Source organism: Brassica napus, chromosome C4 (genome assembly GCF_020379485.1).
Source record: "Brassica napus cultivar Da-Ae chromosome C4, Da-Ae, whole genome shotgun sequence".
Classification (NCBI taxonomy): Eukaryota; Viridiplantae; Streptophyta; class Magnoliopsida; order Brassicales; family Brassicaceae; genus Brassica; species Brassica napus.
Genome location: NC_063447.1, coordinates 8,572,729 through 8,642,036, shown reverse-complemented (window position 1 = coordinate 8,642,036; position 69,308 = coordinate 8,572,729). Strand labels below are relative to the sequence as shown.

Below are 69,308 nucleotides of genomic sequence, written 5' to 3'. Positions count from 1 at the left end.
CTAGGACTTGAGCAGCGTTGAGATCCTCAGGGACCTAAAATTTTTCTAAGTCCCAGAAGACTCATGTCTCATTCGCTGACAAAGACAGGCACAAACAAAGATGCAGTTACTACACGTACGGAGACAACAACAACAAACACATATACTCTCAAGACAGAAAGGAGAAACCTTCAGATACGTGAATACATCTGTAAGATATGAAATTCCAAACCTTCATATACGTGAATACTCTTGTTTTGTTTATAATCATTAATCAATCACAGAATATCAAACCATATGCCCAGCCTCATATTCAATGCTATAGAAACCTAGGAAGAACAAATTCTTTTGGTAGGATTGGAATCACATGAAGAGTATTCAGTCCCGGGGCCGTGAGTACAGTGGAGATGGTGATGATCACATGTTCTACAACCCTGACTCGGTGCGTTTACGGCGGCTGAAACCTTGGTTGACTTTCCCGACCAAGTGAAGAAGATGAAGATACCATTAAGGGGCCAAAAGAAAATGTATGAGGAGCCCATCAGAACAATTTAATAAGCCCAAGTACAATACATTATCGAAACATGAAGAAAATTTAAGGCAGGACACGTGGCCTAATGGATAAGGTGTTTGACTTCTAATCAAACGATTGTTGGGTCGAGGCCCACCGGGCCTGTTATTATTTTCATTTTGTTTTCTCCTTTTCACCATCCAGCACACTTTCTCTCAATCGCTATGGCTCTTCAGCGTCATGGTAAAGAGTTTAGCAACATTTTGTCGTGTTGGTTCTTGATTATCAGTTTTTGCCACCTTCTTGAATCTTTGAAGAATGCTGTTTGAGAACAATTCGTGAAAGCTTGCATGAGTAGTGTTATTAGTTTAATTAGTGATCTCTCAGGTTTTGATTGATGGTTACGGTAATGTTTTAAACTTGAAAACATAAAGAACCGGTGTCTGCTTTTGCATATGTCAAAGTTTCGATGATGTTTTTTTATTCTTCTTGGCTTTGACAGGTTCCATGTTATAGCCTACTACAGCAGATTTGGTGGTATAGTAGACAGGATGGTGAAAGAAGGAGATGTACATCAACACTTTTTGCATATACGACATACTTGGAAGGTATAAACTGTTTGTCATCTTGAGTTGGTTCTTAAATTAGGTTATAGTAAATAGCATTGTGAATTAGATCGAGTTTGTTGTTTTTTTACGTCATACTCCATTTGGTGATATGAAATAAATCATTATTCAACACTCATTTGTCCTACATAACATGATACCGAAAGGACACAACTAAGGAGATACAAAATCTAAGTGGGTACAATACAATACTACTCCTACAAGTTGTGAGAAGCTTGAAAACTGAAATAGATTGGGTTTGACTTATCTAACCTGAAAGACTACAAGGGTCTTGTACTCTTGTTCAATGGTAAGGACCATTTCTTTCTCTGAAAGGGACCATTAGTATTAATTGTTACACAACGTGCATTCTTGTTACTCGAAAATCCATTATCCTATTGAATGCTTGTTTTGATTTCCACCATGGATATTGGAGAATGGAGACAATGACAGTTTCGACTTAAATTACCTAAAAAGTAATAATGGCAAAAGAAGGAAAGTCAGGCTATGTCTTCACCGGTTTGGCACTTGGCAGTCTCGAGTCCATATAAAAAAAACTTACAGATTTCACCATGTTCTCTTCTATTTAAGCAAGTATATATATTTTCAAAAACCATTGACCGTTGGTTTTGGTTTTTAATGAACATGGAGATGGAGTTTAATCGGTGTAACTAGCAGAGAAAGTCGAGCTAGAAAGAAACGAAATGTGCTTCTGCTTTATACTAAAATCTTCACCTATGACAGAGACACACGCACATTAGTCTGGGCCGGCTCAATAGTGTCATGGGCTCTGAAGCAAAAAAAAATTTTAATTTTCAAACTTTTGTTTTTAAAAAAAAAATCTGATAGATGTATTTTTAATATAAAAATACATGTATTTTTTAAAAAAATCGGACCCTTATCTATTAAAAATAGGAGGACAACGGATTGGGCCCGGGGAGGTCGCACCGCTCGCCCCCTATCTAAGCCGGCCCTGCATTAGTCTGTCTCTCTTTTAAGCTTTATTCTATAGGGTTTACATTTATCATTATGGTTTTTACCAATTACTAACTCTATTTATTTATTCTTTTGAAAAAGTACTCACTCTATTTATTACCTTTTCTAGCTCAATTAATAGATCGTGACCAAGTTCTCCAATCCCAAAGGAACTGCAACGTATTGAATCCAATAGATTTTTTAAAAACTTTTTACATTAATAATTCAATAGCTTCACTCCCATCATCTCTGCAATTAGTCATGTTACTCTTTTGTTCAATATAATCTACTAGTGTGAAAAAAGAATAACAGTTCAATAGGGTTACCATTTCATGAATCTACATTTGTTTCTAATAAGCCTCCGTACACCCCAAATCCATATGGAATTCAATTTTGGATTGACATTATAGTTTCATGTCTTTAAATTCTAATTTTTCCGGATAAACAAATAATGAATTAAGTTTTCACATTTGTCAATTCCATATAGTGTAGTGGTTTGTTTTAGTGTTATCATTGTGCCATTTTACAAACTCACTCTCAAATATTATAAAATTTGATTTACGCAAACATGATTAATAAATAAGTTATATCAAGTCAAGTACACAAGTAATGTTTTTATTGTGTATAGAAACTTGATTAGTGTTTTAATTTCTAGCTTGATCCAACAATATAAACTCTCGTAACAAACATGATAACTGTTAAGTGTTACTATAGTGGTAAGACCATCTCTTCCTCTATTTTCCTTTTCTATAATAGAAGAACTCTAACACAGACATGTTTCTTTCCATTGTATAACATATTTTTATTCTAAAAACTATTTTCTTTATATTTTTTTTTACAACTACATACCTTTCAGTATGAAATTTGAAAATTAACTCTACTTACTTAACATTTTCATAAAATTATAAGATTATTTAAACTATATATTTATTATAAAAAGGTACATTATAAAAAAAGACATTATTATGTAAACAAAAAAATATGTCTCTATTTTGTACAAAACATTTATATTTATCAAATAAGTATTTATTTTACTTATAGTTATAAAAAGCTAAAATTTATAAAATAAAAAATTATGAATCTATAATAGATGAATAATATTTTCTTTTAAATATAGAAAATATCAATTTATATTTTAGGAGAAGAAATAAACATGAATTCGATCATATTTTTTATTACAGCGTTTAGAATCAAAAATATCAATGGGTTGAAGATGCTATAAAAAAATAGTTTGGTTTCGGGCTTTTGGCGATTTAACCACATACCTATGGGTTTGGATCTAGTTTTTCACCGTATAATACGTTCAAACAAAGATAAACTGCTGAAACTATTTCTCTGATCTAGTAAAAACTATTTTCAGCATGAATATCGATGAGCTCCCATAATAATACTCTGCAACGGCTGGGAAAATAAGTCATGACCTTGTTTATCAAAAACATTGTTGCGACGGATGTGAGAAGATATAGATTAACAGATGGATAAACAATAAAGAAAGACACAGAGATTTAACGTGGTTCACCCCTAACGGCTACGTCCACGGACAAAGAGAGATTTTATTGATGGAGGAATTACAGAGATTTGTCTACAAGAAGATCAGATCTAGTTACCCTACGGCTGCTAACTAGGTTTAGAGGAGGCACAAAATATATATAGTTGTCCCGAAAAACCCTAGCACTAGTGGACCTCAAAAGACTAAGGCCCAACAGATTCAAGGCATTATTCAACAAATCTCCACCTTGACTTGAATCCTCCATAATCAGATGTACCAGAATGCACTTCTTCGTGCTCAAAATACAGATGTACCAGACTCTCTCTTTGCTCAGATGTTCCGTCGAACTCAGATGTCAGATGTCCCGTCGGACCAGATGCTCCTCAGAGCCAGATGCCCTCACTTGGGCCAGGTGCTCCCTTCGAGCCATATGCCCCTCAGAGCCAAACGCCCATCAGGGCCAGATTTAACAGCTTGAGATGTTTAGCAAATCAAAACAATGCTTGAACTTGCTATGAGGAACCGGCTTAGTGAACATATCCGCAGGATTATCAGCTGTTCCTACCTTCTTCACTTCAATCTTCTTCTCATCTCTCCGAAAATAGTATCTTACATCGATATGCTTGGTTCTCTAATGATGAACCTGATCCTTGGCTAAGCAGATAGCACTTAAGCTATCACAGAACACAGTAGCCTGATCATGATGAAGACCAAGATCACTGACCAATCCTCTCAACCATATTGCCTCCTTAGCAGCTTCTGTCAATGCCATATACTCTGCCTCAGTTGTAGACAAAGTCACTGTCGACTGCAAAGTCGCCTTCCAGCTCACAACAGAACCTCCCAAAGTAGATACGTAACAAGTCATAGATCTCCCGTTGTCCACATCTCCTGCATAATCTGAATCAGAATACCCAGTAACCAGTCTCGGATCCTTGTCTCCATAGACAAAACCAATATCAGATGTACCCTTAAGGTACCAGAAAATCCTCTTCACAGCGATCCAGTGCTCCTTTCGCGGCTGAACCATGAACCTACTCACAACACTGACTGTGTGTGCAAGATCTGGTCTTGTACAAACCATAGCATACATCAAACTTCCTACAGCACTAGCATAAGGAACACGTGACATATAATCGATTTTCCCTTCAGACATTTCATCACTCATGATAGGATGAAAATTTGCAGCACATGGAGTATCGATAGGCTTAATATTAAGCATCCCAAATCTTGTCAAGACCTTTTCAATGTAGGCCTTTTGTGACAAGAACAACTTCTTCTTCGTCCTATCCCTGAAGATCTCCATTCCTAGAATCTTCCTCGCAGCACCCAAATCTTTCATCTCAAATTCAGAACTCAGTAGTTCTTTCAGTTTATGAACATAACACTTCTTCTTGGCAGCTATCAGCATGTCGTCTACATACAGCACCAGGTAGATATACGACTCATCCTCCACCTTGCGCATGTAGACACAACAGCCGTAAGGACTCCTGTCGTAGCCCAACTTGACCATATAGCTGTCAAACCTCTTGTACCACTATCTAGGAGACTGCTTAAGTTCATACATCGACTTCCTCAACTTGCACACATGATCTTCTTTACCAGGAAATAGAAAACCCTCAGGCTGAGTCATATAGATCTCCTCCTCAAGCTCTCCATGAAGAAAAGCAGTCTTCACATCAAATTGCTCCAACTTCAGATCCTGACGTGCTACTATCACCAATAGCACTCTGATAGAGGTGTGTCTGACCACGGGTGAGAATATCTCATTGTAGTTCACGCCTTCTCTTTCACTGAAACCTCTAGCAACAACTCGAGATTTATACTTGACTCCTTCTTCTGGTGACTGACCTTCTTTTAGCTTATAAATCAACTTGCAAGTCACAACTTTTCTCCCAGGTGGTAGTGTGACCAGATCCCATGTGTGATTCTTTTCATGAAATTCCATCTCATCTCCCATTGAAGCAAACCATTTCTCAGATGCATAACTTGAAATGGCTTCTCTGTAAGTAGACGGCTCGTAAGTGTCCACTTCCTCTGTAACCTGTAGTGCATAACCCACCAAATCTTCAAACCGATATCTCTCTGGCGGCCTAACATCAACTCTCATTGGTCTGTCTTTAGCAATACTGCGTTTTTCAGACCCTATACGTTGATTTCCAGAATTGGAAGATTGAGGCTGCTCATCAGACGTCGATCTCTCGCTCTCTTCCTGAGGATCGATCGATCTTGTGTTGTCGGACATCGATCGGAGATCCCTGCCATCGCCCAATCCTGTGTCTGGCGTAGATCGATCGCTCCCTGACACTGGATCAGTCGATCCTGGGTAGTCTGACTGCACTTCCTGCAGCTCCACCTGCTTGTCAACATCCTCCTGCTCTGCTTCTGAAATGGACTCAGCTGAAACTTTGAACATAAAACTCTCATCAAACATAACGTTCCTGCTCATAACAACCCGTTTATCAGATGGAGACCAAACTCTGTATCCCTTTACACCATCTCCATAGCCCATAAACACTCCCTTCTTCGCTCTTGGTTCTAGCTTTCTTTCATCAACATGATAGTAAACCGTGCAACCAAAAACTCTCATAATAGAATAATCAGCAAATCTGCCTGACCAGACCTCATTAGGTATTTGACACTCGATCTCTGTATGCGGTCCAAGATTGATCAAATAACAAGCCGTGTTCACTGCCTCAGCCAAAAACCTCTTCTCTAAACCAGCATTAGAAAGCATGCACCTCACTCTCTCCAGCAATGTCTGGTTCATTCTCTCTACTACACCATTCTGTTGTGGTGTATACCTGATTGTATGATGCCTAGCAATCCCTTGCATCCTTACAAAACTGATTGAACTCTGTTGAACAGAATTCCAGACCATTATTAGTACGAAGCCTCTTAATCTTCTTCTCAGTTTGATTCTCCACCAGTATCTTCCACTCCTTGAAGTTGTTGAAAGCTTCACTTTTGTGCTTCATGAATGTTATCCAAGTTTTCCTCGAATAGTCATCAATCATGGACACAAAATACATGTGACCCATCAGCGACTCCACCTTGGAGGGACCCCAACAATCTGAATGGATGTAATCCAGCGTGCCTTTTGTTTTATGGACAACCTTAGGAAAATTCTTTATGTGCAGCTTCCCAAACACACAGTGCTCACAGAACTCAAGGCTCTTGGTCTTATGACCACAAAAAAGATCCTGCTTCGACAGAATCTGCATCCCACGCTTGCCCATATGTCCAAACCTCATATGCCACAACTTGTCCATATCTTCCTTGCGAACCTCTGGAGATGCAATATTTGCTGAACTTGAAACCGTAGAACCTTCCAGCAAATACAAAGTACCATGAATGAAATCTCTGAGAATCACATCTGAACCCCTGTAGACACTCAGAACTCCATCTCGACCTGAATACTTGAAACCTCTGCTATCCAAAAGACTATCTGAGATCAAGTTCTTGGACTTAGATGGAACATGTCTAACTCCAGTCAACGTGCAGACTCTATCATCATGTGTCTTGAGCTTAATAGAACTGATTCCTGCAATATCGCAAGCAAAGTCATTCGCCATCTTGATCTTGCCATCAGTCACTGCCTCATACTCTGAGAACCATTCTCTCCTTGGACACATATGATAAGATGCGGCTGTGTCGAGGACCCACACATCTCTAGGATGTGTTTTTCCATGAGCAACCATCGCAATATCTTCATCAGATTTAGGACAATCAGATTTCCAATGTCCTTTCTCTTTGCAGTAATTGCAAATATCAGTTGGTTTAAGACCCTTTGAAAATGACCTTTTGTCTTTCGACTTCTTGCCTTTTCCAAAGTTCTTTCCACCACCTAGAAACAACCCAGAAGCTTGGTCGTCTGTACCAGAACCAGATGCCTTGTGTCGCAACTCCTTGCTATGAAGTGCTGACCTGACTTCCTCCAAACTCACTGTATCCTTACTCCCTATGAATGACTGAACAAAGTTCTCATAGGAGTTTGGTAGTGATACCAACAAAATCAGTGCTGCATCCTCATCTTCCACCTTAACATCAATATTCCTCAGATCCAACCAGATGGAATTTAGACTGTCAAGATGATCTTAGATTTGTGTACCTTCTTGCATCCTCAGAGCGAAAAGACGTTGTTTCAGAAGTAGCTTCTTAGTCAGAGACTTCGTCATGTATAGACTCTCTAACTTCGACAACAAATCAGCTGCAGCATCAACACCGGAAACTTCGATGATGATCTCATCTGCCAGACACAACAAAATTGTTGAATACGCCTTCTCTTCAGCAACCTCCATCTCAGTAGTAACAGGTTCAACCTTCTTCCCTGACAACGGTGTCCAAAGACTTTGTTGCTTCAGCAACGCCTTCATCTTGATTTGCCAGAGACTGAAACTGTTCCTTCCAGTAAACTTGTCGATCTTCATATTCATCCCAGACATCTTCTCACCAGATTTTATCCGAAGCTCTGATACCAATTTGTTGTGACGGATGTGAGAAGATATAGATTAACAGATGGATAAACAATAAAGAAAGACACAGAGATTTAATGTGGTTCACCCCTAACGGCTACGTCCACGGGTAAAGAGAGATTTTATTGATGGAGGAATTACAGAGATCTGTCTACAAGAAGTTCAGATCTAGTTTCTCTACGGCTGCTAACTAGGTTTAGAGGAGTCACAAAATATATATAGTTGTGTCCCGGAAAACCCTAGCACTAGTGGACCTCAAAAGACTAAGTCCCAACAGATTCAAGGCAATATTCAACAAACATCTTATTCTTCTGATCTAGTCTTTCAAGAGGTGCGTAGGTTCCGATAGCTACCTTTATCTATAGGAATACGGAAATAGAGAGTGAGAGAGTTTGAAAATGCCATCTATTTCCTCTAGCTTTGAAAAAAAAAGAGATAAACAAGAATCTCATGAGTCTTGAGCATAACTTATTTACGTATGGCTTTGCATGTTCAAAAGTTCCCGGCCCGTTTTTAAATCAATCGCCTAAGTATTTATCAAACCGCCATTTATACCAACCAGCAACTTGAGTTTAAAATAAATAAAAACTTGAGTTTTTCAAGCTTGACTAGCTCGACAACGTTCCAGTCCCTCACAAAGATTATTTAGTTTGATAAAGACATTTGAAAATAAAAAGCGTTGCATCAGTCCCTAATTTAACACAGGATCAGACATTTCAGCAATGTTTATTGCAGGTCTATTAGGTTGAGATTTTTACCGTAATATAAGATACGGTCTCTAAGCTTTTAACTAAAAAAGCTAACATGCGTCTCTCAAATAAGAGATATAAGAGACGTCTCTTAGCTTTTTTAGTTAAAACCTAAGAGACCGTATCTTATATTAAGATAAGAGACCGTATCTTATATTACGCTAAAAACCCGAGACTTCCAATAAACATGCTATTACACAAAACTCGTAGATCGATACGATGGTACTATTTTCACAACATAGTGACATGTGCTCCGACACTCTGTCAGTAATAGAATTGGACCTTTCTTTCTCAGCTCTGATCTTTCTGTTTTGAGTAGTAGCACTCCTGCAGCTTCACAGTTTTAAATAAAAGACTATAGGGGGTCACTTATACAGATAAATATACAGAAATGAAACTGGAAGGCTATGTATATTGATTGAGAGTAGGAGTTTGAATTGGTATATGTCAGATTTAGAGATTGATTAAGGAAGAGAAAGTGATAGACATGTGTACAAAAGTAGAATCTGGACCATTCTCTTTTCATTTATTTTCCCCCTATATGAAACTGTTCCTTTTCTCAACTCACTTACTTCTTTAATTTTATTTCTCATATACTAATATTCACATTAACTATTTTTGTCGACATTATATCGACACTAACTATTGATCACCAATTACATATTTACAATTTTTGGTCAACTTATTTACAGATTTATAAAATACTCACTTTTTCTTTTCTATTTTTTAAAAGGCTTTGAATATACTCACTTTTTCTATGTGATTTACCATATGACGATGCGTATATGAAAAACAAGTGTTAGTTTTTGTTTGTAATCCAAACACATTTTTGTAAACGTCACCAAAACTGAAGATTATAAATATAGAGTTTTAACTTGATAGAGTTTTAACTTAATTAAAGTCATCGATTCAATCCAATAATACCCCTTTAGCTATTATCTTAAAATCTGCAGTTGTTTCAGTACGATTCAATTGGCATATTTTTCTCATGTTTTGTTAGCGAGGAGACATGCACGCAGAGAAACACATTTTTAGCGAGGACCTGCATCCTTCGGCTTGCCTTCCAAGCTACGATACATAGCGTTTGGCGGGAGAGAAATATCAGGAAGCACAAATCAGAATCTCGACAAGCTAGTCACCTTGTGAGCTTTATTGACAAGACCATAAGGTACTGCATCTCCTCTCTGAGACACAAGAATTTTGCTCTTTATAGTTCTATGATGCAGAGATGGCTCGCAAGACCATCTTTTTATGTTCCACCTTAGTCTCTCTTGCTTAAGCTTTTCCATGTCTTACCAACTTATTTCCTAAACACTACAGTTTTTTGTAGTTTTTTTTTCTTTGTTGATAAATAAATTTAACATTTCAACAAAAAAAGAGAAACACATTTTTAGCATCTTTTGTGACAGATATCATGTGAAAATTCTAACAACATGTAAATTCTAACTACCTGTAGTTTAGCAAAAAAAAACATGTATATCAATATTGAAATCATTAATAAATATATATTACATTGGTTAGTGGACCGTAAAAAAAACTAAAAGTTATGCCTAAAATCAAGAGGTCAAAATATGTGTTAACAAACCAAGAGCTCGTACCAAGGTGGTAAAGGAGGTATAGCTGTACTGTCCGTCACCCGGGTTCGAGCCTTGGCCACAACGGATTTAACATTCCTTCCGTTGGGACGCTGGACTCCTTTCGGGAGGATAGTTGGGAATGTGGCTGCCCAGATACCATAGTTATAAAAAAAAAAATATGTGTTTTTTTTTTTTTTTTTTTTTTTTGAAAATAAAATGTGTTAACATTAGGATTACGTGCGATTTTGGTTTCTTATTTTTTCATTAAATTAAAAATATTTAGAATTACTCGTTGTCCCATAAAATCTATCCAATAAACTATTTTATCACCCAAAATGTCAATCAAATATTGATAACTATAATACTTATCAAAAATCACCATCCAACTATTTTATCTGTCATCTAGACCAACACTGACCACACTTTTGTTTCCTAACATGTACTTGCTGCCATTAGTTGAATCCTTAGATTTTTTTTTTTGTGTTAAAGCCTAAATGGAGAAAGTGGGAACCATTCATTACACATATTTGATCTTTCTCTTTACTTAACACTAGGTGATGATGGATTGAAACTTAATTTGAATTTTAACAATAAATTCATATTTTTTTAAAATTACATTAGAACTCCATAAATTAATATTCAATAAGTTGGTAAGTACGACAAATTAATATATTTTACCAGTTTCGAGTTGGACAATTATAAAATATGACACAAATCGATAAAATAATATTATACATAATTTAAAAAAATATGTAAATATACTATGGTTCCAATATAAACATATATTGATAATTAATATATATAAATTTAATATAAATATAAAATATGTTGTATAGTTTATTTTTATGCAGACTGAAGTCTAACTTTAATTTTTCTACATTTTCTAAATATATGGATGTTATTTTGTCGTTTTACACCTAAAATTTCATTTACATTTACGGTAAAAATAAGAATAACATAAAACTTGTATATGTATAATTTAATCAATACATATACCGTAAATCAAGCATTCTTCTTGATTTTACATTAAAACATACTTCAAAATATAAATCTAATTAAAAAATATTTTATGTAAATTAATAACTCTACAAATAAATAAATTATCAAAGTCCCAACATTTATAATTTATAAAGTTTTGGTGTAATAATGAATAAATCTTGCAATATTTTTTATCACAATGTAACATAGTATTTTATTAATTTAATTTGCAGGCATTTTAGCCTAGTATTTTGTTAACATATTTTTATCACAATGTAACCATTGTGACATATTATTATTTCTTAATGTAACATAGTTTTTTTATCTCTTATTTTTATGTGACATATTTTTATGTAGAATATAATGTGACATATTTTATTTCTTATTTTTCTCACAATGTAACATATTTTTTTAAGCACAGTTTTCGTGTTGTGCTTAACATAGTATTTTATTAACATAGTATTTTTTTATCACAATGTAACATAGTATTTTATCACAATGTAACATAGTATTAGTTTAGTTCAGCCTATTTTTTGTACAACAAAACCTAGTGATCTCTTAAAAGGTATTAACTTATAGTTGTAACCTTAGCAGGGGAGCAGGGGCGCAGCATACAAAAGGAGATGGAACATGTTGCAGTTTATACGTACGTATATATACAGAGTTAGTCACCTGTAATGTTTAAACGATCATCTCATATAATTCATAATATATATGTTATAGCAGACGACCAACAAACCCATTCAAAATTTTATAATAACAGCTGTTGAAGTATGGTGACTAAACCGCCTATGATTACTAAGTTTTTTTGGGCTCTTTGCTATCATCTTATTACAGGATTCTTCAGAATTTAAGTTTTCAGTTAATCAAATCCAACTACAAAGGTCACAACCATTCATACAAATGAGGTAAAATACTTTTATAACAATCAACCTTGTGATTAGATATAAGATGGCAATTTACTTGCGAATAATAAAATCCAGGCTTCTATTGATTCACTTAGAAACATAAAACTTAATGCCAAAAATCCGGCTACCAACTAAAAAAAACACAATCTCAACTTCAAATATCACCAGCAACTGAATACGGTTTCAAGTCAGAAACAAATTAAAACCACCCATTTGCAAAGCTAGGAGAGGAAGACAATATAGTTGTGATGGTTTGTTTATGTAATGAAAAAGAATAGGTAATCGCTTAATATATATATGGTGGGATCAATGAAAGGAATAATATATATTCAACATTTATTTATTTTATTTATTTTTTTATATTCAACATTTATTTGCATAATATATTACATATAAAGTTGAAATTTGCGATACCATAACTACAGAAAGTCGCAATTTATTCATTCTACAACTATAGAAAGTCCCAATGTGCTCATGTTATAACTATAGAAAGTCGTAAGACAGCGTTTTAGTACACTATATACTTGCGCAAAAAAAAAATTAGATATATTTTTGGTTCTTGCCGAAAACCTTCATGACGTTACATAATTAGCGCTATTTTGCATTATATTCTTTCCAAATTTATTCTTACTGCATAAATTAAATTCCAAAAGTCGCTCTTTGCAAAAGTATTTTGGCTTCAGGAACACACAAAATATATCCCCTATTAATCGTATTATTCTAATGCACAAATATAATAAATATCTCAAAACTATGGGGGTGATTGGTAGTTGCTGTAGGTGCTGTCCACAACCCTATTTATTTCTAAAGCACCAAATTCAGAGCAATCAAGCTTTAAATTTTTTTTTGAAACCACAGCTCTAGAAATAACCTACAGCTGTACAAGTGCTTTGCAGAACCAAATATCCAAAACAACTTTTTAGTGCTTTCATAAAATTCTACAGCAATAAAATTTAAACCCACGGCAAAAAAATCTACAGATTTTTTTCTACAGCAAAAATTTTAAAGCTACAGCTATTACCAATCGGACCCTATGTAAACCAGAGGAAACCAAGTAATCTTGTCTAACCAAATCGACCCAAAATAAACGAAGCAGACAAAATCAAAATCAAATTATGTTGTCTAACTAAATGGAACCCAAATAAACATGAATTCTGATTTGAGATATTCCATACATGGTTGGACACTACAAAATGTCATCAACACTTGTAGCCTTTTGCAAGTTTGAACTTGGGATTGAATTTTGTCATCACTTTTGATTCTATTACCTATATTGTAGGTCTATATGCCTGAAACATTTGGAGGGATGACTGTGGATTATTGTCCATGTTTATGTCTCCAACCGTTGACTGAGGCATATTATAAATCTTGTGGGTTATACCTACTTTGTTTTATTAAGATTATTAATCTAGGTCTATAATGAGTCTTCTTTTGTTTTATCTGGCAGAGCCAAAACAATGTAATCAATCAATCATTTCGGTTTTACATGAGAAGAAGATTCAGTATTATCTTACGTTTACTTTTCTTTTAATTAGTTGCCGATCTTGGTTTCGTACACCGGTCTGTAAATTTACATTTAAATGAACCGGTTGGAAAACCGTGAGATAATAAATTAGGATGGTCGTATATTTTATATACAATGGCATGCTTTATAATATCTCTAGTAAATGATGGATTTTTAAGTAGGGGGTGTGAAAATGTCCGTGGAGCTGACACCTAAGCATTGGTAACAATGTTACAACTTAAAAATGTTCCTCAAATAATATATAGGGGATTCAACGCTCAACATTCAACACTCAACAGTGACTCAATTAATTACAAGAGGTTAAAATCAGAAGACCTAGGGGGGTTTTCAACTATATTTACTTACGCAAATACATGTAGTAACATGTCCATAAATATACACAACCTACACTCCAAGTTCCAGATCAAACCATAAGTTATTCATTTCTTTGCTTGGCTAAAACGTTGTCTCTTGGAACACATTGTTGTACGCAGAAATAGGCAAAAAAAAAAAAGGAAATGGAAGAAGACAATATGGAATGCTGGAGCAGCCCCTTCATCAATGACCAATCTTCTTCCAACTTCATCTATCCTTTCCATAGCTTTAACAATGTTTCAGGTAAAGAAACTAATGTGTGTGCTTGGTACTTATTCATGAACTCAATGTGCAATAGTTATCACTATCTTAACCATATAGAAAACTATAGTCCACTCAGGAATCAAATCCAAGAAAACAAATATTTTGTTTTCTTCAGGTACAAGGGTGGTGACACAAGGAGGTCCGCTTCATGAACATTATTACGCCCCTCCAGCAATGGTGGAGAGCAGTTTTGGAGAAGCAAGCAACACCAACAATGGATATGAAACGAAGAAGAAGAAGATGACTAACGAGCAGCTGAAGTTACTAGAGATAAGTTTCCAAGAGGAGATGAAGCTGGACCCGGAGAGGAAGATGAAGCTGTCCAAAGAACTCGGGCTGCAACCTAGACAGATTGCGGTTTGGTTCCAGAACAGGAAAGCCAGGTGGAAGAACAAACAACTCGAGCATCTCTATGAATCATTAAGGCAAGAGTTTGATATTATCTGTCAAGAAAAGAAGTTGCTACAAGAAGAGGTACGTTACGTATTAGTTTTGTCTCATTATTTCAAGTGGCATTTACTGGACTTAGTATCACTTTGTTTCAACAGCTTATACAACTGAAGGCGATGATAAGAGAGAATGGTGCAAGCAACAACAAGCAGCAAACGTGGGAAAATGCTTGCAGCGAGGCAATGCAAGCTCAGTTCCAACTCAACTAGACTTCAACAGAATCCATAATTGTTGCTTTGACACAATGTCAGGTCCTGTTTTAATTAAAGTTGCTTTCAAGAAAATAGTGTTTTATGTTCACACGCAAGACATTCTATTGAAGAACATATTAAAGCCATCGACTGATCTGCGATGTCTTCCAAATAGTTTAGATTCAAATCAAATGAAATAAGTAAACAAACAAAAAATTCATAATCTGCATAAAAATCTCTTTTGAGTGCAATATATCAGATAGGGTGCAAGACTGCAATAAAAACTTGTGACGAAACAAAAGTCGAAACAATTAAAAAAGATATGCGCAGAGATGAATGAGGGCTAATCTATTCAACGTCTGCCACCACCACCACCCAACTTAGCAGCCTTGGGTGCGGCAGTCTTGGGGATATTGCCCTTGATTTTTTGTTGCTTGGAAGCAAACTCGGCCTTCTTTGCCTTCTTCTCGTCCTTGGTCTTCTTGATTCTCTCCTTAATGTCACTGCAACAATCATCAAAACTCATTTTGAGTCAAATCACACTTCTTCAGATTTTAAAAGATTGATACAGCTTCCAAAGAAAACTAACCGAAGGGCGGCTTCTCTGGCTGCATCACGAACTTCAGGCTTCTCTGCACGCTTCTTCTGAATGACCTCCAAAGTAGCACCAACGATGGACCTTGAGTAAGGCTTCTTGGTTGCACGTCTCCTCTTCTTCACGGCCTCTTGAGCAGCATCCTGTAAGACTCACAAAATTAGCATCACTTACACAGAACCAAAACTATATTTAAAAAAAAAAAAGGAATCAAGAATAAGAGTTTAATTAACCTTCTTGTGCTGTTTACGGTACATAGTGGTCCATGCAAGCTTGGAAGGCTTCAACTTATTGTGAAAATAATGCTTACATTTCGAGTTAATGAACAAAAACACCTGAGATGAATCATGAAGATAACAATCAGTATACAAAGAGACATTGAGCAAACAGATCATTTTTTGCAAAAAAAAAAGAAAAATTGAAGTAAAAAAAAGGAAACCTGAGAGTCAGATCTGATAAATCTGATACCCCTGCCTGGGTAAATCTTGTGGCCACTGAATCGGCAAAGCTCAGTCCTAAAACGTCAAAAAAAAACATAATCAAAGGGCTTAGAGAATGTCAATTTAACATGTCCCAATCAAAACCAAACACAAAACAGAACACAGATAAAGCTATTTCATTTTGACAATGTCCGAAGTAATACTATGTAGTGGAATCACATTGGATCATAAGGGCAATGAGTGCAAACAGAGAGACACGACTACGTATAGTTATTACCGAGCACTAAACAATGTCATGTACATAAAAATCCCAACTTGCAGACCATTTTGACAATACAACAAGCAGAAGAATCAAACAAGGTCATTTACAATAATGCAAGCCCTATGAAGCTGAGCAACACGAAGAAATATTAAGAGAGAGAGATGAGAGTGATTACTTGAGAACCATGGCTCCGCCGCCGCGCTTAAACTTTTTTTTTTTTTACACTGGAAGCCCTAAAAATCTAAGCAGTAGATAAACAGATTTGTATTTAAGGCAGATGAGTTTGTCTGAACCCTAGCTTTTTATAATGGGCCTCTTAGAGAACCATAGTGTAAGGTCTTTAGTACAGTCAAGCCCATTAAAGAACATTTAAGCCCAAATACGCTCAGAACCGATATTTCTGATGTTAATACAATGTGGTGTGGAAGTGAGACTAAACCAAAATACAGTAACCAAATTAAATCAAAAAACAATAACCAAAGTAAACCAAAATTACCCAGAGATGTTATGTGGTCTTTATTTTCTAAATTCTAATACACGATATATATCCAGTCCCCCCCTCTCCCAAACGAATTGGATAAGAAGATAACAACTTATCTCAAGTTTGTGTTCAAACATTATCTCATCAATGTTTTTATATAATTTTTAGAACTATCCGAGGTATAGATACTGAACAGCTAGCAGCTCAATTATTTCTCCAGTAGTAATCAGTAGTATTGATTAGGTTTTAACAAGAAGAAAAAAAAGTAGGCATCCTACGTTGTGTCTATAGAATCAATTCTTATCAGGGTTGGTTGGACCAGGGATCTCAATTTCATTATTTTCTTGTTTTTTGAAATAGACGTTTAACTGCGAACTACTAGCTCGCAATACCACAACAGTAGACTTAAATTAGGAAAAGAAAAATCAAAGACCAACAGAATAAACTATCCATGTGGTGTTTGGACCAAAACAGTATGCATCAATCTACTGCAAAATCTCTCTGATTCATGTGGTAGTTGGCCAAAAAAGTGCTGGAACCACAACAATTATTGTGGCCGTACTCTGGATATGCAAAGTGCAGATCAGAGGTCTCTTCAGCCAAAACGTACGTTTGAAATCACACAGAAATTATGTGGTTAAAAATGAGATTTGTCTTAAAATGTCTTTTTCTCAGTCAACTGTCTGAAGATGATGCTAAACATCAAGTGTCAAACAACCTTACCAAGAGTCCAAATCTAACAGCCTTCTCCGATTGGGAAACAACCAAATCATGTTCTGTTTTCTTGCTCTACTTTCATTGCACATGTGAGACTTGAGAGCCTTTTTTGTCTTTCTGGCAAGCATCCAAATCCAAATATGCAATAATACAACGTTTGGTAGAAAAAAAGAAAAATGCTAACACTTTCAAGTTTGATATAATCTTTTATTTTTCTGAAGATGGTCCAACTGATGCGATGGCCAAGGAACAGATATCACAAATGACTTGGGGTACAAGCAAACCCCACGCAACAGTACAATCTAATTTCACAACTTAAAACAATGATAATGTTGGACAACCGAAATTATCCAATAAATCAAAAGAAAATACTTTGTTGACATATTCTTTAAACAATTTGGGGATGATTCACTGACTGCTGCAGAATCCTAAGAATCCCATGAACTCATGGTTATGTATCATCCTAATGCTATTCTCTATCCCAATCACTCCCATTGTGAGAGCACTGGCACATATGACTCCTGAGAGGACAAAGACGATGATGGAAGCTCTTCTGAGGATGGCTACAAGCTTTCTTATAAAGAACTGTCCCCAGAAACCGGCAAGGATCGATACCGACATCAAGTACATTGCTGCAAATTAAAACAAAAACATCCATCATCAGTTTCCTTTGTTTTTGGCTTATTCTAAACGTTTTCCTCATGTTGTGTGATTCTAAAGAGATCTTACCGTATGGGATTGGGAATCTCTTGAGGAGATAGAACTCAACTACGGATAAGGACGACGAAAACATCATCACAAATGTAGCTGTCGCGCTAGCAACCTGAGAGATCAATGAAACAAGATGGTTGGTTCCAATTTAAATCATCTAATATTGATAGGAATGTGTATGTGTGCGTTGTGTGTTACCTGTGGGATGACTCCAATCTCAAGAAGCAACGGACCGAGAACAAATCCACCACCTGATCCAAGAAGACCACCTACAACGCCTCCAACGAGTCCACAGAGAGCACAGAAGATAAGACTCAAAGGAGTCCACTCTATTGTAGCCTCACAGATTGATTCAGTGTTTCCACTTCTTAGCCTCTTCTTGTTCTCTCTATACAATCTCACTGCTTCAAATCCATACACCCCCAAAGCCACTGGGAACTACAAAAAAAAAAACAGAAAACATGGTTCAATTTTTTTGGAGATCTAGCTAAATGCCTGAGGATAAAAGTGTAACGACTTGATTCGATATTTAAAAGTAAGTAGCACGCTGTTCTCGAGAGAGTATGAGACGGGTGTTACCAAAAGTAACATTAAATGTTACCTGTAAGATGAAAAGCACCCAATATATTGTGCTGCAAACCTTGATTTCATTCTGTATAAACCAAAGAATTAGACTAATCAGCACTCATCACCATCAAGATTGAATAAACCAAAAAGCTAGAACAAGAAGGAGATGACTTGCCTTGATAACTTGGATGAGCAAGAAAGCTGACCACACAGTGACTAAAAGCAGAAGCCGTTTCCACTTGAGGTTAGACCTTATTATTTCCTGTAAGCAAAACAAAAAAAAAATGGTTAGTTCTTGAATCTTTATACCAGTCTTGAGGAGCCATTAAGTAGCTAATATCATGCTTACCAGTTCTGACTTCTCTTCTCTTGGATAAAGCGGCTCATACTCTGTGTCTATTAAAACTGCACAAAAATTAAAGTTAGATAGAATGTGTTGTAATCAGAATCATAAGCGTGAGGCTTTACTTACGTTCTCCCCTGGAGTTAACCGTGGAGCCTTGGTGCTGTTTGGCTATTTCATTCTGTTTAAAAAGAAACATTCAGTGATCCCTCCACATAGAAACAAGAACATTATTAGGTGTGAAACGAGACCTATATACCTTCAACAAAGTCTCCTCCTTCCACATCTCAATCCCTTTGAAAAAAGATCTCGAAGAAGTACCAACGAAGAGAATGATGATGAGGACGGTGATGAGCCAGTAAGGGAATACAACACTCAGAGAAACACCAACAGTGATTCCCAGAAGAAGCATCGGTTGAAATATTAGAGCAAGATCATAGTCCAGGATCGGTACTTCTTTTGTCGGATGACGTACTCTCACATTGTACCAAACCGATGACGCTGATGCTCCCATTATCATACCTTTTACACACACACAACACAACATTAATTAAAACTATTAACAAATGTAACACTATCATTTAACAAAAAACTCTCTCTTACATTTAGAGATCGCAGCTGCGGATTTTGTATCGAACCCTAGAATGAGAGTGAGCATAGGAACGAATATTCCACCGCCTCCAACGCCACCAACGGTCCCACACGCAGATCCTAGAAACCCTATGAGAGTAGCCACCACAAGCCTCCAGCTAAACTTCAAATCCTACTTTTTCACAAAAAGTCAAAAAGTTATTATAGATTCTTCTTCTATGCTTTTTTGAGTGTACCGTACGTAACAAAACAGAACACGTTCCCGTTTATTGTAATAAACAAACACGTATCTGTTTTATTCAAAATGGGTTAGCTGTTATGGTCCACATAACGTCATTAAAATTTAATAACACGACGAATATTCAGATATTGAGAAGATAAAAAAAAAGAAAGGATGAAACTTTGTTTACCGGCCAGACTTTCTCGGTGGCAGAGAGCGGAGAGGAGGAGGAGGAAGAGAGATGAGGATTAGGGTTTGTATCTCCGACGTAAGAAACCGAGAATACGGCGACGGAAAACCCCACGAGAAGGTAGAGGAGGAAGCCTCCGGTGCCTCTTTTCAACGACAATCCCATGTTAAAACCCTAGATAACCGCAAACTCGTTGTGTTCTGTCTGAAAACGCTTGGAAACGATTTTTTTGGAGAAAAAATGGATTTTTGGTGGTTTGTATCTGGCGGTGATGAAGCAGAGGAGAAGCGGCTTATAAAAGGCAGAGTATGAGAGATTAAGACGAGAGATAGAAAGAGTTTTATAATCAACTATGCTCTTGCGTATGTTATTACGATACTATCTTTTGTATGAGCCTTACACGTGGAGGTTTTTTGTGGTTTTTTCGAAATTTGATTTTTCGATTCTCTATTTAATTTTTTGACGATGTAATCTTGCCTTGTTTTTATCCATACATAAATTTCAAAGAAGTCGACAAAATAAATAAGATAAGTTCAAATGATAAAAAAATATGTAGAAGTAATTTTAGAGAAAATAGGAAACAAATATACGAATAATGATAAACAATGTATAAAAATAAAGAAGATTTTCTTCCTTTTTTTTACTCAAAAATACATTGTCTATTTGACCTAGAAAGTTTTTCCTTAAACATTAGGATGGTACAATCAGAAAATTAGTCCAAAAAATATATTAATTTTGGTGTTGTAAAATTTTAGGCCATATGCTTCTCTTTGTTGGGGAAAGTCACACGGCGCAGCGGAAATACTAATGGTCGTTTTCCCCTGACCTTGTGTGAACCTGTGAAGAAAATACTTCGACGATGGCGGGATGTAATATGCAGAAAAACGTAAATGAGACACACAATTTTTACGTGGAAAACCTCCTCGATGTGAGAAGAAAAAACCACGGGACCGTAATCCACTAAAAAAATCCACTATATAAATGGTATGAGTACAACCACGTCCTCCCTGTTCAACAGCCAGAACAGAACAGAGAGTCTAGCTACAAAGAGCTATCTCCAACACAAACAACAACAACAAGAGAACAACACAAAACTTCAAAAACCGGCAGCAACCAAACGACCTCAGTTCACAAGAATTCCGGCATCCAGAGACTAATCCAACCGTAAAAATCCAAGATAAACAAGTCAAAAATACCTCCGCCAAATTTCAGCTCAAGAAGAGAAGATCTCACCGTCGGATTTACTAAACACCCAAGACTGTCCCGCTGAAGAACTGTGACGACAAGCTTCACTAAAACCCAGACAACAGAAGATCCAACCGTTGAAATCTAAATCCCTTCGGTGAATCTCTAACCCACTGACTGAAGAAGCTTCCCACAAAATATCAGCCCGATCAAGTTCTGTTTGATTCTCCAAAACCAGTCTTGAAATAGCCTGGCGAGTTTTCTCCTCTTTCTCTCTTCTTTCTCTCTTTTGTCTCTTTCTCTAAACTCTATTATTGTGAGTCTACAGTGCAAAGGGTCATGAGAATTATTATTATGTCTCATGCCCACTTGGTTCTCTCCATCTAGGAGGGACCCAACAAACTCCCCCTCCGACTAGATGGAAGAAACAGCCATTCCGGCTATCTCTCGGCACACCTCAAGCTTCCCCCTCGGTAATGACTTCGTCATCATATCAGCTCCATTATCATCCGTATGAACTTTCTCAAGTTCCACTTCCTTAGAAGCAACCACATCACGTATCCAATGATACCTCCTCTGAATGTGTTTTGACTTCGAATGAAATGTAGAATTCTTCCCGAGACAAATAGCGCTTTGACTATCACAAAGCAACACATACTTTTCTTGCTTGAAACCGATCTCTTCACAGAAGTTCTTCATCCACAACAGCTCTTTACAAGCTTCAACTGCAGCAATGAACTCTGCCTAAGTGGTAGATAGTGCAACACACTTTTGCAACCTTGACTGCCATGCCACAGCTCCACCCGCAAATGTTACCAAGTAACCCGAAGTAGATTTGCTAGAATCAGCATCTCCCGACATGTCAGAATCAGTGTAACTGACAAGCAATGACTTCTTACCTCCGAATGTAATCTTCAAATTAGAAGTCCCTCTGAGATATCTCAAAATCCACTTCACAGCATTTCAATGTTCTCTTCCCGGATTGGAGAGAAACCTGCTGACAACTCCAACGGCGTAGGCTAAATCCGATCTTGTACAGACCATGGCATACATCAAACTACCCACTGCAGAAGCATACGGAACCTTCGCCATATCTTCCTTCTCCGCATATGTCTTCGGACTTTGTTGACTGCTCAGTCTTAAGCGTGGAGCAAGAGGAGTACTCAACACTTTAGACTTGTCCATGTGAAACCGCTTAAGTACTTTTTCAATGTACTTCTCCTGAGATAAGTGAATCAGCTTCTCACCTCTATCCCGAATAATTCTCATACCAAGAATTTGTTTCGCTGGACCAATATCTTTCATGGCAAATGACTCACTGAGCTGCTCTTTCAACTCCTTAATTCTGTCCATGTTCCTGCCCACAATCAACATATCATCGACATACAGCAACAAGATGATAAAATCATCCTCACTGAACACCTTCACAAATACACAATGGTCTGAATCAGTCTCTGCATAACCATGCTCCCCCATAACAGACTTGAATTTCAGGTACCACTGCCTTGGTGCTTGCTTCAATCCATAAAGGCTTTTCTTCAAGCGGCAAACCAAATTTTCTTTGCCCTTTTGCACATAGCCTTCCGGTTGTTCCATGTAGATCTCTTCCTCCAAATTACCATGAAGGAAAGCAGTCTTCACGTCCATTTGCTCAACCTCTAGATCAAGGCTCGCTGCCAATCCAAGTACAACCCGAATGGATGACATCTTCACAACAGGAGAAAATATTTCATCATAATCAATTCCCTTCTTTTGGCTGTAGCCTTTCACAACCAATCTAGCCTTGTGTCGAGATGGCAAATTGTCATCCTCATGCTTAATTCTGTACACCCACTTATTAAGCAGAGTCTTCTTGCCCTTAGGCAATTCCACCAACTCAAAAGTATGGTTCTCCTCAAAAGAATCCATCTCCTCATCCATGGCTCCAAACCACTTATCCTTGTGTTCATCCTCCAAAGCTTCATCATAGCTTTCAGGCTCTCCCCCATCAGTAAGGAATACATACTCACTAGGATCATACCTTGTCGACGGTTTAAGACCTCTCTCGGATCTTCTAACAATAGTAGGTTGGTTCTCAGCAGCTGGTGTCTCACCATGATCGTCACCATGATCACCACTACCATCTTCATGTGCGGGAGCATCTGCATTGGGTGTATTATCATGAACCTCAACCTCAACCTCACCGTCAACCGATGTAAAAAGAGTAGCCTCTGTATCGATCAAACCCTCAAAAATCTGAGTTGGCTTTTTGGACTTGTCAATGTCCTTAATCGTTTGATCTTCCATAAACACAACATCTCTGCTCCTTACGAGCTTCCTCTCAACGGGATCATAAAATCTGTACCCGAACTCATCATGACCATAACCGATGAACACACACTGCCGCGACTTCATCTCAAGCTTCGATCTATCAACCTTGGGAATATGAACAAATGCCTTACACCCAAAGACCCTCAAGTGATTGTAAGAAACATCCTTACCAGTCCAAACCCTCTCTGGAACATCACCATCCAATGGAGCACTTGGTGACAAATTCAGCACATGAACCACCATGTTCAAAGCTTCTGCCCAGAAAGTCATCGATAAGCCTGACTGTGAGATCAAACATCTCATCCTCTCGACAATCATCCGATTCATCCTTTCAGCCAACCCATTCAACTGTGGAGTATGAGGTGACGTGAACTGATGCCTTATTCCATGCTCTTTGCAATAAGCATCAAATGGTCCAAGATACTCTCCACCATTATCACTGCGGATACACTTCAGCTTCTTCCCCGTTTGTCTCTCAACCAATGCCAAAAAATGCTTGAAATATCCCAGCACCTGATCCTTCATCCTCATAGAAAATACCCACGACTTCCTTGAATGATCATCAATGAAAGTTACAAAATATGATGCGCCGCCAAGAGATCTTGTCTTCATTGGACCACACACATCTGAGTGTACCAAATCCAGTACCTCGGGTTTCCTAGAAGGTGCGGAAGACTTGAAAGATACCCTGTGTTGTTTTCCCGCAAAGCAATGCGAACACTCCTGTAGGTGCAAACCAGAGATTCCTGGAATCACCTCATTCTTAGACAACACAGCCATTCCCTTCTCACTCATGTGACCGAGTCTCTTATGCCATAACTCCATGGCATTATCATTCTCCACCGCATTAACAACATCTTTGGAGACCTTAGCCTGCATCCAATAGAAAGATGAAGACTTCTCACCTCGAGCCACAATCAAAGAACCGCGAGAGAGCTTCCATTTACCACCACCGTGCAAACTGAAATAGCCCTCATCATCAAGTCTTCCCGTCGATATCAGATTCATCCTAATATCAGGAACATGCTTAACATCCTTAAGCACCAGCCTAGTACCAAGACTAGTCTCCAAGCAAACATCACCAATGTGATTACGTGTTTAAGCACACACCAATTAACCTAATGTGCCAACAATACCACAATCGAATGGTATGTCATTGTAGCATTTTAGGATCGAATCCACAGAGAACTAGAGACTTATAACACCAAGAATACACAAACCTTCCTAATCTAAGCAAACAAGAAGATAGATGATTTGTAACAAACTAATATCCTAGAAATATAAACAAGTGAATCCATGGGCTAAGGGAATTGACTTCAAGTAACTAAGATCCAATCTAGGTGACAAGCTTTCAATCAAAGTAATCTCTTAAGTCTAAACACAATCTTAGACAAGTCCTATGTCTAGGTAAATGCCCATTTGCTTAGAAATCATTAAACATCAAATGTCTTTGGCTTAATTCAATCAAGCAATCTTTAAGTTCAAGTTCAATAACTATCTAGCAATTTTAACATCAAGTGTCCTTGGCTAATCTCACTAGAGCTTAGTTGAGTTGATTCAAACACTTCATCTAATCATGTCTGATGAGAAGTGTTTAGAAATCAGGTTTAGAGTGATCAAGACTAAACAAGCATTAAAAATACTCAACAAGCAAGTTCATACAAGGATCTAATACAATAACACCATAGATCTTCACTAAGTTACTCTAATCTCCCTAACCCATGAATTCTTAAGGAAACTACTCACTAATCTCCATGAAAACACTTAATCTCATAATAGATTGAAGCATATTCAAGTAGATACAACAGAGAATAAAGATAAACAAGGATTAAACAAGCAAAACGAAATTAAAACTCAAGAACAGATGATGAACAATTGAAGAACAGCTCAAGAACACTAAGAACAATGATATTTCAAAGAGAGAGAGTTTTGACAAGTTAAATTATTACAAAGTTGGATAATGATGTTTCTTGCCCACTCTTTTGATAATAAGAAAGCAAATATTATACAGAAAAGTAGGAAAAATCGTGCAAAGGAAAGGTGGGTGGAAGAAAGTGGGAAGTTGGTTAATCCCATCAACTTTCCAGTGGTCCCCGGCAAGGGTTGATACACCTGTAGTAAATCGATTATAACTTATCCAATACAGCTCCAAATGACTTGAAACCACTTCCATTGGAAAGCTAACTCAATTTCCAGTGTCTCCACAAATTTTGAGCTTCAGAAAAGATATTTAAGGCTTTCATCCGTGTTCATCTTTCACTCTCCGGATTCGGGAGCGACCTCGCTGTGTCGCTGCGAGAGGTCGCTCCGGATTCGTTGTCTCCGGGTGATCAATACGCGAGCGACTCTTCCCTGTCGCTCTAGTAAGGTCGCTCTGATAGGGAGATCAGAGCGACGTCAAGGTGTCGCTCCGGACTGGTCGCTCCGGGCGATCAATACGCGAGCGACTCTTCCCTGTCGCTCTAGTAAGGTCGCTCTGATAGGGAGATCAGAGCGACGTCAAGGTGTCGCTCCGGACTGGTCGCTCCCATGCCTTGCTCGCCGAATGATCACTTTTAACATTTCTTTTGGACTCCAATTGCACTCAAAATCCCACCAATGGTCCTCTAACTCATCCATGGTGCTCTCCAACACCTGATATGTACAAATGCAATGATATGCAACCTAAATGTGCCTAAATGATGCTCTAAATGACCAAACCATGCAAGAATAAGAAGTTAAAAACATGTAAATTCACAAGATATCAACTCCCCCACACTAGTCCTTTACTTGTCCTCAAGTAAACTTTCAAGTCCTAAGAAGGAAGAAGTTTGAAAAAGGGAGCTCATAGCCAAAAGACACACATCCTAGCTCTTCTACAACATTCCAAATGATCATAGCAAACAATCATTGGTCATTCTTTTATCAGTCTAGCTTCTCAATGCCTATCAACCTCTTTTTATTTCTTTATACAAAGTGCAATGCTCATCAATCAACAAGTAACTTCAACCAATTCTCACATTCATTCACACACACACACAAGGTGGATTCTCACAAATGGGCACATGATCTCAATCACTTGGCTTGGTAGATTAATGGTCTTTTATGAATAAAAAGAAAGGTTCAAATACAATCTTTTTAATGGTGGCAATCACTCAAGAACAAGGAGCATGATCATTATGCAAAATTTATCTAAGACTAGGAGCAATTCATGCATACATAGCTCATTCTCATCATTCTACTCTTCTTCCTAAGTGATTACAAATTCTACCCATCTTTTATATTTCAAAACCCAAGTATATACACTTCACTCACATTTCTCACCAAGTGAACTCTTTTTTTTTTTTTTTACATGATCAACCAACTAAGAACTTGACACTCTTTTTCTTTCCCCATTATGATCTTTCATTCATTTTTTTTTTTTTTACTTTGGGGAATTCTAATTGACACACTTAAGAGTTTTTCTTCTTTTATTTTCTTGGTTCCTATTGGTTTTCTTTTCTTATTGACACTCTTTGATCTTTTTCTCTTCTCTCAAACCCAAGATATAACAACTTAAAAACACACAAACTCACTCACCATCCTAGATGCTAGTTCAAATGAGGATCTTATGCTAGCAATAGATGAGAACAAACATATGTCGCTCCCAATACTCTCAAGATTTTGCACATGACAAGCTATCAATAAGAGACCTCACTCAACAAATCGATATTGGTTTCAAAGAATGGCAAGGGTTCAAGGGTAGGGGAGTGCTATTTGGGTTAATCAAAGGATAAGACATGGAATAAGATAACCCAAATGTGTATGAAATCCATGATCAAGTATGCAAGTGCCCATATGCAAGAGAGATTAAATTCATTATGCTCAAGTTCAGTTTGTAATTGGTTTCAAGAACAATGTCAATATCATATGAGCAACATGTTTCAAAAAGAGTTTTCAAGGCTCAAGAGATGCTTGTAGATATGTTCTTTTCATGGCAATTTCAATCATGGCTCCCTATGCATAATTCAAAACTCATAACTCTTTTTAAATTTTTTTTTTTTTTTTTTTTTTTTTTTTTTAGAAATCACAAGAAAATCCAAAATGCAAATCATTAAAATCCACACAGATGCAAAGTGCTAGATATGTCAAATGCAAATCATCCAAATAAAACCAAGCAAAATGATCAGTTTTTATAGTACCCCCACCACACTCGAATCACACAGTCTCTTGTGTGACTTTGAATTTGGAGTGGTTTACATGATAAGTAAAATAAAAATTACTAGAGATGTGGAGAGATTTTAAACCGGATTAGAGTACTTACCTTGTGACTGTAGCGACTTGAGCATGTCACTATGGATATGTCGCTATGAGCATGTCTCCACAGCACTTGTGTTTCTTTCCTAGCCTCTTTTGAATCCTTTCCTTTTCCTGAGCACCTTCCAAACTGAAATGACACACAATTCACACAAACAAACACACAAACAAGGATAGTTCACACAATTTATTAAAAACATTCACACATATATACAAAGGATACTCTTGAGATTTCCTCCCAAGTGAGCTTGTTTTAAGTCTCTAGCTTGACTTTGTGTGCTTGCTAATCATAAGTATCAAAAGGTTGAGCCAATGCACCTTTGGTCCCTCTCCTCCAAGAACAAGGAACCAAGTATGCAAAGGAGCACACTACTGTCCATAGAAAATAGACATATTTTTCCTCAAAGAGCTTCACTAAAGATATGACATGAGTTATGAAATGCTCCTTGAGGTTCAGATGATCATGAGAATCAAAAGCATTAGGTGGAAACACAAAATCAACTACATGTTCAAATGAGGTTTTAACAAAGTAGTCAACTCTATCTCCATCAATCAAATAATACACAATGTTCACATTCTCATGATAGTTTTCAGCATGGGGGTTTTCTATCTCAAGCAAGAGCTTATCCACATCAAGTTCATCCCCTAAATCAGGAAGTTCAAGAAGAGGTCTAGGTTCATCAAGAATGAAAAACTCAGATTCAAGATCAAATGAAGCACATAGATAGCTCTTGTCAAAACAAACTTCAATATGATCTCTAACAAGCTTTTCTATTCTCAACTCATCTAGTTTCTTAGTTTCACATATCAGATCAAGACATTCATTCATGAGCACAAGAGAATTAAGACCAGAGATATTATTCTCACCACAAGGCAAGCATATTTCCTCGAGTTGAAGTTTTAAAGTGGAAATTTCTATACCTTCCAGTTGGAGTGGTGGAGCCCAATACATTACCTCATTAAGGGCACAAGCAGCATCTAACTCATACTGGGTAACCTCCCTTTCTTCAAACTCTGCTCGGTCCCTAATGAGGTGTGTCCGGATAAGTTGTGCTAGGTTTCTCTTTGTCTTGTCCCGATTCTCTTTCATTCTCTGAAGCCGATGCAACTCATCCCTTTGGTCTGGTATGAGTATGCGTATATCAAAGGGTGGTGGCTTCACATATGGCTGATCTTCAATGCGATCTTCAAATGTCTCTTCCTCTTCTTGTGGCTTCTCAGAGTAGCTTGAAGCCATCTCTACAAATAACAAAAGCTAGAAGAAAAGGTTAGTAGCTATACAAAAGCAAAACAAAGCATAAGAAAATAAAGCTTAATCTCAAGAAAGTTTGAAATCTTAATGACAAATCTACTTAGTTCCCCGGCAACGGCGCCAAATTGATTACGCGTTTAAGCACACACCAATTAACCTAATGTGCCAACAATACCACAATCGAATGGTATGTCATTGCAGCATTTTAGGATCGAATCCACAGAGAACTAGAGACTTATAACACCAAGAATACACAAACCTTCCTAATCTAAGCAAACAAGAAGATTGATGATTTGTAACAAACTAATATCCTAGAAATATAAACAAGTGAATCCATGGGCTAAGGGAATTGACTTCAAGTAACTAAGATCCAATCTAGGTGACAAGCTTTCAATCAAAGTAATCTCTTAAGTCTAAACACAATCTTAGACAAGTCCTATGTCTAGGTAAATGCCCATTTGCTTAGAAATCATTAAACATCAAATGTCTTTGGCTTAATTCAATCAAGCAATCTTTAAGTTCAAGTTCAATAACTATCTAGCAATTTTAACATCAAGTGTCCTTGGCTAATCTCACTAGAGCTTAGTTGAGTTGATTCAAACACTTCATCTAATCATGTCTGATGAGAAGTGTTTAGAAATCAGGTTTAGAGTGATCAAGACTAAACAAGCATTAAAAATACTCAACAAGCAAGTTCATACAAGGATCTAATACAATAACACCATAGATCTTCACTAAGTTACTCTAATCTCCCTAACCCATGAATTCTTAAGGAAACTACTCACTAATCTCCATGAAAACACTTAATCTCATAATAGATTGAAGCATATTCAAGTAGATACAACAGAGAATAAAGATAAACAAGGATTAAACAAGCAAAACGAAATTAAAACTCAAGAACAGATGATGAACAATTGAAGAACAGCTCAAGAACACTAAGAACAATGATATTTCAAAGAGAGAGAGTTTTGACAAGTTAAATTATTACAAAGTTGGATAATGATGTTTCTTGCCCACTCTTTTGATAATAAGAAAGCAAATATTATACAGAAAAGTAGGAAAAATCGTGCAAAGGAAAGGTGGGTGGAAGAAAGTGGGAAGTTGGTTAATCCCATCAACTTTCCAGTGGTCCCCGGCAAGGGTTGATACACCTGTAGTAAATCGATTATAACTTATCCAATACAGCTCCAAATGACTTGAAACCACTTCCATTGGAAAGCTAACTCAATTTCCAGTGTCTCCACAAATTTTGAGCTTCAGAAAAGATATTTAAGGCTTTCATCCGTGTTCATCTTTCACTCTCCGGATTCGTTGTCTCCGGGTGATCAATACGCGAGCGACTCTTCCCTGTCGCTCTAGTAAGGTCGCTCTGATAGGGAGATCAGAGCGACGTCAAGGTGTCGCTCCGGACTGGTCGCTCCGGGCGATCAATACGCGAGCGACTCTTCCCTGTCGCTCTAGTAAGGTCGCTCTGATAGGGAGATCAGAGCGACGTCAAGGTGTCGCTCCGGACTGGTCGCTCCCATGCCTTGCTCGCCGAATGATCACTTTTAACATTTCTTTTGGACTCCAATTGCACTCAAAATCCCACCAATGGTCCTCTAACTCATCCATGGTGCTCTCCAACACCTGATATGTACAAATGCAATGATATGCAACCTAAATGTGCCTAAATGATGCTCTAAATGACCAAACCATGCAAGAATAAGAAGTTAAAAACATGTAAATTCACAAGATATCACAATGCCAGCAACCTGAGCCATCGCATCATTCCCCATCTTCACAGAACCATAATTACCCGTAGTATAGGTAGAAAACAAATCCCGCTGTGATGTAACATGAGTAGTAGCTCCACTGTCAATCACCCAACTGGTGTCCTGGCATGCGACATTAATGGCATCACCCTCAAGAAGAATGAGAAACTGATCTTCGGTGAGAGTCACCCGGTCCACCTTTTCTTCTTGATTTCCTTGCTGCTTGTTTTTCAACTTCCAGCAATCCTTCTTCACGTGCCCTTTCTTATGGCAGGAGTAGCACTCCATATTAGCAAATCTATTAGACTTGCTCCTGCTCCTGTTCTTGTCTCTCTTGGGATCTCTACTTGTACTTCTCCCCTTTGACTCAGTAACAAAGACATCTGAACGCGAACTGCTAGCATTCGACTGCCTTCTTGCTTCCTCATTAAGAACACTGTTCTTCACTGAATCCATCGAAATAACACCTTCCGACGCGGAGTTACAAAGAGACATCCTGAAAACCTCCCAAGAGTCCGGTAAAGTACCGAGAAGCCACAGACCGTGAATCTCATCATCAAACTTGATGCCCATATCAGACAACTTGTTGAGCAATCCCTGAAACGCATTCAAGTGATTTGTCATCGGAGTCCCCTCCTGATACCTCAGCTCAATCAACTTCTTGATCATGTACATCTTGTTGTTTCCGGTCTTCCTAGCATATAACTGCTCCAGCTTCTTACACAAAGAACGAGCATCCGTCTCAGTCTCAATATGATGCAACACATTATCATCTACCCACTGCCTTATCAACCCACACACTTGGCGATGCTGCAGCTTCCACTCTTCATCTGTCTTCTTCTCAGGTTTCTGCTCCTCGAAGACTGGAACATGAAATTCTTTGACAAAGAGCAAATCCTCCATTGTGCCCTTCCATAGATGATAGTTAGCACCATTCAAGCTTATCATCCTGCTCATATTTTCCATCTTTCACACAAGCAAATAACAACCTAAAGTTATCAAAACCAAAGCTCTAAAACCAGAAGCTCTGATACCACTCTGTTGGGGAAAGTCACACGGCGCAGCGGAAATACTAATGGTCGTGTTCCCCTGACCTTGTGTGAACCTGTGAAAAAAATACTTCGACGATGGCGGGATGTAATATGCAGAAAAACGTAAATGAGACACACAATTTTTACGTGGAAAACCTCCTCGATGTGAGAAGAAAAAACCACGGGACCGTAGTCCACTCAAAAAATCTACTATATAAATGGTATGAATACAACCACGTCCTCCCTGTTCAACAGCCTGAACAGAACAGAGAGTCTAGCTACAAAGAGCTATCTCCAACACAAACAACAACAAGAGAGCAACACAAAGCTTCAAAAACCGGCAGCAACCAAACGACCTCAGTTCACAAGAATTCCGGCATCCAGAGACTAATCCAACCGTAAAAATCCAAGATAAACAAGTCAACAATACCTCCGCCAAATTTCAGCTCAAGAAGAGAAGATCTCACCGTCGGATTTACCAAACACCCAAGACTGTCCCGCTGAAGAACTGTGACGACCAGCTTCACTAAAACCCAGACAACAGAAGATCCAACCGTTGAAATCTAAATCCCTTCGGTGAATCTCTAACCCACTGACTGAAAAAGCCTCCCACAAAATATCAGCCCAATCAAGTTCCGGTTGATCCTCCAAAATCAGTCTTGAAATAGCCTGACGAGTTTTCTCATCTTTCTCTCTTCTTTCTCTCTTTTGTCTCTCTCTCTAAACTCTATTATTGTGAGTCTACAGTGCAAAGGGTCATGAGAATTATTATTATGTCTCATGCCCACTTGGTTCTCTCCATCTAGGAGGTACCCAACACTCTTGTTCTGAACCATACAAACAATTCTCTTTCATGGGATAAATAAAAATGTTCAATGCATTTACAACCGAGAATTTGATAGTGATCTATTGAATTATTTTTCTCTAACGTTTCCATCCATTGTATGTAGTATGTACAGAATAAAACTATAAATCTAGTAAACAACTGGATTTTTTTTTGACAACTGGAATTAATAAAAACAAATAAACCAGTGAAATGAATGTTACCGGCTTGATATATATGCATGCTCCATAAGCAGATAGAAAAGAAACAAAACAGACGTCAGTGACTGGTGATTGATCAACGAGATCAAGGGCTAATCGAAACCATGTGGCCGTGCCCACCTTCAGCAACAAGACAACCGTACCTTCATTGGCTCCACATATGTCTTTTTATGTAACACCAATCAAAATGAATCAAGTGGTTATAAATCTTCGGATCCAAACAAAGATCTCATCTCGTCGTCAATACCTCAAATCCCACAAATCTGTTAATAAGTAGTTTTGGACGTCAATAAATTCAAATGCACCGACTATTTTTGGCGACATAGTTCTAAAGTTGTTATTATACTACTTTAATTTGTGGATTATAACTAACATACACGTGAAACATTCTTTCCATCTTGTACCAAAACGAGCCTTTATTATTGTTAAATCTAGTATAGACGATACAGTATGTTACTTAGTGGCGTGTTGTGATCTTATGTCCGGTTACGGTATCAAGAAGTCTATAACCCAAACTTTAAGGCAACCATTTGTTTGGTTAAGCTAAAAATAGAAAGACTATGTCGTAATTGTCGACTCGAGTTGTTCAACATGACAGCTAATCCTCTTGAGAGCAGGATTAATTTAATTGTAATTTAAAAAAGAAAGAAAAAATATAATTATCACAGGAGACGTCTCTTAATTAGGGCGTGAAGAGCCGTGTCTTAGAACACGTGTCGGTATGAAAAAAAAATTGGAAGTCTTGTCTCTTCTCTTCCTCTACATCTCTTCTTCTCTATCTCTTCCTCTCTGTCTCTCTTCCATGATGAATCCACAAGGCCATCCCGAACCTGATTCCGATCTGAATTGGTGTTAGATATATGGTTAGTTTTCTTTCCAGCTTAAAGTTTACCTGGCGAGTGGTCTGAGAACTGAAACTCTGGGATTTAGACACAATGCTTGTTTGTATGAATCTGATTTCTCCTTTAGTCTCTGTTCAAGTTCTTGTCTTTTTTACTTGTTCCTTTCCAATTTGAACTTTATAATCGGATATGGCTCCATCTTTTGGTATAAGCTTTTGAGTTTCTCTCGGCTTTGGTTACTCTGATTGCCTCTTCTTTGTTTACAAAAGATTGTTGAGTGTTCTTGAGTTCTAAACTCTTTGGTTCTTTGTCCTTTTCAGGTGGATAAAGCAAAGGTTTAGGAAGAGATCAAAGAGATTAGAGTTGACGAGGTTTCATCAACCAACGGAGAGGCCAATGGATATCCCTCTATTAGTGAGAAGTTTGGTGATAAAGACCCTGAGAAAGGGGTAGCAGCAGTAGTAGTAGTAAGAATGGTGATAGCAGCAGATCAGGCTCGTTTAATCACTTGATTCTTATAGGAACAGCCAAAACATAAGTCCTTGTGACAGCTTTATTTATTTATTTTGTTTTATCTTCTCTTCATCTGAGGTGATTGGGTGGTGTGGTGTGATGCAGGCTTGCTTACCTACACGAGCTTGAGCCAAAAGTGGTGCATAGAGACATAAAGTCTAGCAACATTCTGATTGATGACAAATTCAATTCTAAGATCTCTGACTTTCTCCTTTGCGAAGCTGCTTGGCGCTGATAAAAGCTTTATAACTACTAGAGTAATGGGTACCTTTGGGTAAGTGTTGTGGCATCTCTCTGTATACTTGTGTAATTGTTGGCCTTGGAACATAACTTGTTTTGGTTGTTTCAGCATATGTATGAAGCAATGTTTGTTATGGTTGGTTGGTTAGTTCATGTGGGATTAGATTTTTTGCTTATGTGCTTATGTTTCTTTGATCACAAACAACGAGATTGGGATGGTTGATGAAATGGAGAAGCTTTATATAGAGAATGAAATCTTACCATCATTTTGTCTAGATTGGTTAGAGGATGGAGTGTTAGCATGGTTTAGCTTATGGTATGAACATTAATAACACAATGTTTACAAATGTCTGCAGGGTTCTTCTATTCTTACCAATCAAGAATCTCATTCTCACGCTTTCATGGGCTCTAATTCGACGTTTATGACGTCCTCTCACTTAACCATCTAAGAGATAAAAAAAATATTCAGGAGAAAGAAAGTTTGATCACTGAACTCAGAAAAGAACTTCGGGGGTCTGATGAGGAACACATGGAGCTCTTATCAAGGGTTAATGCCGATGAAATGATCAGGCGAATAAGGTCTGTTTTTGATATTTTTTCTTCAACTAATTGGAGCTAATGATGTTAATTTAAAATCATGTCAAGGAATGGAGAAAGGGTAACAATGTTCCTCAGATGGTTCATGATAATGCTCCGAGTCCAGCCGTTTCAGGATCACGTAAGAAGCAAAAGACATCACAATCAATGGCCTCGTTATCGATGGGCCCTCCATCTCCTGCTATGCAACCATCTTCTTCTGCGCTAAGAAGGGGAGGTCCTTTACCAGGCATCTTATCTTTCATTCCTATATAGTCAAGTGACAATGTGCTTTAGTCAAGTGACAATGTGCTTTAGTGTCTAGAATTAATGGACGTGTTGTTGATGTAATTTGCTTGGATCATAAGGTTTCAATCATAGAATGAAAGAAATTAAAAACTCTTAAATAAGAGACTCCCATTGAAGCACAAAATCAAAGTGTTTCTTAGCTAAACTTCTTGATTACATTTAAATACTAAAATAATCACTAAGAGACCCTAAGTGGGGTTGTTGTGGGTTAATGATGCTCTTAGAAACTCATAAGGTTTCTTAAATACACTTTAATGACTATTTAACTATTAAATTTTAGTTAAAGATCTTAGTTAAGAATCACCTAATTATTGTGCTACAATGGTAGTTTCTTAGTTTGGGTTTCTTAAAAAAAAATTAACTTGTAATTAAGATAGCTTACACGAAGCGCTAAGCAAAACTAAACAACATAGAGGTGGGCTGTGCATAACTTGTTACCTCTTGAAGAGTTCAGAAAACTAGCGTGTACCGTTGTATGCTACGAACCACATCAAGACTACCACCAAACCATCTGAAAAGAAGAGTTGAGGAAAGCCAAAGAAGATGCGAAAGCAGAGATCTCATGTCCTTGTAAAAAATTTCCAAAATTTAACATTAATACCCCACCAAAATGTATCAATTTAATCTCAAAAACACTATTCAGCAAAAAAACTCTTTAATGCCATCATAAGAATGAACAGACACATTTGCTTAAGACAACAACACGAGTGAAAGAAACTCAGTGGCATTGGCACCATTTATTTCTGTTTAAAAATCAAAACTTGCATATCTTCCTAACGATCGAAGAGTATCATCATTCTCAAACTAGACACCAAAATTTCAGCAAAAGACCAGATATATCAAGCGATAGAACGGAGGAAAAAAAGGATACTGAAGAGGTATCGCTCCCACCAATCAAGCATGTAGAGCCCGAACGTGACATTGTAAAGGTAGATTTTTCGTTGAACCCAGTTCATATTTGATCGAATCCCTACAACCAAAAAAAAACACAGAGATTACAAATATGGCGGAAACACACATAATCCAAGTTTCAAAATTTACCACGCAAATCCTACTAAAAAACGTGATACAAATATAACAAAAAACACCTAAGAATTCGAGATCTACGAGATGGTATTGTTCCTAACTCCAGAGTCTCACGTACTGAATAGAGAAATCAAAATTGGACAGAGACATCAAAGCTGGAATAGTCTGTCTTTTTGACACATTCCTAAGGTTCAAAGCTATGAAGTAATTATTCTTAAAGATTAGATTATAAGTTCTAATCTAAGTTCGTTATTGTAGCAAAAACATAAACTCAATCAACAATAAAAATTCAAACCGTTCCTCAGTCTTCCTCAATCAACAATAAGAACTCAATCTTCCTCAATCAACAATAAGAATTCAAACTGTTCCTCAGTCTTCCTCAATCAACAATAAGAACTCAATCAGCAATAAACATAAACTCAAACCGTTCCTCAGTCTTCCTCGTCATTTTCCAATCTATAAGAATTTCAATCAACAATAAAGATTAAGAACTTACATGTACGATGCGATGAACGACGTTCTCTGTTCTTCAAAGCGAAGAGAAGAAACTGCGTCAAGGGTTTTACTGTTATCGGATATAATCAGAGACCTTGGTCGGAGCGGACATGCGTCCAGAAAGCACAAATCGCAGCGGTTGCTTCTCATCATAGTAGAAGAAGACGAGAGAAACAAAAGAAAAGAAAAAGAGAGAAAAAAATATATTTACAATGGAAAGCTGACACGTGGGGTAAAAGCCCTCTTAATAATCAGTCTCCAAAATACTTCCTTAAGGATCGGTAACCGAATTTTATTTTTGTTTTGATTTAATTAAATCTTTCTTTAAGACTAAAACCTCTCTTAAGAAACCCCTATAACGATCACAACGAAGATTCACTTCCGTAACCAAGCAGGGAAATTAAAAACTTAGTCGAGAAAATATCAGCGCACTATATTTGCTACATCATATCCATCCAAAACAAAGGCCCAAAAAGTATATTTTTAAAGGCCCGACACAGGCCCAAAAGCTGTCTCTTTCCGAAACTAATAATCCATCCGTCCAACGTCGTTGAATGTTTGACCGGTCATCTGATCCGACGCCTTCAGGGTAGCCGCCACCTTACCAGGTTTTGTATCTTCAACTTCGATTTCGTTGAATGTCGGATCGGTCATCCGATCAGACGCCTTCAGGGTAGTCGCCACCTTACTAGGTTTTGTATCTTCGACTGTGACTTCAACCACGGTCCTCGCCGTGCTTCCACGTTCACGTGCCACACGTGTTTCCTCTACAATGTCTGACGGCATAGTCAGTTTGTTCTTTATAGCCTCTGTCACATTCTCTAATGTACCAAATATAGTCCCCTTCGCTTCATTTCCCCTATGACGTCAAAGATACAAACAATAAACTAACGTCAAAACATCAAATGAATGTCACTTCCTTATACTATATATATACCTAACCACAGCTGAATCTTTTGTCTCGTGAGCTCTTTCAGCTGCTAGCTCAGCACTCTCCTTGGTCTTTTGAGACCCCTCTCGTGCTTTGTCTCTAGCTTCGTCTTTGAGTTCTTTACCTTCCAATCTCATCTCCTCCATCTTTCGTCTCGCTTCTTCTCCAGCTTCCTCCATTTTTTCCTATATCATCAAACATTTAACATCATGAAAAAACACAATGTAACGTCCCAAAAAATCATTACCTTGGCACTATCCTTAACTCTCCAAGCTTACTCACTCCAGCATCTTTCCCTTCAGCGGCCTTCTCCACCGTGTAGTCCTTATACTCTCCGGCCTTCTCTGCTGTCTTATCCTTTGCTTCAATAGCCTTCTCCACCGTGTAATCCTTATATTCGCCCACCTTCTCAGCAGTCTTGTCCTTCGCCTCTTTGGCCTTGTCGGCTGTATAGTTGGCAGTCTCCTTTGCCTTCTCCGCCGCCTTCTCCTTAGCCTCTACTGCCTTATCCACTGTATAGTCTTTATACTCACCAATCTTCTCGGCCGTCTTATCTTTAGCCTCTCTTGCCTTCTCGGCTGTATAATCCGCCGTGTCTTTTGCCTTCTCAAGGGTTGCATCTTTAGCTCCAGCCGCTTTCTCTGAGGCTATTTGAGCTCCTTCTCTGGTCGACTCGGCCACGTCGTGGCTTTTTCCGACAACGGCATCCCTAGCGTGCTCGTAATTTTCTTTAACAGCCCTGAAGACCGATCCTATCACTCCTGGCCTCTCCTGCTCTCGTGGATGTTCAACTGTTCTCTCCGTTACCTTATACATCGTGACGTTATCGCGATGGTGTTTGTTAATGTCATGCAAGTCTTCAGCTGCTAGCCTCGCTGCCACCTCAGCTCTCTCCGCTTTTAGTTGTTTCTCGGACGTCAATGCTCTGCTCAATTCCTTGAGTATTCGTGAAACAAGAGTTACGGGTTTGTGATAGTGCAGTTACAGTGCTTTTTGTTGCTTCTTATAGTAAATGCTCTGTTTCTGTGGAGACCCCACGTGGTAGATAGGCAGACGTAGGAGCTGCCAGGTAGTCTTTCGTGCGACACGTATCTTAAGTAGATCGTTTTTATCCTCTCTTGATGTACCACGACACGTGGTCCTTTCATGCATGATGGTAATTGGCCGGTTGACTTGGCTGTATCAACATTTTAAGATAATTTTAATTAGTTGCTCGAGAAATGTATGCTAAATGTTGATGTGAAGCTATTAACTTGATGAGATTTAAAATTACTAACAAGGATAACTCTAGCTTAATCAAAGGTTGATGTAAATTAAACCGTGCTTGAGTAAAAAAGTTTTAGAACCACTCTAAAAACAACAGCTAGTTGAGGAAACTTAACGAGATAGTTGCATTTGCGTTAAGGCAGTTAAAAGTATGAATTTTCTGCTAGTAGCCCCAAGCGATCCAGCAAGGTCGGACAAAATAATTGTTTTACAAAGTTAACTAATTCACATTTGTTCACCTAAAACTTTATAAAGATATTTTTGACCCATATTTTAAGTTGATTCTCTTTACTATGGGGATCCGATCTACACATATTTTTTACTTGATTCAGGTTAGCATGTTATTGACAGAGACTACGCTATATATTGAAGATCTTAATTTATCACGTTAACTTTTCGTTAACAAGCTAATCACATTCACATTAGTTGTGTTCGCACATAGACTAGTGTTATATTAATCACATAAACCAATCACGTTAAAAAGTGCTCTAATGTGTGAACGTCTCTATTTTATAAACGTCACTCCTTTTTCTTATTTCTCCGACAACACCATGCATGACGCGTAATTGATCTCAACTCATCTAAATCAGTCACGTTTTGCATATGATAACTTATCATTTATACTCAAATTAAATATAAACTAAACCGTGGATTTTTTTTTTTTTTGAAACTTAACTAAACCGTGGATTACCCACATCAAACTTTAGTTTTGGGTTATATGATCAACTTTATATACTTCTTGGTTTTGATTTTAGTTAACCTTAACAAGACAATACTTCTTGGTTTTGATTCGAGTTATGTTCCGTAATCCGTATGAAGAAAATTCATCAGCTGATCTGTTAGTAAAAGTTCTAACTTTTTCAAATGGAATTTGTTTTTACTGGTTATTTTATTTTGATTTGGTTTTGGTTTTTCAAACACTACATATTTAAATAGTAAAATAATTTTTGACATAAAAGAAAAGAAAACAGCATAGCATGCATGCACACATAACTCAACTGTATTAACATACAGATATAGCCATATAGGTAGGTTCCTACGTGCGAGGGAGTATAAACGTGTGTCTTGTAAGTGGAGAATCAGATGCCCAAGCGAGTAAAGCAAGCAATGGTCAAGAAGCAACTAATCTCATTTACTTAAAGAAAACTAATTAAAAGGAAACAAAAGGTACACCCCAAAGGAAACGAATAATCTTACAAGACATGTCTCCTCCACAACCAAAAGTATATGTAGTAAAGTTAATAATAAAAGAAAGACCGTTTCTCGTATAAAAACCATTATGATCTGATCAAAGCCTTACAAGATCCATCAATCAATTCTTTACTCTGAGCTTCGATCATATTATCAAAACGAGGAAACACTTTTAGTAAGAAAGAAAGCTTTGGGATTCATAAAAGTATTAATAAAATGGATGGTTCAGGTCCAAGAGAAGGAGGAGGAGCTATGAAGCCTGTGATTCTGAAAGTTGGTGTTGCTCTTGTGTTATCAGCAACTGGTTTGTTCTTGGCCAGGTTCGTGTCTCGAAAAGAAGAAAATGAGGTGACTTCTTCCGCAAGAAATCAAGAGTCTACTTCATCATCTAGCAGAAGAAACGATGGAGAACAAGAAGAGGAGACAGAGATCCGAGGTGATCACCAACAGCAGCAGGAGATTCTAGGATTAAGATCCAGACTCGAGGAGCTTCAGAGGAAGGAATACGAGATGGAGCTACGTTTCGAACGTTATTGTAACATGAAGGAACAAGAAGTCATGCTTATGGAGCATAAAAGCATGTTGAGTCTTGAGAAAACTCAGTTAGACTTCCTTCGTAGAGAACTTTCAGGGATGGAGGAAGAATATAAGAGGGGCCAAGATTTGGTGATTGTGTTTCTCAAACTGGTGGGAGAGATCCAAGAGCTGAGATCAGAGAACTGGTTTCTTGAGGGGCGAGCAAAGAAGCTTAGGAGAAGAGGAAAGCAATTATACCGTGTTCTAAAAGAGAAGAGCATGAGGAGTACTAGCGTGGAGAAAGAGCTATTGAAGTGTCTTGATGAGTTAGAGATGAAGAACAGCGTTGTGAAGGAGCTTGAAGGTGAAGTGAAAGATCTGAAAGCTAGGGTTGATGTGTTGCAAGAGGAGAAGGAAGAAGTGTCCCTGAAGTCATCAGAGGTAAGTAATGATTTTGAGATCCTAATCCTTTACTTTTATGTTGATTGGATCCTTTTTGGTTTTGTGAAGATGGTAAATGTAGAAGATTATAAAAAGGTGTTAGAAGAGTATGAGGATTTGAAGAAAGATCATGCTAACGGAGTCAGTGAAGTGATTAACCTGAGATGGAGCAATGCTTGTTTGAGACACAAGGTGATGAGAAATGAAACCAATTATGAGGAAGTAACATTTTCTCCAAATAGAAACTTGCAAGAGTACTTGGAAATGGAGGAACAAGCGGATGCTCTTGCATTGACAGTAGTAGCTGATCATGAGCATCATGAAGAGACTAACCATAATGATGATCATCATCATGAAACTTCAAGGAGGAAGAGGCTGATGAAGAAGCTAAAGAGATGGGTTGAAGGAAACGAGAAGGGAAGATCAACAAAGTTAGAGGAAAGATGTTTCGGAAGACACTCTTTAACCGTGGAACCTGAGGATGAACAGATGTTTCACTCAAGAAGATCTTGTTCTAGCGTGTAAATGAAACAGTCTTGTTTCACAATAAAAGCTTTCAATGTCATGAAGACTACACTTTAGGCCTTACCAAAATATAACCTGTTTGTAAAGAAAAAACAAAATTGGTTTATTATTATTACCAGGTGTTTTGTCTGCACTTACGTGATTAATAATTTTACAAAAAATTATAAATAGATATATTATCAAGTTAAAAACCATTAGAATAAATTATATTCATGCTTTTGAAATATTTAATAATTAATTAAATATTAAATTTTTATATAGTATAAAGTTTTTTAATTTAATAAAATATTTTTTAATACGTAAAATAAACTCAAAAACATTCATATATACATAAAACTACATACATGGATTTATATTTATTTTTAAAATATTATGATGTAAATGTTTTTGGATAACATAATATAGAATATTTTTAGATAATGATTATTATCAAATTAATGAAATTTTCTTTTAATTTATGAGTAATTATATATTAAAAAATCTAATTATTTATTCATGGTAATCAAAATTTAAACGCTTTAACTTATATCTTGAGAGCGAAAAAATCACTTCGCCAATAATATTATAAATAAATATTTGAATTCTTTGCCAATGTTTTTCAGAAATTATCATAATGAGTGATTTTGATTGTCATAAAATTTTGATTGCCCTATAATATAATTAGCTGCATTAATATTTAGTTTTATTGTATTTGATAAATATATTTTTATAATTAATGTTTCTTTTATAATAATTAGAAACAGTCATGTTGTGTAAATCATTTAGAAATCTCTTTACATACAATTTTGGTTCTGTTTTTTCTTTTTTAATTTTTATTATTTATCAAGATCTTCAATTATGTTTTTCAAAACATCACTAATATATAAGTTTATAATTATCGAGACTATTTAATGATTTTTTGATTGAGAATACAAATTTTTAAGTCAAGAAATATACGTTCAAAAATTTATATACTGAAAAAAATAATATTAGCTTGGATAATAATACAATAGACATGGATTGTTTTTGTCAAAATAACGTTTTTTTTTAACTTTTTGAATGTTTTTATTATAATTAATTCATGTTTAATGGTTAATTATATAAAATATAAATTATTCATTAAGAATAACATCGTATTTAGCCATTCTAACTTTTAACGTGAAAGCTTGAATGCGAAAAACAACTTCAAAAATAATAGTATATACTAGGTGTTTTCCTGCACCATGTGCAATAAGAAATTTTTTAAATCTAACTTATATTTAAAAATAAATTTCATTAAATATGATAGATTTTACTATTTTCTTACTAATATTTAATATATATTTGATATATATTAAATAAATTTGTATAAAACTAATAAAAATGATATAACATTGTATAATTATCAAAATTTTATTCTAAACAATATTTATAAAATTTGTAGGTATATAAAAAACTAATGATCTTACGATTAGATATTTAAATTTTTACAAAATTGTAGAAATTTTTGAAAGCTTTAGTAATACAAATTATATAATTATACAAAAATAATAGTATTTCCAAATTTGAAATGTTGTATATGAATATATTTATTTTATAGATGATGTATGAGCTATTACCATATTTAAGAAAAGTTTACCAAAAAGAAATATCAATATTAAATGTAATATATGAATTATTACCATATTCTAATAAGTTTGCCAAAAATATAAATCAACATTAAATGAAATTATTCATGTCATAATTTTCCGGAAGCCATGTCATCAATTTCAGTAGCCATGTCATATTTGTTTTGTGAAATTGATTGTAGAGAGGACATGTGGCAAAATCACTTCGCAAATATAGTCGGGGATTATTATTATTGATGAATCTAACGTTCTTAACTGTATTTCCTAAGAGCAGGTGCAAGTTTTTTTTTGGATCAAATAATTATAACAAATTAGTTTTTTTGGTCAATGGTAGATAAGTTCTATTTTTAATAGAAAATCAAAGTAGATGAGAATCTTATATACCAAATATTGATATGTTTGTTATAAATCAATTGATGGATGTCCATAATCGGCTCGGTCCATAACCGGTCCATACACTTAGAGAGAGAGACGGCCCAACTCTAGAGAGAGAAGAGAGAGGTGGCCGCATACCTTAGAGGAGAGAGAGAGAGAGAGGCGGCCATAAGCTTTAGAGAAAAGAAAACTCTATTTCATTTTCCTTGTAATTGTTATCTTTCTATTATTATGTATTAGTAGTTTTCCTAATCCTTGTTGGTTTAGGTTTTTGGATACTTTCCTTTTCTATGACTTGTAATTCTTATATAAAGGAACCCATATTATGATTAATAAAAACATAGAAACATTCAGCTCTAAATTTATTGTTTTACAACACGATATCAACACGAGTCTCTAAACTCACTGAGCAAATCAAAAAACTCTTAAACCTAAAACCTAGCCGGCGACCTTGAACCCTAACCCGACGAACCCTAATATGTTCTTGCAAGCGTTCCAGCTCGTGTTCATCCGATCAGCCTCAGCCCTAAGGTGTTTATGATACTAGACGAACACAGCCTCAGCTCCATCCATTCTCAGCTTGCATCCCGGACAGCTACAGCTCACGGTCCCCGATCAGCCAGCTCGCGACCCGGCAGCTCGCGTCCGTTCGAGGTTCTCTTGGTGGTCCGGTTTCTACAATCTGCAAACAAAAGGTAACCCTAATTCTAAGAACATGAGAATTGAATTTGGATTGTTTGTAAAGATTGAAACCCTAAAAACTAATCTCTAAAGATAAAACCCTAGGATAATAGATCAAACCCTAAAAGAGTAAATCGGAGCTCGAATAAGTCTGATCCCCTAAACCAAAATCGAGATTGATCCATTGATCAATTAAAATCATAACCTTAAAGGTCTTGAATCTCAAATCAAAACCCTTTGATCAAAGATCAAAGTTTCGAAATCCCTAAAACCCTAAATTGGAAATCGGTTTTAATTTTGATTTGAAACTTAATTTTTTGTTTGATCACCTAGAAAATATTGATTAGGATTGTTTAAACCTGAATCTAAATTGCTTGATTTGGTTAAAACCCTAATGATCTAGTTTTTATCACTTTGAAATAGATTGTGGCCGTGTGGCCTTAATACATTCTAGGTTAAATTGTTCTAGATCATCATCCGTGGCCGTGTGGCCTTGTTGCATCCATATCCGAACCTGATCACTACTGATTGATTGCAATTGAACTTAGATCTAATTCTAGGGATGATGTTGAATTGAACTAAATAGCCGTGTGGCTTGTTCTACTACTTGGCTGATTGGTTTGTTTGTTTGTTTTGACTGAATCATGAACTGATAGAAACCACCCGTTTAGGATTGATTACATATTGCATGAGAGTTAGGTTGCTAGATTATTTGATTCTGAAACTCTAAATCCTAGCCGCATATTACCAGCCTTGAAATAGGTAAAACCCTAATTAATATGCAACTGAATGATAAGATTGAATGCATCCAAATTGATTATCCTTGTTTGCTTGTGGCCGTGTGATTTTTCTATGAACCATACCGAACGGCCGTGTGCCCTAACCATTCCGATGCATTGTTCATACTCGCGGCCTTGTGCCCTTGATAGATCACATTGTTTGCATCATGTGATTGAAAGCTATGTGGCTTAATGCATCATAGCTTGGTCGTGTGGCCTAGAGAGACACCATATATGAACGTGTGACCTTGCTTGCATATCTCATGAACCGATCTCTAGGATCATTGTATCACATTACATGGCCGTGTGGCCTAAGCATCACATATAGACCTAGCATTCTCGACTTGTTTCGCACCATGATCGAGTAGTAAAGTGTTTTGGTCGAGAGACTTATATGCACTGATTATTTTGAATTGGTTGCATCCTAAATCATGAATTGATTGATAATATGGTTTCATATGCCGAGATTTGAGCCTTTGGATTATGCCATTCTAAATCCCTCTGGAGAAAATTATCTAGAATAGGCAATGAACACTTCAGTTGTCCTGAAATCAAGAGGACTCGGAAGGAGTATCATTCAGAGTAATTATGCAACTGAAAGTGAAAAGTATAGGGCCATAACAATTATGCACCATCATCTCACTGAGGATCTAAGAAATCAGTACCTAAATATTGAGAATCCTCGTGGCCTTTGGACAAAATTAAAATCTAGATATACAATGGTGTTATTACCAAAGGTCAGGCATGAATGGATGAGTCTCAGATTCCAGGACTTTGAGTCTGTGGATGAATATCATTTTACTTTGTCCAAAATCGTTTACAAACTGAGACTATGTGGTGAAGTGGTAACAGAGGAGGATTTACTGGAAAAGACCTTCCTCACAACCGATCCAAGGGATATATTGTTACAACATATCCATAGAGAAAAAGGTTTCACCACCTATAATGATCTTCTCTCATGCCTATTACTAACTGAGCAGAGTAATCAGTTGCTAAAAAGAAATAGTGAGATGAGATATCCTGAAGCAAATAAGACTGATAGGGATCAGGATGAATCCAAGGCAGCCGTGTCCAATGTAACTGATGGTGTGGCCGGCATGTCTATTGACTAAAGAAAGATCTCCATATGCTAATTGTGTTTTAAGTCTTTGATTTGTGTTTTGCTTTAAACCTAATTGTCATTCACGATTTTATATATAATAATAGAATTGATTTGAGTTCATTACTATTATATCTTGCCTGATCTTACTTGATAATGTGAATGATTGATAAAGAAATCGCCTACAAGGCATTATGGTATGGTATAGTAGCCTAGTAAGTAATCTATGGCTAAGGCATTGCCTAAAGGGCATTATATACACCCAAGAATATATGACCCATTGAGTTAATATGGTTTCCAAATAGAAACAATGGGCAAAAGGAAACAAGTTCCTTCAGATTTAAGAAAGAAAGAAAACGCCTAAGACCCTTTAAGAAAGTGGTCAAGACTATACCTATGTAATCTACTGATCAAAACTATGCTACAGATCAGTATGATAAGAGGCAAGAGCTGTGGTGGTCATACTGATATATCCCACGAAAATTATACACTTTATGGCAAGACCAGATTAGCCATCCTAGTCTAAACTTGATGCAAAGATTGATACTGAGAAGGCACAAAGAGTTATCCCATAAGATCTCACGTTGTGAAACATGTACACAAAGGGAAACTCATTAGGCTTTATTGTCCTAAGCATCACGAAATTATAGTATGTTCATGAGGGGGAGAAAGGATAAACCCGTTATACATGATCAATACTACAAATTCGTGAACCATGGTCTATGACCATGATATAAACGGCTTGGCCGTGCAGTCCATTACCTATAAGGATCGGACATCCATCCTAAAGCTTAGGGACATCATGGATTTACATGTATATAAAGTGAAAATATATCAGGCCATATAAGTGAGCATAGATATTCTCATCTCAGATTGAATATGGGTCATAAACCAGACATACACCATCTTAAGAGACTTTGAATAAACCACCACAGACATAGGTGCCGTCTAAAATGGAACCTCAGAAGAGGATTGGAATATATGTTGGATAAGAGTATGACTTTCTCCCATGACTTCTAAGAGACCTTGAGCCAAATATGGGTGATCAGAAAGTGGCCAGGTACACGGATTGTATGATCAATGAATCCGACTATCCAACATTAAAAAGAGAAAGCTATAAGCTGGTAAAGAGTAAAGAATGATAAGAAACAAAATGATATCAACCATCATTGTCTTGGCAAAGATCCTCAGATCAGAATTATAGACGTCCAAAGAAAGAAAAGATTATACATAGCTAGCTAATCAAGATGCCAGACACTGACCCGAAAAGAAAAGAAAAGAATGACTAAGTCATAACCAGCTTAGCACCAAACGAAATCAGATGTCCTAGAAAGAGACACAGTCAAGTTGCTATATAGTCTATACAAGATAGACCAAAGTGTTCCATAAGATAAGGAACCTCGGAAAGAGAAAGGTGCATAGAATACAAATCCAAGGTCATAAGGAAACCAGACCAGACATTGAGAAAAGGCTGCACAGCTAAACATCTAAGGTACCAAACCATGTAGTTTGGGACGCCAAGCTACTAGGTAACAAAGGTCCTGGATAATGAAATCTCAAATCGATTAGATCATGTATGGAACACAATGGAACCATATATAAGTGTCGACACATAAAGATATATTTGTACATAAGAGAGTAGCACTTGAACATAAAGATATAAACGAGGATCAGAACCCATGAAAGAGTACTCATAAAGAATAAAGATTATATTGAAAAGATAAACGTGGGGTTTAAAGTATCTATAGAGAAAGATAGCGTATTGGCCACATACATATATACAGAAACGCCATCTGATATAAACCGGTGAAATAGATGGGTCTTGTGAGGGAAAAGAAACCGTGAGATATGGTACGTGATCACGAGGTCTAAAGGTGTTCATGTTTCTTACTAACAACATTCGATCATAGCTTGTTACACAAGGATACTCACAGAGACCATGGAACATATTATAAGGAGATAAACTCCTATGTGGTGGATGCTGCTGCTACACAATTTCGAAATTGTCAAAGGTCTGGTCATAAGGAAGAAATTAGATTGACATATAAAGATGTAGTAAGCAACATATGGATCACTGGATAAAGGAAAACATTGTTCCTAAGCTGTTCATGGACTGAAACAAAGCAGCTGCATATAGTATATAATACTTGTAAAGGAGTTCTATAAGAACGATCAAGTTCAGTCCATATGTAAACTAATAAAGAAATTCGAATTCCTTGTGTTTATACTAAACCAACCTAAAGAGAGGTTAAAAGGTTTATACGGATCTGTGACACTAGCATGAACCGACTAGATTGTAGTACGGGCTAGTGGAAAAGAAAGATCAGCCCAAAGAAAGGTAATTCGGATTGCCTCAGCTTGCTACCTCGGATAGCATGTTCTCCGGATAGACCAATCCAACATCAGATCCCTTAGATAAGGATCCGGCATAGCAGAACAGTCTGATGCTGCTGTGAGGCTGACAGGAGACATTTAATATATCCTTCTCGATCGGATACCAATAGGTTGCAGTCCATAAGAATGTGTGATCGAAGTCCATGACCTAATATATATTCATTGTGTGATATGATCCACAGCAACAGGGGTCATGAGACGACATCAATATAAGGATATGACTGCAATGAAAAACGAATATGGCATTGCCTAAGGCAATAGAGATCGATGACCACATGTGAGATTCATGAGTGTATTTGGCCACAGTGCCATAGTTAGATAAGATTGTAAAATTCATTACAACAATGATCATTGATCAAGTCATGATCTTGGACACTCATGAGACAAGTTATGATCATCGATCAGATTAGTGCATAGTCGATAGCCAAAGAGAGTATCCGTGAGGATGTTTTTGGTCGAGGACCATAGTCCTACATGTCTGACCAAAGTATTGAGTGGTCGACATCAACCATGTACACACGATATCAGAAGACATGAAAAAAGACCGGAAAGATCAAAATGGTCCAATTACGGTTCAGTAATAAACTTGGCCGATTTGATTACTCCCTTCCTGCACGTCCAGGAAAGATCACGCATCAGATGCGTAGACTAAAGAACCTACACTGAGGTTCACATCAGGGGGAGCAGTACGTGTTTTACTCTTTTTTCTTCATCATGGTTTTGTCCCACTGGGTTTTCCTGATAAGGTTTTAATGAGGCAACATTAAGCGTATTACAATCCCTGAATGGTTATGGCATCCAAGGGAGAGTTATAAATCAATTGATGGATATCCATAACCGGCCTGGTCCATAACCGGTCCATACACTTAGAGAGAGAGACGGCCCAACCCTAGAGAGAGGAGAGATAGGCAGCCGCACGGCCCAACCCTAGAGAGAGGAGAGAGAGGCAGCCGCATGCCTTAGAAGAGAGAGAGAGGCGGCCACAAGCTTTAGAGAAAAAGAAACCCTATTTCTTTTTCCTTGTAATTGTTATATTTCCATTATTATGTATTAGTAGTTTTCATAATCCTTGTTGGTTTAGGTTTTTGGATACTTTCCTTTTCTATGACTTGTAATTAGAGGTGTTCGATCCGGATATCGGTTCGGTTTAGGTTCGGTTTTTTTCGGTTTTCGGTATTTCGGTTAGTAAAATATAACTACCATTCTAAATCCATATTTACTTCGGTTCGTTTCGGCTTATATACCGTCGGTTTTCGGTTTATTCGGTTTTATACCAAAAAACATAATTATTTAGTTTAAGATCATATTATATGAATTTTATTAAAAATATATTACATGTTCAAATTAATGAACAAAAAAGTAAAAATGCTTCTACCATCAAATAAAATAATCAAATCTATAAATAAAATCAAAGCTTCAAATTTTGAAAATAAGAAAATGAAACAAAACAGAAACATGAAAGAAAAGTTTTTCCACTCTTCTATATTTAGTGTTCATTAAAGTCATGCTTTTTCAATCGAACACGAAACTCTGTTTGTTTACAGATAAGAAAAAAGTTGTGAAAATTTTTCATTAATTATTGTCTATCAAATTTATAATCTTCATATTAATTTAGTGAAGACTAAAATAAGGCTAAAAGATCAAAAGAAGACTTAGAAAATAAGATGTCTGAATTGCGATGTATTGTTATTTAATTATAGTTTAAGTGTTTTAAAAATTAAGGTTCTTTATTACTATACAATTATGGTAATAGTTATTAACACAAATTTAACTTATATGTAACAAATAGATTTTCATGTATTGTTATAAAATAGATACATATTTACATATTTCTACTTTTAATCGGTTTTGTTCGGTTTATTCGGTTTAATCGGTTATATACCAAACCATATCCAAATCCAACGGTTTTTATAAAATTATATCCATTTGGTTTATATGGTATATACCAAAACCAAACCATATTGTCTATTTCGGTTTTATCATATTGAACAGCTCTACTTGTAATCCTTATATAAAGAAACCCATATTATGATTAATAAAAACATAGAAACAATCATCTCTAAATCTATTGTTTTACAACAATGTTAATATTATAAATAAGAAGATATACTATTAGACTTTATTTTTTGTAACTAAATAGAAAGAAACTGGTAGAAATAAGTAAATATAAAAAACGAAAAGGAAAGATATTATTTGTGTGTGTTGCCGTGGTTGAAAGGTCATCTAGTTGAGTCGGTCTTCATGAAACGAAGGGTGGTAGAAATTGCCGCGTGTCTAATTATTTTAAATGCTAATTTTAATTTGAATAGATTTTCTCAAATTGATATTTAACATTTTCTTAACAACCTCGGCTTTATATAAAGAAAGATCTTCTTGCGACGAATCTAATAAATCGAAATCATCCCTAGGAAACCCTAAGTCGCTAGCTCTTACGTCTCTCTCTCTCTCTCGTTCAAGGTATATTCTTCAACTAAAGCTTTTGATTTCAATTTGCTCTTTGATTTTTCGTCTCGTCTTCTGTTTTGGTAAAGAGTATCGAATCCTTGGATAATCGATTTGGGGTTTCTTTGTTATCAGTTGTGAATCGTCTGGAGAAAACGACGGTTGATCTTTCTTTATTCGCTGTAGTTTTTGATTGTACGATTCTAGTCTTGATTGATTGATTGATTAATTCGTGTTTTCTTGTGTGCAGATGCAAATTTTCGTGAAAACTCTCACCGGCAAGACCATTACTCTCGAGGTTGAGAGCTCTGACACGATCGACAATGTCAAGGCGAAGATTCAGGACAAGGAAGGGATCCCACCAGACCAGCAGAGACTCATCTTCGCTGGGAAACAGCTCGAGGATGGACGCACGCTCGCTGACTACAACATCCAAAAGGAGTCTACGCTCCATCTCGTGCTTCGTCTCCGCGGTGGTATGCAGATTTTTGTCAAGACCCTCACCGGCAAAACCATCACTTTGGAGGTTGAGAGCTCAGACACAATAGACAATGTCAAGGCGAAGATTCAGGACAAGGAAGGGATCCCACCAGACCAGCAGAGACTCATCTTCGCTGGGAAACAGCTCGAGGATGGTCGCACTCTTGCGGACTACAACATCCAAAAGGAGTCTACGCTCCATCTTGTGCTTCGTCTTCGTGGTGGAAGCTTCTGAGCTTGTTGATCTGTGTGTGTGGTCAAAAAGTGGTGTTCTTTGAGCTTTTATTAATGCACTTTGGGAGGTGATCTCTGTTTGCTTCTGCAAAAATGGATCGTCTGTGTCAATGTTTGTTTCATTTTATGTTTTTTTCTTTATTTTCTTTTCGTTGTGAACCTTTCGGTTGGGCTCGTAATGTCCCTTTATGTTTGAAGGTTAAATAATAATCCTAAGTGCATTATCAACTCTGAGCTTCGATCATATAATCAAAAGAAGGAAACATTACTAGTGAGAATTTTGAAAGCTTTTGGAGTATAAACGTATAATAACAGATGGATGGTTCAGGTCCAAGAGAAGGAGGAGGAGGAGGAGGAGGAGTTATGAAGCCTGTGATTCTGGAAGTTGGTGTTGCTCTTGTTATCAGCAACTGGTTTGATTTTGGCCAGGTTCGTGTCTCGGAAAGAAGATAACGAGGTAACTTCTTCTGCATAAAACCATGTTGCGTTTCGAACGTTATTGTAACATGAAAGATCTAAGAAGTCTTGCTTATGGAGCATAAAACCATGTTGAGTCTTGAGAAATCTCAGTTAGGTTTCCTCCGTAGAGAACTTTTGGCAATGCAGGAAGAACACAGCCAAGATTTGGTGATTGTGTTTCTCAAACTGGTTTCTTGAGGGGCAAGCAAGGAAGCTTATGAGAAGAGGGATGCAATTATACCGTGTTCAAATCTAATGATTCTATTATGTTGATTGGCCTTTTTTTTTGCTTTTGTGAAGATGGTGAGTGAAGAAGATTATAGAAGGGTGTTAGAAGAGTGTGTGGATTTGAAGAAGGATGTTGCTAATGGAGTGAAGGAAGTGATTAACCTGAGATGGACCTGAGATGGAGCAATGCTTGTTTGAGGCACAAGGTGATGATGACAAATGAAACCAATTATGAGGAAGTAGCATTTTCTCCAAATAAAAACTTGCAAGAGTAGTAGCTGATCATGAGCATCATGAAGAGACTAACCATAATGATGATGATCATCATCATGAAACTTCAAGGAAGAAGAGGCTGATGAAGAAGCTAAAGAGATGGGTTAAAGGAAACGAGAAGTGAAGATCAACAAAGTTAGAGGAAAGATGTTTCGGAAGGCACTCTTTGACGGTGGAGCCTGAGGAAGAACAGATGTTTCACCCAAGAAGATCTTGTTCTAGCGTGTAAATGAAACAGTCTCTCTTGCAATAGCTTTCAATGTCATGAAAATTGATTTATGCAATGGAACTGACATAAAAAGCCTATATTAAACAGAGAATAAAATAAACCACTAAAAGCCACAAGTAGAGCTATCTACAATTAAAAAGACACTACTTAACTACAACAGAGAGAGAGAGATGTGTGAATGGCCAAAAGAATCAGGCATGCCCTACTCTAAAACAAAACCACAAAAAAAAACTTGAAACTATAAATTTTACGTTAAGGTAAAGAAAGTACAAAGAAGTAGAGCCAATAAGACGCTGGAGAAAAATTTCAAAAGCATGTCCTTTCTTGAGATCATCAAGCATGGTTGCCCTGAGTTTACTATATCCTTTCCTGAAGTTACCGATACATTCACAGACATTGAACCTGTTCAAACAAATCAAGTTTATGAAGTTTAGATGAAGATAACAGATGACTTTAGTAAAGTTTTTTTTTTTTTACTTACAATCATACTCGGCCCATCCAATCCGTTGCCGAGCAAGATCATACACAAAGACTTTATCTTTAAGGACAAGATCTGCAAAAACAAAACAGGATTGGTATATAAACAAACACACTGTTGGGAAATAATGAATTCTATAAAGTTCAATGCCTGACCTCCTAAAATATTCTGTTCTTCAAGAGCTTGGGAAAATCCAATGCACCACATCGACGCACCATCCTGACAGATATAAGAGACTAAGTTAATAGATTACACATATTGAAGCAGAAAGGTTTCAGTGCTACTAGTAGAAGAGCTTACATAGAAACCATAATGAAATAAGTAATCCTGAGGTCTCAACATCATTGATGCACCACCAGCAAAATTGAGACTAACCGGAGGAAACATGTTATTTATGCTGCAACAACACACCCCAAAAAACCAAGAGAAATCTCTATTAACTTTGACCTATAAAAGAAAAGGATTTGAACATTGCAAAGGCATACCTAGTGGAGACCAAATAGCACTGCTCTCCATTAGACATGATCGGTGTTACCAACTGCGACACGCTGCTTGATATCTGCAGATGATACAAGTACAACAACGACATCATTGATTTGAAAGAAAGATTCTCATAATCACCAGATAAGTCACAAAACTTACAGCACTGAGAAAGGGATCATAAGCCTCTTTCACCAGATACGTCAAAGTGGTTCCCGTGTCAACAATAGTACCACGTGTGTTCGAAGTCTCAAACGCCACCGCATCTATGGGAAGCATCTCTCCGTTAACGCTAATGCTCAGGAGATTTAAGTTATAGTGAGACCTGTAGATGAAAACACACATTCTTATCAGCTTCTGACAGCATAATACAATGAAGTGGTTAGTGAGAGCTTACTGTGATGGGACAAGAGGACTGTAAACCATCCCTGGGACCAATATCTCGCCAAGGACAAAGACACCACCTCCACTACCATCCCCCTTCAAGCAATGAGAAAACACAGGAGGCGTAATCCCTCGTGAAGATAGCTGAGAGACAACAGACAACTTCCCCCTGCCAAAACCAAAGATCCCATCCACCGCTTTGTCTGACTTCGTCAAGTCGCCAGACTGGTAGGTACTACATCTGTTTGAGAAACATGTTACAAACCTTAACACTCTGATTCAAACACTTTGATAAGAAGAAAAAAAAAAGATCCCTCACCCGAAGACAATGGGAGCAGATGAGTTTGCAACCAAAGACACTCCCAAAACAGCGTCAAAATAGAACGTGTCACTCATGTAGTAACCGGAAGTCCCACTTCCATCGCCGTAACGAAACGAGTAGCCACACTGGTTATTATTCTCGGAGCACTGAGCAGCTGTTGTCTGAAAAGCTGAAGAACAAATGGGATCCGAACAAGTGAGGGAGGAGGCAGTCAAGGAGCCAGGAGCGTCAAAGAAATGAAGCTCAATCTGTTAAAAAAAAACACAAAGACAAAGAATAAGCCTTTTGATCATCCACACAAGTAAGTGTAGAACCAACTAACTTACTCCAAGTCCACTGGAGCGAGGGCAGTTAGAGCAAGAGCCACAAGTAACCCACAAGATGTCGCTTCCAGTATCAATCTGAACGTTGAACTCTGTAGGAGGAGAACCCAGTTTCACCTTTGTGAAATAAAGCCTAACCAATAAAACATTATTTATATATCACATAAAAATCCATTTAATAGAGAGACTGCAAAATGTTTGACATTTACATAGTCGCCTTCGAGCTGCAACACACAAAGAAGAAAACGATTCTTTCTTTAAATCAAATCATGAACGAACCAAAGAAAGTGGACTGCTTTCTAAAAAAGGAAACTCCTTTAGTGATTACCCGACGAGGAAAGGATCGGAGGAGCCTTGGACTGGGAAGTTCACGACGCCGCCGATTGAGCTCTGGCGACCGCCTCTGTTTAGTAAGATTCGCGCGTGGCGGACACTGTCGCGCGCCCTGAGCTCGCTCAGCTCTGCTGGCTCGTCTAAGGGGAAAGCCCTTTGTAAAGGTAGAATCTTGAGAGGCGAGGCGAAGGCAGTGATCGCCGCCGCGAAGGCCACCGCAACTGCTAACAACATCAGCGTTAAGGAGTGAAAGATAGGCATTCAAGTAGCTCGTTGGGGTTCTGGTTGTGTTCTCGATACGAGACAAAAGTTAGAAAGAGCGACACAATTGCTCGATTCTTCGCATCGAGACTCTCGAGTCGAGGGGGAGACAAGAAAACAAGAAAGAACTGTCAGAGAGAGAAAAAGAAAGTAAGAAAGAGAGAGAGACGTTCTTTAAAAATGTTTTAGCGGAGATTGTTGAGGGACATAAAAGAGAAATATATATAAATCCGAAATTATCGGTTTAGTTTCGGTTTGGTTTGGTTTTTTGTTCGGTTTTGGATCTTGTTTAACTATTTTTATAAATTAACGATTGGTAGATTGGGTAGGGTACATAACTAAGTAACTTTCGTATTTCCTTTCTCTTTTACATACTTTTACCAGTCTTCAGAAATTTAGAAGAAAGTGATTAGAGCAGAGAAACCGGGAAACAAGTTTAAATTAACGGATGTTGGTAAAAGAGCATGTGATTCGGACCAACTAAGATTCTTTGTCTCTTCCAGTACTATTTCTTCTTTCTTTTATAACAAGATAAAAACTTTCTTATACGCCAATCTTGGACAATCTTTTGACCATGAGGAAGTATAAAGATTGTTCCCAAAAAAAAAATTAGAAGTAAAAAGACATTTGATCTGAGCAAGGGTTAGGTTCACTGAGTCTTACTAAATTAGTCATAAGAAGCTTCTACACGACATGGTCCATTAGTAATGAACCATTTTTCTTTCGTTAGATGGTTTAATATTCTATTTTAAATCATGTTTCTAAACAATCGTTTGTGTAACAAATTGGAGCAATGAATAAACAAATAAAGAGTAAATGATAGTAATTCACAACAACACAAAATGAATATAGTTAAAACTTTAATATTAAAAATTGACTTGCAGGTGAGTCTCGCGTCTTTAGTCTTTGATTCAAAATGGCACGTCAACGAACCATACCGGTCAACTCACAAAATTGGACACATGCTACGCCAAAATGCATTTGCTTTTCTTCCTTTCTTTGTAACGTAAAACTTTAGTAATATACTGAAAAGAATTACTGTATGTTCGTATACTGCAAGCTCTTGTAAGTTTCATAATACATCATATAATCTTCAATGTTTCACACCCCATGTATATAACGAAAAGATTCAAACATTACAAGGTTCAGATTCAGAGATCATAATAGCAATGATTCTGTAATCCAATACTATTGTTTCTTCAGATAAGTCTCAGTAGTGAGCTATCTTTAAATGTGTTTCTGTTTTACTTTACACAACGGCTTTAAGGAAACAAACCAAAAGCTCCTTTGTGTTTCAAGTTCTTCAACCCACGGATGAAGTTTTTGCAGCGAGATGGATTAAAGCGCGACGATGATACTGGCTTCTCAGCTTCTTGTATTTCTGCACAAACGCTGCTGTATCAATCTCCTTCTCCATATACTTCTGTTGCAGCTCCTCTGATTCTTCATCTCCCTTCTTCATTGCATCTACCATTAACCAAAGCAGAATAGTGTTTAGAAAGCAATGTGCATAGTTTTGTTACACATATCGAGGGAAGGGAACCTAATGTTTTACCTTGAAGTCTATGAAGAAGAGAGGCAGGAGAGTAGAATTTGAGGATCTCTTCTCTTTGATTCTCAAGCTCATTGAGCTTCTCTTGAGCAGTTGCAAGCTCACTTGTACGGATTATTCTGCACTGTTATACACAAAAAAATCACAGACGGTGAGAAAAGTTTCATATACTTAAAATAACTCAAAACAAAACTGTGAATAAATATACACACTTGGTTTCTGAGCTCCACTATCTGTGGCTCCTTCTCCAAGTTTTCTCCTGTTATATATTAGCATGAATGTTTTAGGTTTCTTTATAAAACATGAATCTAAGTTGCTAAGAAAATAACAGTTATACGAGAACTCACTAGCTAGATGTAATGTTTCTTTGCGAAGCTCTTCTCTGATCTGGTGAACATTAAGAATGAAAAACACGTAAACAATGAAGATGCTACAATTCTTAAGATAGAATGATGATGATGATGGTTTGAGAGACTTACGTTGTTTTGAATAGTGACCTGCTCAAGCGAGTTCAAGAACTGCTGGTACGCATTCTTGTCAGTCAAAAGCTTCCCGAGCTCATCCACACTAGAGTCCAAATTTTAAAGAAGACAAGATATGAGAGTGGTAAAGAGAAAGATCAAGTCCAGAAATCGATTCCTTTCATATATGTAATATCACAGAGAGCTTCAGCAAGAAAACTATCAGAACAAGTAATAATCTATGGTTTGGTCTGAAATGATCCCAAGTATATAAAAGAAGTAACCAGGAAGAGTAGCTACTAACCTTTTGTCTTTCAAAAGAGCAATAATGCCGGCAGCTTCACCTGGCGAAACATGTGATGGGATCTGCCCTCCTGATGATTGAGGCCTGGATGAGCTAGGAGAGGTGACAAGAGACGGAGAGTACCAAGGTGATTGTGGAGATGGTTCTGAAGAAGAAGAAGGACGAGACTCCCCCCCAAGTTGCTGCTCCTTTGATCCCCTGGGTGGGGTTTATCACAAAGAAAACATACTCAAACACTATCTAAAAAGTGTTCAACATACATCATCTTATGGGATATACAAACATTGCAGAAAAACTAAACACGAAATGAGGTTCTATTTTAAAACATTACAACCAATACTTGTCTTATCAGAAATGCATCAAATCAATGAGAATATATTCTATTTCATTATGTTAAGGTCTCAAATCTACTAAGGAAGATTGTGTATATATATATACAAAAATTGATAAACAAAGTCAGTGACTTTAGGGAATCCAAGTAAGCAAAGATCAACACTAATCGCTATTAGCAGCAGTAAGTAACTAAACCCAAAAAAAGCAAACTTCTTTAACCACCAAATTAGATACAAACATAATCATGAAAAATAACAAAATCAGATCATGGAGCTTGATGGTTTTTACCAGAAATTGAACATGGTGGTGATTCCTCGGTCACACCAAAGGTTCCTCGATTTCGAAAGATCGCAATCAGATGATCCCCGATCGAAACAAAATCGATCAGATGAAGGATCGAGGCGGAATCGTAATTCTCTTTTTTCTTTAACGAGAGGAATACTTCTTCTCTTTCGTTCCTCGTTTTGTTTCATGGTTTTTCATTAATTCACAAATATATGGGCCTTTATTATTGGGCCGTTAGTGATTTTCTGCCAAATTCTTTGATGGTCATTACTATTAACACGCAAATGAATACGTAAAACCATGAATTTGAGATTTGTTTTGAATTATGTTGTATTTGTTCTTTGTGATAATCTCATAACACTAAAACACTTATATAAAGGTGTGCTACCAAATGATGAGGTTCAAAGGAGCATCCATGCTGCTTAAACTCGCACCAAATCATTAACCAGAAAACTTTAGCACCAAAACTGATTATTTATACTAATAGTAGTTGCACCAAGTAAATGAATATAACAAGAAGAGTTTTTTTTTTTTAACATTGGTCAAATTATCGATTACTTCATCGTATAATATCTATTTTATTATATATATTATCAATTACTTACAATCTATACGAACATGATGAACAATTTCACGATTCCACGATGTAGCTCTCCTCGTAACAAAAAGAGTATTAAATTTTTAGATTATACATATGTGATCTTAATTAAGCAATGATTTAATGATTTGAGCCACAAGCTTAATTTCTTTTATATATGTTTGAGAACTCAAATCATCTTATTCATATGTTGTGATTTTGATTTTCTTACCTTGAAGCTAATATTGTAAGCTGTGAAGTTAGCTGCCAACACATCAAAAGAGAAGCTATAGGCAGTGCCTCCTGCAGATTTTGATGTGTCATTCCATTCAATGGATGTGTTTTGATATCCTCTTCCTTGCATTACAATGTTTGTCTTGTTCTCATTAACTGTAACTTTTTCCCTGCTTACTTAACATTTAGCCAAACATTACTAAAACTATTTGATATTACACAAGAAAAGTATATAGCTGTGTTTGGAAACAACTTCATAGCTCATGACATCAACTTTGTGGTAAGGAAATTATGATAAAAATTTCAGATTTACTTTCATGCACATCTTTTTTATCCGGTGAAGAATGATGCGCCAGGACCAGAACACTGCGTCCAAGGAGCACAAGCTGTTGCTCTGAGGCTTGAAGGAGACCAAGCAGCATTTTATGGTTGCGGCTTTTACAGTGTACATGACACGCTCCTTGACAGCGCTGGAAGACACTTCTTCAAAGGATGTTTCATCCATGATGCAATAGACTTTATTTACAGTGCTGAAAGATCTATCTACCATGTAATAAAGAAAAACATGCTTGTCCACTAAAATTTGCATATGAATATGAGATCACAATGTGATAGTGAAACATGATTGTACAATCAGGTCAAGGAGACTACTTCGGGGATAAGCAGAATTATTACAACTGAGGGAAAGAATTCAAAATCTCAGCCAACAGGATTCTCGTTTGTGAACTTCAGCATTTCTAGAACCAGGAAGATTTGGCTTGGGCGAGCCTGGAGATCTTATGCAACTGTTGTATTCTCGAATACTTACATGTCAGAAGTCATCTCTCCAGTGGGCTGTTCGTTTCACCATCCAAATGAACCATCTGAACAGAAATGAGAGTTTTGTTCGTTTAGGCTCAAAGTTTTTGTAAGGGTAGAGACAAGACTTGTTCAAAGTTAATTTTATATCTAATATTTTTTCGTTCAGTTTTATGATCATGTACCCTATGTTTATTCAAATTCTATACTATACTTATAAGTATTGTAAAACAAAGTAAAGAAAATGAGTTATGGTCTTCATCATGATTGTAGAATCTAGAGCAGTTATTAAAGATTGTTTGGACCGACAAATTCTCAGTCTCCAAATTTGGATAATAAGAGTGAGTTGAATTTCTACTTTATCTTTGAACTTGATCGGTATAAATTTTAGAAAAGCATTAACAAATTTAATCAATCAATTATTTTATTAATACGAAAAGCATGAAATTGGTTGTTAACATCATCCAATTAACATTTTTGTTTTGCTATTTCATCTAGGAAAGTGTTTGATACTTCATTCCCATGTTGGTTACTTATAGATAAGACAAAATGAAAAAAAGTAAGTTGAATAAAAGAAAAAAATATTCAGGAAAATGAGAAAAATAAGCAAAATATGAGCAAAAATAAGCAAACAAATTGTGAAATCAAAAGTTTAAGACTTAGAACCAAAACTAATAATTTACTAATAATAATTATACCAAATAAGTGAATACAGCTGGAAGAGTATTAAATTTCTAAACTATACACATGGTCTTAGTTAAGCAGTGACTACATGATTTGTGACACATAAGTTATTTCTTTTACTTATGTAGATTGGTAAAATTCTCTCAGAGATGAACTACTCTTTTAAAAATATTAAAGTATATAGATATAGAATGAGGAAGATAATTAAACACATGAAATCTATTGTATATAGGAATATGGTCTTGTTTGGAAACTAGACATGAATGTGACTTCTTATAGAAATAATCTATATCTCAATATTTTGTGTTTGTATCTATGCATCATGATTATTCTATATGTTAGTAAAATCCGATAAGTTCATCTATGTTTTCTTCAGATGTAAGCTCGAGAGTGTGTTAGTTTGACTAAGCCACTGATCTCCATCTATGTAAGAAATGTCTGTGAATGAAGATGCTTCAGAATCGGTTAGTTGTTTCCCATATGAAACTCTTCTTTTGTAATTTGCTCCTTCTCCATAGCATTTATGCTCTCCAAAAGTCACCTTCCTGTAAAATAAAATGCATTTAGAACAGTGTACTTAAGATCTTTATATGATTTGAATTTATTTAGTCGACTTACTTTTCTCTGGTAGGATCACCCCAATCATTCCAACCTTCTGGAGTGATGATTCCAGACATGTAGGTGTTTGAGAACACTACAGTAGCATAGGCTCCCCAAGCTCGTCCAAGCCACATGTTGCCACTTCCATCTATCTTACAATTAACGAAAGAGAATCCTGTTTGTTCATCTTCTGATTGCCTTCCATGAGCTGTGATAGATCCACTGACCCCTGATGTATTCTCCCTAGCTATCGAATTAATAGTACAATCCTGTTAAAGAATTTATATTGGTTATGATCATTTTTGGAATGCTCATGTATGTATTGTATAATTTTAACCTGATAGAGTGATCTTCCGTTGCCAAATATGAAATCTATGGACCCTTGGATGAAACAATTTTTGAAGAAATGTCTTCCTCTATCATCTAGAAGAGTATCTTGAGCACCATAGAATCCACATCCATAAAAAGCACACTGGTCTCCTTCAATCTTTAGAGCTACTGCTTGTGCATCATCTTCACCAGGATCTGGTTCTGGCGCATTGTTCTTCCACCGCTCAAAAGAAATACATATTTCAGAACTCAAATTATCTTACTCATATGTTGCGATTTTTATTTTTTTACCTTGAAGCTGATATTGTAAGCTGTGAAATTAGCTGCCAACACAGCAAAAGAAAAGCTATAGGCAGTGCCTCCCGCAGATTTTGTTGTGTCATTCCACTCAATGGATGTATTTTGATATCCTCTTCCTTGCATTACAATGTTTGTCTTGTTCTCATTAACTGTAACTTTTTCCCTGCTTATTAACATTTAACCAAACATTACTAAAACTATTTGATATTGCACAACAAAAGTATATAGAGTTATTAAAAAAAGCTTGAAGTTAAAGAGACGACCTATAAACACCTGAATTAACGATAATGAGAGTTTTGGTAGGGCTTAAATCCGGTACAGAATCAATGGCACTTTGAACGTTGCTGAAGTTACCACAACCGTTTAAATCAACAGTCAACACAAGAGAAGTCTTGTACAATTGTGTAAGCTTTGACGTCCATTTCTCACAGCACTTTATTGGAACATGATGATGGTGATGATGATGATGATGATGATGATGATGATGATGGTGTCTATGTCCAAAGAATGTTGAATATATTGATAATGGTTCAAGCTGAGGATTGGTTATGATAGTTGTACCAATAGAAGAGAGAGGGGAAGGCAATGGGATTGTATAGAGAGCAAGAATGGTGAAGAAAATGGCTATCACGGTGGTTACAACCGGTTTGATGGGCATGGTTAAGATAACTGGGGACTAAGTGTAAAAAGCTGGGGAAAATGTTGGCTGGTATTTATACTGTGTGAGATAGAGTGGCGTGAGAGTAAAGTGAAGGATATGGGTTTCTTAACATTTGTTATTGCATCAACTTTCCAGTGACATTTCTGAATTAACATTTTTGTATATTTTCACACAACTAATTAAGATAGAGTACTTGAAGAAAAATCTCCAAGTTTTTCACGTAGTTTAAATAAAATTCTAGAAGATAATTTCATAAAATACATCTTCAACTTTAAAACATTCTGAAAAATATGAATTCTTAAAGCCTTTTTACATAGATGGAATAATTAAATTTAGAAAATATTCAGTGAAGTCTTGTCAAAAGTATCTAACTAATACTAAAAGGGATATATGAGGAGTAGCCAGGCTGTCCACGTAGGCAATTAAAATCATCCAATGAGGAACTGTTTTTTTGCCACGTCACACAGGTGTTGGGTTGTTTTATTTTCTTGATCCGTAAATTGTAAAATTTGGCCCAAAAGCCCAATCCAAAAGAACCCTACAGCGATAAAGTTGAGACGATGAATCTCTTATGCCTCTCCTATCTTCGTCGTTTCCACTTCTTCAACTGATCGTCGATCAATCCACACACTACTCCATTTCTGTGCAATAAATCCTGCGAAATCTCCTTTATGGCTCCCTTTCGCCTTTCTACCCCTAAGTTTCTTTATAATTCTTTTTTCCCAGATTTATTACACACAAAATTGTGTGTATTCTCTAAGGCTATGAATTCTAACAGCAAATCCACTGTTTGCGGCAATCTTATCTCGAAGAAACCAAACAGAAAGAGCGGTGTCTCCTCCGCGGAGCTGGTCAATCGTACCGGCAAAACCGGTGTCTCTCCGCCAAACGGCAAGGCCGTTGTGTTCTCCGACGTGCCGATCAAACATAGCGACGGAACCGGTCAAATGAAAAAGTACTATACTGCCACGTCAATTTATTCCTTCCGCTGCTCTCATGCATCTTGATGTTCAGGTACGACCTTTGTTGGTTAGAATCTAAAAAGCACTATATTGGTTTGTGGGTTTCAGTAAAGTTCAGAACTTTGCTTTAGATTTGTATGCAGAAGATTGAGTTTGACTTGGAGTCTAAGGGAAGAAATATTTTTCAGGAGAAGGAGATAATTTAGAGGTATATACATAAATGTTTAATGCTTGTGGCTTTTAGTTGGGAAATGCATACGTTGAGTGTTTCTTCCTGTTCTGCAGTAACTGAGATATAAGAAACTAAAGACTTAGCTTACTTCACGAGAAAAGCTATATGGCAAATCTGTACTCTTAACTTATCAACATCAACGTTTCAACTAGGTTTGTAAATTGCATCTGAGATCTTGCTAAGTCAGTCTTGATGTTAACAAGCAAAGTCCAAGTGCTATCACTATTTGTATCCATTACAGTCCTAGGATGGTATCTGACAGTATATGTTCATATATTACAATATTGCTTCACAATGCCAGTCCTGAGCTTAGGTTGTTGACTACTTTAATGTTGGTATTGGACGTGTTTCTCTGTCTCCCAGAATTCAAGCATTGGCATGGAGAAGTCAAAGCTAATTTAGCAGCAGCATGCCTGATCCCATTCTTCTGGGATTTTAACTGTGTTCTAAGGTATAACCTATGATGAAGGGGAAGACTTCATTTTGCAGAGATCCTTTGACTGGCATTGTGAAAGGGACCAACTTAGACAAGAGATGAAGGTCAGAAAAGTCTTCTAAGGAATCACTTTCCTCCAATTAAAAAATTTGGAAGAAATCGTGTACATGCTTAGGAGGTAAATATGAATATCATTAACATTGGTGACAGCAATTTTTTTTTCCAGAAAAAAATAAGCTTTTTTTCCCAGAAAAAATAGGCTTTCTGTTATGTATTCTCTATGATGTGATTCATGGGAGAAAAAGCGAATCCATGCATAGTGTGACAAAGTTATATATAGAGGCACTCAGTTAAGCCCATTCCCAGAGAGAAATTTGCAATAATTTGTAGTTTAATTGGTTAAAATGTATGGTTTCATGACGATCTTGCTCATGTTTCAGGCTCTTTCTTTGCTAATGATGCATAGTGTGGAGTTTCTGTTCATGATGACAAGTAAGTGATGAATTTCTTATTGGTTAGCCTGAGATATTCTCTTTTTGAATTGTAAACGCTCTTATTCTGTTTGGCTTGCAGGAGACCTTGAGTTATTAAGCATGTCTGGTGCTCTTGAGTAACTGAACTATCATGGAAAGACATCCTTTCCAGAAGATAATTATTCAGGTGACTAGAACCAAAATCCTATAGTAACATCTTCTTCTTACAGGCTTGAATCTCAGAGTTCTTTCATTTTGTTTAAACATGGAAGTTGATCGATCCCTCATGACTTCCTTTCCGAAATATTTGCAAAGGCACTCTCTGAGGCCATGTTACCATGCGTCAATGCATGTCAGCATGATGGTGTCAGTGTTAGTTTGAATTTAGAGAACCATGAACTTTTATTTGCAGATATGATCAACTTTAGAATCTTATACATGTTATCACTTTTATTTGTTTGCATTTGAAATCTGGATTTGTGCCAGTGTCTCATAAAGTTTTCAGACATGTCAAGAGTCAAACAAAAAGTATAATAATCTGGTGCAATTTCCAACCTTGGTCTGATTATTTTGTTATTGATTGTTTCTAGATCATCAAGAATGACAATCTCGATGAGCTAAAGGAACCGGTAATGGCACGTTCGGTCCAGTGCATCATGGGAAATGGAAAGAACCATATTGCGTTCAAGAGGATCCACAGACCAAACTAATTAGAAAGTAAGCTCATTTTTATTTTAGTAGTCAAACAGATGCCAAGAACTTGAAAAAGATATACAAAAACATGTATTTATTCCCATTCATTGTTTTGTGTCTATCTCAGAGACTACGTTACAGTAGCTGAGAGAATGTTAAAGATGATAGATATATCATTCATCTTTTATTTTCTATTGTGCTAACTAAACACACGTGGGATGATCAATCTGCCTGGAATCGTCCAAGAATTTGTTTTTTCGCTTTTACAATGAAATTTCCAAAGCAGAGATATTGGATATTATCATTGTATTCAGATTTGTAAACATGTGTTACATATACATTTCTTTGTTTCTAATATATAAAAAAAAGGTGTTCACAGAAATAAACGAACCTCTAAGAGAAGTTATAAACTGATGAACTAAAACCTTTGTGTGGTCAATTGAGAAAAGAAAAAGGCAAAAAAAAGGGGAGGCATTCAGACAATTGAAGTTATGACCTTTAACACCTAAAATGAGTTCTACATCTCACAAGTAAAGAATTAATGTAAGGACAAATAAGAAGGAAAAATAACAAAGCAAAGATTAAACATAAATTACACCTGATAACTAAAAAAAACAAAATTCACAAACTAATCAAAATTCCATTATGGCATTCTCTATCTTCTTTTTTCATCCCATCTCTTTCTACCATCTCTCTAAATTTTTTTTTTAAATAACCCCAAAATTAATCTACTTTTCCTGCATTTAGACTTGTAGCCATATTAGTTATTTTTGGATTAAAATTTGAAATCAATCTTATAGTAACACATGATATGTTGAATAAGACAAAGATTAGATTTGATATTTCAACTATAAATATATTTATTTTAAAATTAAAAAAAAACTTAAAAATTTGATGTCTACATTTAGGCTCAACATATATTTTTTATATAATTTTCAGTTCTAAAAATATATAAGATATGTACGGGTATTTATGAAATTAAACTTGGTTTCAGTCCCATTATCTCGACTTTTTATTTGGTTTGGATAATAATGTTGAAAACCAATTAATATCTGGAAAAAACGGTTCCAATCAATTTCAGGTTTACCAATTGGTTTGGTAAATTATGATAAATATACAAGATAATTTGAGTTTTCAGATAAAATACCAGGTAATATTAGGTTTTCATATAGAAATTTTGGTAATATATATTCCCCATATTTAGTGTGGTAGTCATATTAATGTATGGATTAAAAAAATAAAAATCTGTTATATAACAACACAAAATGTGTTAAATGGAAAATGTTAAAATTTTATATTTCAATTTAAATCAAACAAAAATACAAACAAGTTATAACTTAAAATAGATATGCGAAACATTTACAAAATTTAATACAAATTCCAAATAATACAATTAGCATACTGGGACGAAAAAATCAATTTTAAAAAAAATTAAAAGTATATAATCCGCGCGTAGCGCGGACACGGACCTAGTATTATATAAAAGAATAAAACTAAAATTTTAAGTGAAGTCTTGACAAAAGTATATTATATAAATATGTAACAATCTGTAATTTTACAAGCCTTGTATCTAGAAAGGATGTTCAAAACCTATTAAATGATTCCAATGAAAGAGTTGTTGGGATTATAAAGAAAGAATTTTCAAACCGACAAGCAAGCGAGTTGGACGTACAGTGAAATTGTACGCCAAGATGGCTAATGATGCTTAACAAAACCATTACGAAATCCACTATTATATTTTTATTTTGCGTTGATTTATTTTGACAAAGATTAAGACTTTATAGAGTGACAGTTTGACTCATCCCTAATGAAATAATATTTATAATTTGCAGAATCTGATCAAAGCAAAGCAAAACGCAATCCCCGCTAAACTTCTTAACTCCATACTTGGCGTTGGTAATTTGGTATGGTTTTATGACTTGTTTTGAACGCTTAACATTTTGGATCATAAACGATTAGGTTATAACAATATTTATTTAATGGACTAAAAACATTAACTATAAGCCTAGTTATGTATATCACCCCTAGATTATATTTGCGAAGTCATTTATACACATGTCGTCACTACAATCATTCTCGCTGAAAAAAAGATGACATGACACTTAAAATAGATGACATGGTTTTAGAAAATAATGACATGGCATCATATTAATTGTGAGAAGTAAAATTTCCTAATAAAAATTTAAATTTTTTTGCAGAGATTTTAAATATGATAATAAAAACAACTCATATATCATCATTAATGTCAATTTTCCATATACATATTTATTTATGGTAAACTATTAAATATATTAATAATTCATATATCACAATTAAAATAATAATATATATGTATCTCACATTAATAAAAATAAACTAAATAAAGTAACACTAATCCAAAAAAAATTTGATAGTTAAATATTTAAACATTATTTAAATTTATGTGTTCATCTTCATCATTTAAATTAACAAAAAGATTTTTCAGTTTAACTAAAACAAACAAAGTCTCAAATTTATTAGAATTTATATTTATATGTAAATATATATATATATATATGTATATATCTAAAATTAGATGGGAAGATATATATATATCCCCTAGACTATATTTGCGAAGTGATTTATACACATGTCACTACAATCATTCTCGCTGAAAAAAAGATGACATGTCACTTAAAATAGATTATATGGTTTTAGAAAATAGTGACATGACACCATATTAATTGTGGGATGTAAAATTTTCTTATAAAAATTTAAATTTTTTTGCAGAAATTTTAAATATGGTAATAAAAATAACTCATATATCATCATTAATATCAATTTTTCATATAAATATTTATTTATGGTAAACTATTAAATATATTAATAATTCATATATCACAATTAAAATAATAATATATATGTATCTCACATTAATAAAAATAAACTAAATATAAGAACACTAATCCAAAAAAATTTGATAGTTAAATATTTATACATTATTTAAATTTATCCGTTCATCTTCAACATTTAAATTAACAAAAAGATTTTTCAGTTTAACTAAAACAAACAAAGTATCAAATTTATTAGAATTTATATTTATATGTAAATAAATATATATATATATATATATATATATATATATATATATATCTAAAATTAGATGGGAAGAGATATATATATATAAAATAAATAATCATTAAACACAATAATATAATTAAAACTATTTTTATAAAATCTAATTTTATCTTTATTAAAAATTAAATCAAATCAAATTTAAATAATTATACCAAATCAAAAAGAATAAGATTACAAAAATACGTTTATGATTTCTTATAACTATTGAAGTTAAAATATAAATTAATAATTTTGAAATATAAATCAAAATTTTATTTTGAAATAAAAAATGTTATGTTAAAAATTACTATTTATGCGCATGGCGCAGGAAAACTCCTAGTAATCCCATAAAAGACAAGCAACTTTTATTTATCTTCTCTTAAATTATTATTTTTTAAATCCACTTAAATAATTTATAATACGTTGAAAATAATTATAACTATTTTTGCGGGTTTAGATACTACAAAATTATATAATATGAAATTAATAGATTATTTTGTTTGTATTTTCATAAATAAAAAATTTCATTCCTTTAAACTTAATAAATATTAATTTCTTATTTTTAAATTAGTTTTATTCTTAAGAACATCTAATTATATATGCGAGATT

The 69,308-nt window shown here is 36.1% G+C and overlaps 8 protein-coding genes, 1 long non-coding RNA gene and 2 pseudogenes across 15 annotated transcripts; 4 read left to right on the top strand and 7 right to left on the bottom strand.

The window, feature by feature from the left end:
- The first annotated feature begins 13,636 nt into the window (after nucleotides 1-13,636).
- Nucleotides 13,637-15,206, top strand: LOC106412940 (homeobox-leucine zipper protein ATHB-22). Its single transcript, XM_013853808.3, has 3 exons — nucleotides 13,637-14,368; nucleotides 14,505-14,863; nucleotides 14,938-15,206. The coding sequence occupies exons 1-3, from the start codon at nucleotides 14,269-14,271 to the stop codon at nucleotides 15,046-15,048; spliced, it is 570 nt and encodes a 189-aa protein (XP_013709262.2). The 5' UTR covers nucleotides 13,637-14,268; the 3' UTR covers nucleotides 15,049-15,206.
- Nucleotides 15,207-15,234: 28 nt separating this feature from the next.
- On the bottom strand, nucleotides 15,235-16,652 carry LOC106411823 (60S ribosomal protein L24-1). The gene is made up of 5 exons (XM_013852656.3): nucleotides 16,503-16,652; nucleotides 16,065-16,140; nucleotides 15,859-15,960; nucleotides 15,620-15,768; nucleotides 15,235-15,533 (listed from the first exon to the last, which is right to left on the bottom strand). Exons 1-5 carry the CDS (start codon nucleotides 16,511-16,513, stop codon nucleotides 15,383-15,385), a joined length of 489 nt encoding a protein of 162 aa, XP_013708110.2. The 5' UTR covers nucleotides 16,514-16,652; the 3' UTR covers nucleotides 15,235-15,382.
- Nucleotides 16,653-17,700: 1,048 nt separating this feature from the next.
- Nucleotides 17,701-20,462, bottom strand: LOC106415545 (sulfite exporter TauE/SafE family protein 4). The gene is made up of 10 exons (XM_013856294.3): nucleotides 20,148-20,462; nucleotides 19,750-19,909; nucleotides 19,406-19,668; nucleotides 19,276-19,327; nucleotides 19,153-19,208; nucleotides 18,979-19,065; nucleotides 18,838-18,888; nucleotides 18,435-18,674; nucleotides 18,255-18,348; nucleotides 17,701-18,157 (listed from the first exon to the last, which is right to left on the bottom strand). The coding sequence occupies exons 1-10, from the start codon at nucleotides 20,310-20,312 to the stop codon at nucleotides 17,934-17,936; spliced, it is 1,392 nt and encodes a 463-aa protein (XP_013711748.1). The 5' UTR covers nucleotides 20,313-20,462; the 3' UTR covers nucleotides 17,701-17,933.
- Nucleotides 20,463-32,782: 12,320 nt separating this feature from the next.
- LOC106414202 lies at nucleotides 32,783-38,905 on the bottom strand (annotated as a pseudogene). The gene is made up of 6 exons (XR_007322742.1): nucleotides 38,178-38,905; nucleotides 37,937-38,115; nucleotides 37,001-37,858; nucleotides 36,350-36,448; nucleotides 35,917-35,989; nucleotides 32,783-35,437 (listed from the first exon to the last, which is right to left on the bottom strand). The product of XR_007322742.1 is annotated as a late embryogenesis abundant protein ECP63-like (transcript).
- On the bottom strand, nucleotides 35,913-36,434 carry LOC125585478 (annotated as a pseudogene).
- A 1,269-nt stretch (nucleotides 38,906-40,174) lies between the features above and the next one.
- Nucleotides 40,175-42,002, top strand: LOC106414080 (protein CHUP1, chloroplastic). Its single transcript, XM_013854792.3, has 2 exons — nucleotides 40,175-41,344; nucleotides 41,414-42,002. The coding sequence occupies exons 1-2, from the start codon at nucleotides 40,604-40,606 to the stop codon at nucleotides 41,867-41,869; spliced, it is 1,197 nt and encodes a 398-aa protein (XP_013710246.2). The 5' UTR covers nucleotides 40,175-40,603; the 3' UTR covers nucleotides 41,870-42,002.
- Nucleotides 42,003-50,982: 8,980 nt separating this feature from the next.
- Nucleotides 50,983-52,167, top strand: LOC125585477 (polyubiquitin). Of its 2 annotated transcripts, none has more exons than XM_048754596.1 (2): nucleotides 50,983-51,240; nucleotides 51,476-52,167. In XM_048754596.1, exon 2 carries the CDS (start codon nucleotides 51,476-51,478, stop codon nucleotides 51,938-51,940), a length of 465 nt encoding a protein of 154 aa, XP_048610553.1. In that variant the 5' UTR covers nucleotides 50,983-51,240; the 3' UTR covers nucleotides 51,941-52,167. The 2 variants fall into 2 exon arrangements, with proteins under 2 accessions (XP_048610553.1, XP_048610554.1); XM_048754597.1 differs by having other exon boundaries at nucleotides 51,187-51,386.
- A 1,022-nt stretch (nucleotides 52,168-53,189) lies between these two features.
- Nucleotides 53,190-55,896, bottom strand: LOC106403000 (aspartic proteinase 36-like). 2 transcript variants are annotated; one of them, XM_013843827.3, is made up of 11 exons: nucleotides 55,444-55,896; nucleotides 55,325-55,339; nucleotides 55,119-55,248; nucleotides 54,790-55,040; nucleotides 54,484-54,711; nucleotides 54,249-54,411; nucleotides 54,092-54,165; nucleotides 53,907-54,003; nucleotides 53,762-53,825; nucleotides 53,610-53,681; nucleotides 53,190-53,530 (listed from the first exon to the last, which is right to left on the bottom strand). In XM_013843827.3, the coding sequence occupies exons 1-11, from the start codon at nucleotides 55,707-55,709 to the stop codon at nucleotides 53,376-53,378; spliced, it is 1,515 nt and encodes a 504-aa protein (XP_013699281.2). In that variant the 5' UTR covers nucleotides 55,710-55,896; the 3' UTR covers nucleotides 53,190-53,375. The 2 variants fall into 2 exon arrangements, with proteins under 2 accessions (XP_013699281.2, XP_013699282.2); XM_013843828.3 differs by lacking the exon at nucleotides 55,325-55,339 and having other exon boundaries at nucleotides 55,444-55,894.
- An 864-nt stretch (nucleotides 55,897-56,760) lies between these two features.
- Nucleotides 56,761-58,841, bottom strand: LOC106402739 (vacuolar protein-sorting-associated protein 37 homolog 2). Its single transcript, XM_013843528.3, has 7 exons — nucleotides 58,648-58,841; nucleotides 58,027-58,224; nucleotides 57,741-57,828; nucleotides 57,609-57,648; nucleotides 57,474-57,520; nucleotides 57,265-57,385; nucleotides 56,761-57,176 (listed from the first exon to the last, which is right to left on the bottom strand). The coding sequence occupies exons 1-7, from the start codon at nucleotides 58,830-58,832 to the stop codon at nucleotides 57,013-57,015; spliced, it is 843 nt and encodes a 280-aa protein (XP_013698982.2). The 5' UTR covers nucleotides 58,833-58,841; the 3' UTR covers nucleotides 56,761-57,012.
- Nucleotides 58,842-61,140: 2,299 nt separating this feature from the next.
- LOC125585476 (probable pectinesterase 15) lies at nucleotides 61,141-62,977 on the bottom strand. The gene is made up of 5 exons (XM_048754595.1): nucleotides 62,431-62,977; nucleotides 62,159-62,330; nucleotides 61,875-62,081; nucleotides 61,556-61,806; nucleotides 61,141-61,482 (listed from the first exon to the last, which is right to left on the bottom strand). The coding sequence occupies exons 1-5, from the start codon at nucleotides 62,823-62,825 to the stop codon at nucleotides 61,299-61,301; spliced, it is 1,209 nt and encodes a 402-aa protein (XP_048610552.1). The 5' UTR covers nucleotides 62,826-62,977; the 3' UTR covers nucleotides 61,141-61,298.
- Nucleotides 62,978-63,323: 346 nt separating this feature from the next.
- On the top strand, nucleotides 63,324-65,981 carry LOC106365954. Of its 4 annotated transcripts, none has more exons than XR_007322402.1 (7): nucleotides 63,324-63,842; nucleotides 63,922-63,998; nucleotides 64,076-64,174; nucleotides 64,386-64,636; nucleotides 64,899-64,950; nucleotides 65,032-65,118; nucleotides 65,522-65,981. It is a non-coding gene; the product is annotated as an uncharacterized LOC106365954 (long non-coding RNA). The 4 variants fall into 4 exon arrangements; XR_007322401.1 differs by lacking the exon at nucleotides 64,076-64,174 and having other exon boundaries at nucleotides 63,328-63,842; nucleotides 65,522-65,648; nucleotides 65,752-65,981; XR_007322403.1 differs by lacking the exon at nucleotides 64,076-64,174 and having other exon boundaries at nucleotides 63,328-63,842; nucleotides 63,934-63,998.
- The last annotated feature ends 3,327 nt before the right edge of the window (nucleotides 65,982-69,308 follow it).

Excerpts from the sequence above, each read along its gene's own strand:
- LOC106412940 (XM_013853808.3), top strand. The coding sequence starts at position 14,269 with ATGGAAGAAGACAATATGGAATGCTGGAGCAGCCCCTTCATCAATGAC. Across the intron at positions 14,369-14,504 it reads TAGCTTTAACAATGTTTCAG|GTACAAGGGTGGTGACACAA; the intron begins GTAAAGAAACTA and ends TGTTTTCTTCAG. Across the intron at positions 14,864-14,937 it reads AGAAGTTGCTACAAGAAGAG|CTTATACAACTGAAGGCGAT; the intron begins GTACGTTACGTA and ends TTGTTTCAACAG.
- LOC106411823 (XM_013852656.3), bottom strand. Across the intron at positions 15,961-16,064 it reads TTATCAGATCTGACTCTCAG|GTGTTTTTGTTCATTAACTC; the intron begins GTTTCCTTTTTT and ends GATTCATCTCAG. Across the intron at positions 15,769-15,858 it reads ACCGTAAACAGCACAAGAAG|GATGCTGCTCAAGAGGCCGT; the intron begins GTTAATTAAACT and ends TGAGTCTTACAG.
- LOC106415545 (XM_013856294.3), bottom strand. The coding sequence starts at position 20,312 with ATGGGATTGTCGTTGAAAAGAGGCACCGGAGGCTTCCTCCTCTACCTT. Across the intron at positions 19,669-19,749 it reads CGCAGCTGCGATCTCTAAAT|GTATGATAATGGGAGCATCA; the intron begins GTAAGAGAGAGT and ends TGTGTGTAAAAG. Across the intron at positions 18,889-18,978 it reads TGCTCATCCAAGTTATCAAG|AATGAAATCAAGGTTTGCAG; the intron begins GCAAGTCATCTC and ends TGGTTTATACAG.
- LOC106414080 (XM_013854792.3), top strand. The coding sequence starts at position 40,604 with ATGGATGGTTCAGGTCCAAGAGAAGGAGGAGGAGCTATGAAGCCTGTG. Across the intron at positions 41,345-41,413 it reads TGTCCCTGAAGTCATCAGAG|ATGGTAAATGTAGAAGATTA; the intron begins GTAAGTAATGAT and ends GGTTTTGTGAAG.
- LOC125585477 (XM_048754596.1), top strand. The coding sequence starts at position 51,476 with ATGCAAATTTTCGTGAAAACTCTCACCGGCAAGACCATTACTCTCGAG.
- LOC106403000 (XM_013843827.3), bottom strand. The coding sequence starts at position 55,709 with ATGCCTATCTTTCACTCCTTAACGCTGATGTTGTTAGCAGTTGCGGTG. Across the intron at positions 55,041-55,118 it reads CTCGCTCCAGTGGACTTGGA|ATTGAGCTTCATTTCTTTGA; the intron begins GTAAGTTAGTTG and ends TTTTTTTAACAG. Across the intron at positions 53,826-53,906 it reads TATTTCATTATGGTTTCTAT|GATGGTGCGTCGATGTGGTG; the intron begins GTAAGCTCTTCT and ends TATATCTGTCAG.
- LOC106402739 (XM_013843528.3), bottom strand. The coding sequence starts at position 58,832 with ATGAAACAAAACGAGGAACGAAAGAGAAGAAGTATTCCTCTCGTTAAA. Across the intron at positions 57,829-58,026 it reads GCTCTTTTGAAAGACAAAAG|TGTGGATGAGCTCGGGAAGC; the intron begins GTTAGTAGCTAC and ends TTTGGACTCTAG. Across the intron at positions 57,386-57,473 it reads TAGTGGAGCTCAGAAACCAA|TGCAGAATAATCCGTACAAG; the intron begins GTGTGTATATTT and ends TGTGTATAACAG.
- LOC125585476 (XM_048754595.1), bottom strand. The coding sequence starts at position 62,825 with ATGCCCATCAAACCGGTTGTAACCACCGTGATAGCCATTTTCTTCACC. Across the intron at positions 62,331-62,430 it reads GTTAATTCAGGTGTTTATAG|GGAAAAAGTTACAGTTAATG; the intron begins GTCGTCTCTTTA and ends GTTAATAAGCAG. Across the intron at positions 62,082-62,158 it reads CTTACAATATCAGCTTCAAG|AACAATGCGCCAGAACCAGA; the intron begins GTAAAAAAATAA and ends GAGCGGTGGAAG.